The sequence below is a fragment of the Hordeum vulgare genome, chromosome 1H (assembly GCF_904849725.1).
Source record: "Hordeum vulgare subsp. vulgare chromosome 1H, MorexV3_pseudomolecules_assembly, whole genome shotgun sequence".
Taxonomy (NCBI): Eukaryota; Viridiplantae; Streptophyta; class Magnoliopsida; order Poales; family Poaceae; genus Hordeum; species Hordeum vulgare.
Window position 1 is genome coordinate 225594824 of NC_058518.1, and position 72089 is coordinate 225666912.

Here is a 72089-nt window from a genome sequence, read left to right on the forward strand (position 1 = left end):
TCTCGCAGCCATTACCCTCCTTGGGTTGAAGTCTCCAGTAACATGGACGTACGATAGCACTACCTATCGCAACCATGCCAAAAAATCGTCGTGCCAACCTCACCCATTTGATCTCGTTACCTTACTCATTTACTTTACACTTGCATGTTTTACATTCTGCTGCTATAATCTTAGAACTGCGTGTGTAGGGTGTACTTGACTTGCCATAATTTCTAAAACTCGCCCTCAACTAAAACTGGGAAAAGGCTTAATTTTTATCTTGTCAAGTAGTCTAATCACCCACCTCTAGACATACTTTCGGTCCTAGAGAGGCTTTCTGCATAGGGTGGGTTTATATATAGGGAATGGTCTATGGTGAGTTGGATGACGTCCGTCCAATCGCGATCCGATGACCACGAGCGGAGGGATGGGCTTGGTTGGTCTAGCGGGCTGTATATATGGGCTTGGCTGAGAAGAGGGAGAGGTTTGCGGCCCATGACAAGTTTCTTTATCAACAAAAAACATCCGACATTTAAATCGTTTGTAGTGCCGCTATACCTTTAATGGTTTGGGTATCAAACGGACTAAAATTGCGATGAAATTGGGCATGCGGCCTACCAACACTATATTAAGATCGCGTACCAATTTTCAACCAATCTAAGAAAGTTTTATATACACTTTTAATAACAATATTTTAATGATGTCGCGGGCGCGTGCATGTGTGGTTGGTCCTGAAATGGTCAACGAAAAGAACAGACAACCAATAACGGATTCAAGTTGTGGAAAATGACGACAACGGAGTGTCGATGCAATGCATATGATGCGAATGATGCAATGATGAATGCGACAACCAAACGAATCACATGACGAAAATAGAATAAAAAGGCAATCTTCTGGAGCATCGTTTTCAGGCTGTTACAACTCGCCTCCACTAACAAGAGATCTTGCATCGAGACCTTAGAATGAAAGGGGGAAGAGGAAGAAGAATGGAAGAGGTAATATTTCGTTGCTTCTTTGAGAAACGAGTGAAATCAACGAAACTTGAAAGTTGCAAAGAGATAAAGCATTACATGAGGAACAAGCAAGAATTCAATGGAAATTTGGGCAGCACTTCAGTAGGAAATAGGGGCAAAACTTGATAAGTTGAAAGATCCTAAAAAGAAGACACAACACTCCGACAAACTGATAAGCATGGAAAGAGAATGATCTTGACATTACAAGATAATGGAAGAAAGAGAGAAACAACACAAAGCCTTCGAAACAAGGAATAGAAACTAGATAAATTGACTTAGAATAAAATGACAACTTCTATCATAATTGAATTGAAGAGCATCCTTACAGTAAGAATTGAATGGAGTTGTTGGTAACTCAACAACTAAAAGAAAAAGCTTGTTGTGGGCTTATGGAAAACATCTCGAATTATGAGGTGACAATCCGCCACTAACAGAAACAAGGATTGCTTGGGAGCAACAAGAGATGCAAAACTTCTTTCACATAGAGGATGCATTGAGAACTAGGATCAATGATAATCACCATAATAGCAACAAATCTTAGGAAAAACTTAGGTGAAATCCAATCCAAGATTACTCCAAGGAATACAAATGGGTTTAAATATCTCATTCTTGACAAATTCTCTTCAAGACTCCTCATGAATCAAGAATTCTATAATACAGTTTCAAAATACAAGGGAGAAAGAATTGCACTTTGAAACGCAAGAGAAAGAATACTTGAGATTCTCCAACAAGAATCTTGAAGAACACATTGATAATGAATTGAATCCTTGAAGAACCACCATGAAGAAACTCCATATACAAAAGAATGATGAAAATAAATGAAGGTTTAAAAGAATAAGATTATGACCTCTGAATGACTTAGATGAAGCTTCAGAAAGAGATACTTCAAAAAAATTGGAACGCCGAAAAATAAAAGATAAACAACTTAGAACCGAGAATTGATATCCCGAGCCACTCCGGGAAAGATTTAAAATCACTTATAAGAAAAAGAATAATAATTATGTTATGTGTATCCTTCATCAAGTTAAATTGATGACAAGCAATAGATTTGGCATACTACTTATTATTCTTGAAAAAATTGAAGAGAGAGATACCACGAACTAGAAGAAGTCTTGAACAAGAACACCGAAGAATTTGCAACAAATGAGGGTACCAACAATGAATGAAGATACATGAGACAAAGAGATCATGAACCGCCTAGTAGAAACTTGAACAAAGCACCAGATTAATTGAGATACGAACAAAGAGGCAACAATTGAGAAGAATTTGAGAATGAAAGCTAAAGGATGAGAACGAATAAATCTTCTAAAATGATGGCCTTCGGAGGGTTGAAGAATGAAAGCAACTCTCAAATGAACCGGATAGATATGGAAGTATTTTTTCATGATCGAAAACAATTTGAGAGAGAGCATGAAGCTGAGTAGACAATCTTCAAAAGAATGGACAAGATTTAAGAGAAACATCTCTTCGGATCTAAGTTGAGAATGATGAGAAGGAACTCCACCAAAATTAAGGAGACACTCCAGAACAATGAATAAGGAAAGGTCGAGCCAACGATGAAAATAATTTAAAGCGATCTTGGAGAAGGAATATGACTTATGAAAATAATTGTGATGTCATATTTGAAGAGGACTTGAGATCTCTGAAATGATTAGAAGAACTAGGTAAGATACTAGGAAAAGTATGTGGGTTATGGGCCCACTCAAACAAAACCACCATTGAAACAATTGCTTAGAAGAAGAGATTGCACCGGCGTAAATTAAAATAGATGAGGTCAGAACCTCAGAATAATTGGAAAATATTTTGAATGGAAACACAACTCTTCAGAGATATCTTTAGGACTTCGGATAGAACGGAGAGGGATGAAAAACCAAGAGAGGCTTGGCTAAGAATTTCCAACATGGGAAAGCATTTAAAGGATAAAAATAATATGATGAACACCTAAATCCTGAATTGAATTCCCCAGAGAAGAACACTAAGGCGAAGAAATGAGGAACTCGAAACTCCTGAGAATCATCACAAGGAATCACCAGAAACTGTATGAAAGGAAAAGATAGAGAAAGCAACGATGAAAGAAAGACACTTGGATGGCAATTTAATTATTGAAGAAAAAGGGCGGGAGTGTGGGGAAAACAAAGACAACTTGGGATAGATGAGATGAACTCCGGAAGAAATATGAGGATTGATCTTGCAAATATTGGAGAGAATTGAATTAACTTGAAGAGAAGCACTCCAGATGGCAAAGAATCGGCATGACAATTTGATTGAGAAAAGGACTAGCATACTGCTGCGGCAACAAAAGTCATTCCTTGGCGCTAGGAATTCTTCTTGTTACTTCTCTGGTTTGCGTCGGTTTTCCCTTCAAGAGGAAAGGGTGATGCAGCACAGGAGCAGTAAGTATTTCCCTCAGTTTGAGAACCAAGGTATCGATCCAGAAGGAGGGCCTCGTCAAGTCTAGAGTACCTGCGCAACACAAACAAGCTTGCACCCAACGCTTCAAAGGGGTTGTCAATCCCTTCAAGATTTTTCGCAAAGTGAGATATGAAGGAGGAAAGTGCAACAAAGTAAAAAGTATAAGGCTGAAAATATGGTGTGGAGTAGACCCTGGGGGCCATAGTGTTCACTAGAGGTTTCTCTCATAATAGCAAATATCACGGTGGGTGAACAAATTACTGTCGAGCAATTGATAGAACCCTGCAAAGTCGTGACGATAGCTAAGGCAATGATTAATACATATAGGCGTCACGTCCGAGACAAGTAGGTTGATACTTTCTGCACCTACTACTATTACTCCACACATCGACCACTATCCAGCATGCATCTAGTGTATTGAGTTCATGACGAACAGAGTAACACCTTAAGCAAGATGACATGATGTAGAGGTATAATCTCAAACCAATGATGAAAACCCCATCTTTTTACCCTTGATGGCAACAACACGATGCGTGCCTCGCTACCCCTTCTGTCACTGGGTGAGGTCAGCGCACGGTATGAACCCAAAACCAAGCACTTCTCCCATTGCAAGAATCATAGATCTAGTTGGCTAGACAAAACCCACAACTCGAAGACAATTACAAGGATATGAAATCATGCATAAGAGAGATCAGAAGAGACTCAAATAAGATTCGTAGATAATCTGATCATAAATCCACAATTCATAGGATCTCGACAAACACACTGCAAAAGAAGATTACATCGGATAGATCTCCATGAAGATCATGGAGAACTTTGTATTGAAGATCCAAGAGAGAGAAGAAGCCATCTAGTTACTAGCTATGGACCCGTAGGTCTATGGTGAACTACTCACGCATCATCGGAGAGGTCATGGTGTTGATGAAGATGCCCTCCGTGTCCGAATCCCCCCTCCGACAGGACACCAGAACGTGCCCCAGATAGGATCTTGCGGAGACAAAAGCTTGCGGTGGCGGAAAAGTAATTTCGATGACCTCCTCATTTTTTGTGGAATTTTTGGGGATACATAGGCACAAAACCTAGGGCGGAGGGCGTCCAGGGGGCCCACAAGCCTAAGAGCCGCGGCCTCCCCCCTGGCCGCGGGGTGGGGGCTTGTGGGGCCCCTAGGGCCCCCTGCCTTGGCTCTCAAGTCTCCTGATCTTCTCCCGTTACAGAAAAAATCTTTTCGGAGATTTTCTTCCGTTTGGACTCCGTTTCAAAATCTCTTCTGAAAGGGGTCAAAAACATGGAAAAACAGGAACTCACACTTGGCACTGAGTTAATAAGTTAGTCCCAAAAAATATATAAAAGGCATGCAAAACATCCAAAGTTTGATAAGATAATAGCATGAAACCATCAAAAATTATAGATACATTGGAGACGTATCAAGCATCCCCAAGCTTAAATCCTGCTCGTCCTCGAGTAGGCAAGTGATAAAGAATAAATTTTTGATGTGGATTGCTACCTAGCATAGTTGTCCTTTGCAACTTCTTTCACGTGACATGAATATTCATATCCGTAAGATTCAAAACAATAGTTTGCTATTGTCATGAAAATAGTAATACTTCAAGCAAACTAGCAAAGTAATCATGAACTTTCAAAATAACAAGGCCAAAGAAAGTTATCCCTACAAAATCATATAGTCTGGCTATGCTCCATCATCGTCACACAACTAATGTAAATCATGCACAACCCGGTATTGGCCAAGTAATTGTTTTCGCACTCTTACTTTCTCAAACTTTTTATAACTATCACGCAATACATGAGGGCGAGCCATGGATATAGCACTATAGGTGGAATAGAGTGTGGTGGTGGTTGTGAGACAAAAAGGGAGGAGATGGTCACATTGACTCGGCGTATCAATAGGCTATGGAGATGCCCATTAATGGATATCAATGTGAATGATTAGGGATTGCCATACAAGAGATGCACTAGAGCTATAAGTATGTGAAAGCTCAAAAGGAGAACTAGTGGGTGTGCATCCAACTTGCTTGCTCACGAAGACCTAGGACAATTTGAGGAAGCCCATGATTGGAATATACAAGCCAAGTTATATAATGAAGATTCCCACTAGCATATGGTAGTGACAAAACAAGAAGCTCTCAATCATGAAGAACATGGTGCTATCATGAAGCACAAGTGTGGAAAAAGATAGTAGCATTGTCCCTTCTCTCTTTTTCTCTCTTTTCTCTTTTTTTCATTTGGGCTCTTAGGCCTCTTTTTTTCTTTTCTTTTCTTTTTTGTTTTTGGGCTCTTTGGCCTCTTTTTTTTATTTACTCACATGGGACAATGCTCTAATAATGATGATCATCACACTTTTATTTACTCACAGCTCAAAGATCACAATGATGATGACTCCATAGGAAATGCCTCCGGCAGTGTACCGGGATGTGCAACGATCTAGTATGGCGTATGACGTTGAAACATCTCGCTAGCTATCTTACGATCATGCAATGGCAATATGAGAGTGACGGCACAAGTCATGAGACGGAATGGTGCGAGTTGCATGGAAATATATCTCGAAATGGCTATGAAAATGACATAGTAGGTAGATATGGTGGCTGTTTGGAGGAAGGAATTTGGTGGATTTGTGTACCGGCGAGAATTGCGCGGCACTAGAGAGTCTAGCAATGGTGGAAGGCGAAAGTGCTTCTATACCATGGGCTCACATTAGTCATGAAGAACTCAGATACTTGCTACGAAATTTTTTATTAGTAATCAAAACAAAGTGCTAAACGCATACTCCGAGGGGAAGGGTTGGTAGGTGTTAACGATCGCGCGATCCCGACCTCAACACAAAGGATAACAATCAATAGATCAATTATGCTCCGACTTCCTAACATAGCGGTTCACCATACGTGCATGCTACGGGAATCACTAACTTCAACACAAGTACTTCTATATTCACAACACCCTACTAACATAACTCTTAATATTACCAAATCCATGTCTCAAAACTATTTGAGAGGAATCAAAACTTCTCTTTCTACTCAATGCACATGAAGATGGTGGTTTATGCATCCTCTTTGGGTATCTATCAGCTTTAGTACTTCTTTCATACCATAAGACAACTACCAAATCACGCACTGCCGTGCTCTAAAAGAAATAAGTGAAGCACAAGAGCAAAAGTATCTAGCTCAAAAGATATAAGTGAAGCACTAGAGAATTCTAGCAAAATCACGATGAGTGCATGTCTCTCTCTCTCAAAAAGGTGTGAAACAAGTAAGATTGTGACACAAGAAAAGGAAAAGACTCCTACGATTCAAGACACTCCAAGCAAGAACACATATCATGTGGTGAATAAAAATATAGCTCCAAGTAATGTTACCGATGGATTGAAGACGAAAGAGGGGATGCCTTCCCGGGGCATCCCCAAGCTTAGGCTTTTTGGTGTCCTTGAATTTGGCTTGGGATGCCTTGGGCATCCCCAAGCTTGAGCTCTTTCCACTCCTTATCTCATCGTCCATGAGAACATCACCCAAAACTTGAAAACTTCACAACACAAAACTTAAACAGAAACTCGTGATAACATTAGCACAAGAAAACAAACTACCACTTCTTTTGGTATTGTAGCAAACTTGAATTCTATCTATATTGATGTTGGGCTACTGTATTCTCACTTTTCCATGGCTAGTACCCCCCGATACTAACGATAGTTTCATCAAAATAAGCAACCAACTCAACAAAAATAGAATCTGCCAAAAACAGATCAGTCTGTAGCAATCTGTATACTTCGTATACTTGTGGTACCTAAAAACATCTGAAAAATAACGACTTCCTGGGAAAAAGGCATATCAACCAGCAGCAAAAAGAATCAACTCAAAATCTCTTTCTGAATAAAAATGGAAAATCATCTCGTGAGTGAAAAGTTTCTGTCTTTTTCTAGCAGGATCAAACAACCATTACCAAGACTAGTCATAAAGGTTTTTGCTTGGCTCAAACCCAAAATGAAACACAAAAAACACAATCACAACAGAATTATGATGGTGTGGATGCAACAAAACAGAAAGAAAAAGATAAATTCATTGGGTTGCCTCCCAACAAGCGCAATTGTTCAACGCCCTTAGCTAGGCATTGATAATTCAATGATGCTCACACAAAAGACAAGAATTGAAGGACAACAAGAGCATCCTAAAGCATGTGAAAATCACATCTAAGTCTAACATACTTCCTATGCATAGGCATTTTATAGGAAAACAGATTGTCAAGATAACCAATAGTTACCATATGCAAGGAAGAAGAAAGAGACAATAGCAATCTCAACATAACGAGAGGTGATTTAGTGATATGAAAGTTTCTACCACCATATTTTCCTCTCTCATAATAATTGTCACATTCGAATTCAAGAATGTAACTATCACATAGGATATTCTTTTCATGAGCCAAATGCATGCAAAGTTGACGCTCTTCAAAAATAGTGGGATTATCATCAACTAAAGTCATGACTTCTCCAAACTCACTTTCAATATTATTGCAAACATCATAATCATCATGAGGGTTAAAAAAAATTTCAAGATCATAAGAAAAATCATCACCCCAATCACGATCATTGCAACAAGTAGTGGACATAGCAAAACTAGCATCCCCAAGCTTAGGGTTTTGCATATTTTTAGCATGATTGTCATTAATAGAATTTATAATGAAATCGTTGCAATCATGCTTTTCATTGAAGGAGCCCTCGTGAATCACTTCATAAATTTCTTCATCGCGATTTTTAGATTCACGCATCTCAAGAAAAACTCCATAGAGAAAGTCAAGTGTACTCAACTCACTAGCAATTGGTTCCACATAAATGGATCTCTAAAAGAGATTAGCAAGTGGGTGAGGATCCATATCAATAGATTTTTAGCAAGCGAAGATGCAAGCATATTGAAGGCACATAGCACACAAGGAAAGGAAAGGCAAACGAAAAAGGAAAATTGTGAAGTGGGGGAGAGCAAAACGAGAGGCAACTGGCAAACAAAGTATATGCAAGAGATGAGTTTGCGACACCTACTTCGATGACTTCTTAACTTGATCCTCCCCGGCAACGGCGCCAGAAATTGGCACATTGACGGGAGACTTGACTTGATCCTCCTCCCTGGCAACGGCGCCAGAAATCCTTCTGCTACGTCAACAAAAGTCCTTCCTTGGTGCTAGGAATTCTTCTTGTTACTTCTCTGGTTTGCGTCGGTTTTTCCCTTGAAGAGGAAAGGGTGATGCAGCACAGGAGCAGTAAGTATTTCCCTCAGTTTGAGAACCAAGGTATCGAGCCAGAAGGAGGGCCTCGTCAAGTCCAGAGTACATGCGCAAACACAAACAAGCTTGCACCCAACACTTCAAAAGGGTTGTCAATCCCTTTAAGATTGTTTGCAATGTGAGATCTGAAGTTGGAAAGTGCAACGAAGTAAAAAGTATAAGGCTGAAAATATGGTGTGGAGTAGACCCTGGGGGCCATCGTGTTCACTAGAGGCTTCTCTCATAATAGCAAATATCACGATGGGTGAACAAATTACTGTCGAGCAATTGATAGAACCACGCAAAGTCATGACGATATCTAAGGCAATGATTTATACACATAGGCATCACGTCCGAGACAAGTAGACCGGTAGTTTCTGCATCTACTACTATTACTCCACACATCGACCGCTATCCAGCATGCATCTAGTGTATTGAGTTCATGACGAATAGAGTAACGACTTAAGCACGATGACATGATGTAGAGCGATAATCTCAAACCAATGATGAAAACCCCATCTTTTTACCCTTGATGGCAACAAGACAATGCGGGCCTCGCTACCCCTTCTGTCACTGGGTGCGATATGAACCCAAAACCAAGCACTTATCCCATTGCATGAATCATAGATCTTGTTGGCCAGACAAAACCCACAACTCGATGACAATTACAAGGATATGAAATCATGCATAAGAGAGATCAGAAGAGACTCAAATAAGATTTATAGATAATCTGATCATAAATCCACAATTCATCGGAACTCGACAAACACACCGAAAAAGAAGATTACATCGGATAGATATCCATGAAGATCATGTAGAACTTTGTATTGAAGATCCAAGAGAGAGAAGAAGCCAGCTAGTTACTAGCTATGGACCCGTAGGTACATCGTGATCTACTCACGCATCATCGGAGAGGTCATGGTGTTGATGAAGAAGCCCTCCGTGTCCGTATCCCCCCTCGGGAGGGCACCAGAACGTGCCCGAGATGGGATCTTGTGGAGACAGAAGTCGTTGCGGCGGAAAAGTAATTTCGATGATCTCCTGATTTTCTGTGTAATTTTGGGGGATATATAGGCGCAAAACCTAGGGCAGAGGGCGTCCAGGGGGCCCACAAGCCTAAGGGCCGCGGCCTCCCCCTGGCCGCGGGGTGGGGGCTTGTGGGGCCCCTGGGCCCCCTGCCTTGGCTCTCAAGTCTCCTGATTTTCTTACGTTGCAGAAAAATATTTTCGGGGATTTTCTTCCGTTTGGACTCCGTTCAAAAATCTCCTCTGAAAGGGGTCAAAAACAGGAACTGGCACTTCGCACTGAGTTAATAAGTTAGTCCCAAAAAATATATAAAAGGCATGCAAAACATCCAAAGTTTGACAAGATAATGGCATGAAACCATCAAAAATTATAGATATGTTGGAGACGTATCACATACCCAACGAGATATGAGAACAACACTTAGAAAAGATATGAAATAACCACTTGACATCAAAGCAACTCGAATTACCATCCTCCAATAAAAAATGATGAGGCTTGTAAATTAAGCCAGAAACAAATTCATGACACATATTTCGCTCGATATTTTCATAGTAAAGCTCGCACGGGCTTGACCTTACATTGGATTGTCATATTGAAATGACGCTCGAGTATACTCCCTACGCATAGATTACTACAAGGCTTGACAACGCTTACCGAGACTGTCCTCTGTAAGAAAGCGAATGGACAAACGAATACACTAGATGTCGAACCACAACCTCACATCATGCTTCTGTTGTCGGGACCCCGATCCTAAGCCACAGGAATCCAGCCTGTAACACATTGCATCTCTTTGTGGTCTCACGCACGGTTAACTCCACGGCTGTAGCCTTACCTTAGCCGGGACCGTTTGCGTCTTTTAACTCACGTATGCGATAGTGTCGCTAGCATTCCAATGTCAAAGAACCCGGATCGACATGTCTAGTCATAAACCAAAGTGGCAGTTCCGCACAAGGACAGGCATACATGACCCAACAAAGCAGGTGTTGGTCATCCACGAACGTAGACGAGTCGTAGCAAGCTACAAGGACTCCATTACGTCGCGTGACATTTCCCCAAAGGGGACAGACATAGCAGCTAAGAAGGACACATGCCGGTCAACCAATGTGTCCGGAGCAGTAGCGAACTACCACGGCTCGTTGGATCACAAAGGGGCATTTCCTTGTAAGGAGTGCTACTAAAGTTCACGACTAGGTATTCGAACCCCATACATATCAAGTAAGACACACGTACGCATGGCATACCGATATGTATAGATACATCGATGGCATCACAACATAACCATAAACATACAAGCTTTATTTAAGAGGCTCGGAAGAGCCACACACATATTATTACACATTAAGGGTCTCACGACCCATAATATCAGTCACACAATACAAGCCAGCGAAAGAGTTATAAACTGTCTGGGTACAGACAGTGCAACTAGAAGGCACATGGCCTGACTATACTACAGAGCCGACGTAGGGCCAGATCGTAGCTGGGACACCAGCTACTCGTCGTCGTCGATGTCTACAAAGAACCCTCCATTAGGGTCATTAGCAACCTCTGCAACATCATTAAGCAAACATGAGTACGAAGGTACTCAGCAAGACTTTAGGATGGCTAACTACTCATGCAAGGTATCAAGAGGGTACCGTGGGGTTTCAAGCGGAAAGCCAGCATTTGACTCGTGGCTAGACAACTTGCAATTTTAAATAATTTTGACAACTTGATTTCTCGCACACGAGTCCACTAACACCACAACAATACACTATCGTGGAATCATTCCGTCTCCATACGGAAATGCCGTCCACGACACTCACGCTTATCTTGACAATTTTAGGAGTATCCATTGAAATTATCTATGAACAACATATGTCTCCAAGTAGTCCATATCCGCGGACGCGGCTATTCGAATAGATCATAACCCTGCAGGGGTGTACTTCGTCACACACGCTCCCGCCACTTATCGCCATGTGCACGTCATGCACCTCGGCAACCTTCAAGCGGAAGCCCAGCGAGGGAGTCGGCCACGACCGTTAACCACACTAGTACATAGTCCAGGTTTATCGCCTATCTGAGAGTAACCCGTACGGAAGTCCGGCCGAGGTTTCCGCCACGGCCTCAAACGATGTGCGTAGGGTTCCCAAGCCCACCATCCGGGTGCCACTTGGTACACCGTGCCACTGTCTACCGCATCACGGTCCACCTCTCAGGTCAGCACCATGCACGACCTCCAGCATTACTATAAACACCAGAAACTACTTGCAACTCCTGGACCGAGTACTACGCTATTAATAGGCCGAGCGGAGTCATATTTCAGGGCCCAGCATGTGGTAGTATCTAGTCTTGGATTACATACACGAAACTCAGGTCCTAAGGACGGTTCCAATGAAACAACCCGCCATGTACTCCTACACAGCCTTTCACCGGTACCTTTACCAAATCAAGTTTAACACACGACCTTTGCTTACCGAACACATTCCACATTTCTTTTCATCTCCCAGATGACAGACCATACATAACTCTAAGCATAGCATGCATAGCAGGATAAAGCACATCATAGCTCAAGCAACTACCAGGTATGCTAGGTTGCAAGGTTCGGCTATTTACTGTGACAAGGTTAAGTCATGCAAAGGAAGTGGGTCCAACTATCGTGGCAAAAGCAGTTGAAGCATTTGATCCTAATGCATTAAATAGGTGCAGGAGCAAGAACATAGGTGTTATCGGGATGATCAAAAGGGGTGCTTGCCTTGTTGCTCAGAGGAGGAACGATATCCGTCGGGCGGATATTCGGTGGAATCCCGGGGTGCGGAGCCTACCGAAATGAACGGCAACATACAGTAACAATCGTGTGCAATCAAAATGATGCATGAGCATGGCATGAGAATGCAAGTGATAAGTTATTATAATCAAGATGTTTTAAGTTAAGAGTTGATTTGAATCACATTCGAATAGCAATTCAAACGGGTATTCCCGGATACCCGTTTAATTGATTCGACCTGATGCTCAGATCAACCTAATGTTAACATGCATGAAATGTCATGTTATGGTACTGATTTACACCTAGGGCAGTGTGCGATCATTGCCTTTATAATGGGATTTGGATATTTTTGCAAATTCCATTTGTAAAGTGATTAAAAGAATTGGATTATTCCTTATTTCCAATTTAGGGTTCTGTAAATTTTTCAAACATAGTTGAAAATAGCATAATCAGAATCCTTGAATTTTTCTGATACTTTTTCATATATAAATTATTTTCATTGGAGTTACAGATTAATTTCTATGATTTTTTGCAATTTTTAGCAATTTCCTGAATTATTTTTATACTGGAATTTCTATTTATTGCATCAGGCTGACGTCAGCAGGTCAGCCGACCTGTGCAGGTCAAACCTGACAGGGGGGCCCCACTGGTCAGCCTCTCTGGGACTAATCCCGCGCTGACCAGCCCCTAATTGGGGTTTGACCAGGCGTGGGGCCCTCTGTCAGCGACTCAGAGGAGGGCGATTAGGCCCTAATGGCCGGCCACGTCGACGGCCACCGGAGGTTGGTCGCCGGCGACCAAACCCTCGGCGGAGGGCTCGCCGGAGGCGACCTAGACGGCGCTGCTCCGCACGAAAACGCACGCGGTTGGCAGCTAAAGCAAGCTCGCGAAGCGGCCGATCTCGCAGGACCAACTGGGGAGGCTAGGGTCGCCGGAAGAGGCGTCGGCGACGAGCCGGAGCGGCGGCCGAAGCTCGGGCGTCGTCGGGGGCTTCGAATCAGGGGGATCCACGCTTAGTTCTTAGCTGCTACGGCATCTACGCGTCGTCCTGGAGCTTCTGGTGCTCACGGGAGGACGAGCTGGACATCGGAGGGCTACCGGCGACGAGCGGCAGCGGCGGTGCTCGTCGGGCTCCGGCGAAACTAGGGCTAGAGAAGGGGATTGATGGGGAAAGCTTAGGGGAAACCACCGCATGCTCACAGGGAGTGCAGAGAAGAGCTCAGACGGCTCGGGGAAGGCCTGGGGACGACGAATCGACGGGAGATGTCCGGCGGCCGGAGGAAGAAGACGACGGCGTTGCGGGCGTTGCAGGGCTCAAGGGGACTTCGGCTTCTGCAGAGATGACCAGGGCGACGAGGCGGATCTAATGGCGTGCTCGGGGAGGGGTTCCTATGGCCAGGGCAACGGCCAGCTCGAGCTCGAGCTCGGCTCTAATGGCGGCAGCACGGAGAAGGAGGGGATCCGGGCGGAGGAGGAGAACCGAGGCGGGGAATGGATAGGGGAGGCTCTGGGGAGCTTATCCCCGCTGTCGCCAGCGCGAACCGGCGGCCAGGCAGGCACGCAGGTGCTTGGCCGCGCCGGAGGAGGCGGCGGCCACCTCCTGCTGCCTACTGGCGCGGGGAAGGGGACGAGCGACGAGATGGGCTGGGCCTGGCGTGGGCGTCAGGTAAGTCTTTCTCTATTTTCTCCTTTTCTGTTTTTTTCTGTTTTGCTATTTATTGCTTTGCTATTTATTTCAGCTCCAAAACAAAAAGTAAAAACTATTTTAAACCTCCTGAAATATTTGTTAAAATGTCCCCACTCATTTCCAAGACTTTGAACATTTTTGGAAAATTATAGCTTCTGTTTTCAAATTTTTTAGATTTGAAACCAGTGGCTTTTGCATTTATTTAAAATGCTTGAAGTGTCAAGAAAATAGTTTTCTCCAATGCTCATTGCTTTCAAGATTTATCAGAAAGTTTGAACATTTCTTGAGGCCATTTTGGGTTCATTGATTTTGAACTAGTTTGAGATTTCCCTTAATTGAAATGGTGGCTAGGGTTTTGAGTTTTTCCTTTGCCACTTTGTTGTTTTTGTTGAAACTTCTTAGATGCAAATGCAAAGAAGACATGAGCACAATGCTATCTAGCTTAAGGTTTAGGGATGTGACAACTCACCCCCACTCAAAAGAATCTCGTCCCGAGATTTAGAAGTCGTCGGTAATAACGCAGGATGTTCAAGTCGGAGACGATCCTCTCTTTCCCAAGTTGCCTCCTTTTCAGAATGATTTGACCATTGAACTTTAAGAAACTTGAGGTTTCGACGTCGAGTGGTACGCTTAGCTTGATCAAGAATACGCACGGGGTATTCTCGGTAAGAAAGGTTATCTTGGAGATCAAGCGTTTCGTGGTCCACTTCACGGATAGGATCCGAAAAGCAACGCGTGAGTTGCGAGACGTGGAAAACATCATGAACTTTGGAAAGATGCGGAGGAAGTTCCAACTGGTAGGCAACTTCTCCTCGTTTGGCAAGAATGCGAAAAGGTCCAATGTAACGAGGAGCCAACTTGCCCTTGATACCGAAGCGATGGGTAACCTACAAAGGTGTAACCCGAAGATAAGCCTTCTCGTCAACTTCAAAGATCATAGCCTTATGATGACGATCATATTGGCTCTTTTGACGAGACTGGGCTGTTTTCAACTTTTCACGAATAATGCGAACCTGCTCTTCTGCATCCTGGATCATGTCCGGGCCAAAGAGTTGCCTCTCTCCGGTTTCTGACCAATTAAGAGGTGTTCGACATCTTCGTGCATAGAGAACTTCAAAAGGGGCTTTGCCCAAGCTTGATTGATAACTATTGTTATAAGCGAATTCGGCGAATGGAAGGCACTTCTCCCAATTCATACCGAACGAAATAACACAAGCTCGGAGCGTATCTTCTAGGATTTGATTCACTCTTTCTACTTGACCACTTGACTGGGGATGGAAAGCAGTGCTAAAAGATAAGGAGTCCCCATGGCATTCTGAAAACTTTCCCAGAAGCGAGAAGTAAAGATGCTTCCACGGTCCGAGTTAATTTCCAGGGGAACACCATGAAGAGACACTATTCGAGAGATATATAACTCTGCTAGCTGGCTAGCTGTTATACTCTCACGAACAGGAAGAAAATGAGCCACTTTGGAAAGACGGTCAATGACCACAAAGATAGCATTGTTTCCTTTCTTGGTCTTGGGAAATCCGGTAATGAAATCCATGCTAACTTTATCCCATTTCCATTCAGGAATAGCTAAAGGTTGAAGGGTGCCAGCAGGCCTTTGATGTTCTGCCTTAACTCGACGACAAACGTCGCAGTTAGCAACGAACTCAGCAATTTCTCTCTTCATCCTAGTCCACCAGAACCTCTGGCGTAGGTCCTGATACATCTTAGTACTACCAGGATGAATGGTGAGAGGGGAATCATGAGCCTCCGTAAGGATTAACTGCCTTAGATGTGGGTTCTTAGGAACCACTAAACGATTCTGGAAGAATACCACACCTTGATCATTCATGGAAAATTCTTTAACGTTTCCGCTAAAAATATTCTCCTTGATCCGTGATATACCCTTGTCACGCTTTTGGCCAGCTATAATCTGATCCTTAAGAGTAGGCTTCGCCACCAGGGTAGAAAGGAATCCTTGAGGAACAATATGAAGATTCAACTTTCGAAACTCCTCATGGAGAAATGGTTGACCTTGTTGTAGCATCAAATTGTTACAATAAGATTTACGACTTAGTGCATCGGCCATAACATTGGCCTTCCCCGGGGTGTAAGTTATCCCTAAGTCGTAATCCGAGATCAACTCAACCCACCGTCTTTGCCTGAGGTTCAAATCCGGCTGGGTGAAGATATATTTCAGACTTTGGTGATCAGTGAATATTTCGCAACGATTACCCAAAAGGTAATGTCGCCAGGTTTTTAGTGCATGGACCACAGCTGCAAGCTCAAGGTCATGTGTGGGATAATTATCCTCATGTGGACGCAACTGTCGAGATGCGTATGCGATCACATGACGATCTTGCATGAGAATGCAACCTAATCCTTGTCGCGAGGCGTCGCAATAGATAACAAAGTCCTTAGAAAAATCTGGTGGTAACAGCACAGGTGCGGAAGTCAGGCGTCTTTTCAGTTCCTGAAAACTATGCTCACACTGTGGTGTCCACTCGAACTTTTTATCCTTCTTGAGGAGTTAAGTCAGAGGCTTTGCAACCTTGGAGAAATTCTCGACGAAGCGGCGACAATAGCTCGCTAGACCAAGAAAACTCCTAACTTGCTTAACCAATTCAGGTTGAGTCCAATCAAGGACAGCTTGAACTCTCTCGGGATTGACAGCAATACCCTTACCAGAGATTACGTGGCCTAGATAGGTCACTTCTGGTAACCAGAATTCACATTTTGAAAATTTGGCATAAAGGCGATGCTCTCGAAGTTTCATCAATACCAGCCTTAGATGCTCGGCATGCTCTTGTTCATTCTTGGAGTAGATGAGAATATCATCGAGGTATACTACGACGAATTTATCCAAATACTCCATAAAGATTGAATTCATCAGCCGAGAGAAGGTGGCTGGGGCATTGGTTAAACCGAAGGACATAACGGTGTACTCATATTGGCCATAACGAGTAACAAAGGCCGTTTTTGGAATGTCCCCGTTCTTAATCTTGATTTGATGGTATCCCAACCTCAAATCCATTTTGGAGAAGACTGAGGATCCAGCGAGCTGATCGTACAGATCGTTGATCCTGGGGAGCGGATACTTGTTCTTTATGGTGACCAGGTTAACTGGTCGGTAATCTACAACCATCCGATCCGTTCCGTCTTTCTTCTTGACGAAGAGGACGGGGCAAGCCCAAGGAGAAGAGCTAGGACGAATGAAACCTTTGCTCAAGGCCTCATCTAATTGCTTCTTAAGTTCGGCTAGCTCCAGGGGTGCCATCTTATAAGGTCTTCTGGCTATTGGGACAGTTCCCGGAACAAGATCTATCACAAACTCTACATCTCTGTCAGGTGGAATTCCTAGCAGTTCCTCTGGAAAAACATCCGAGAAGTCACGGACTACCGGAATGTCTTCATGTTCCGGAAGAGGGTTGGCATTTAGGGAATAGAGCTGGCATTTGGCAACTCGAGTAGAGACATTTACTATCTCACCCGAGGGATGGGTAAGCTGGACATTTCTAGAGTGAGTATCAATCTTCGCATAGTGAGCTGACATCCAGTCCATGCCCAAGATGATATTAATATCCGAAGATTTCAATGCTATCAATGAGGCTATAAAAACTAGCCTGTCTACTAGAATTTCATTGTCATAGGTTATCCTAGAGGTTTGCCATTTACTACCAGGGGTTTGGACAACCAATGGGATTGGCATATCACAAAATGACATGTTATGCAACTGTGCATAACTTTCTGAAATGAAGGAATGAGAAGACCCAGTGTCAAAGAGAACGGACGCTGGGTGATGATTAACAAGAAGCGTACCCAGCATGACGTCGGGATCCTCTGCAGCTTCTTCTGCTGACACATAGTTCACACGGCCACGTGCAGGAGTTGGCTTCACATAAAACGCTTTGCCCGACTTGGCCTGCCCGACAGACTTTCCGGGTTGCTTGGCACCCACATTCTGAGGACACTCACGGGAATAATGCCCTGGTTCTCCACACTTGTAGCATATCACCTGGTTGGCACGTGGTGCAGCATTGCTAGCTGGACCACCATAAACTTTTGCTGGAGGGTTGGCCTGATTCGTCTGAGGCGCCACATAGGATGGCCTCGGAGTGTATCTTGGCGGCAGAGAACTGTTTGGAACCCACAACCTGCGTTTTGGAAACGCGGAACCAGAAGACGAGCCAAAGTCACGGGAGTGCTTCCTTGTGGCTTCAAAGTCAGTATGACCAGTCTCCGCAGTGATCGTTTTGTTGACCAGGGCTTGAAAGCTTGCACACTCATGGAGGCACAGATCTCGACGGAGCTCAGGGCTCAGACCCTTACGGAATCTTGCTTGCTTCTTGGCGTCAGTAGACACCTCCTCTGTTGCATAGCGAGCGAGGTTACCGAACTCGCGGCTATAGGCATCCACAGACAACTTGCCCTGAGTGAAGGCACAGAACTCCTCTCTCTTTCTGTCCATCAGACCCTGTGGGATGTGGTGCAGACGAAAAGCTGCACTGAAGTCTGCCCATGTGGCCACTGGTTCAGCGGGACGCATAGGTTCAAAATTCTCCCACCACAGATTGGCGGGTCCCTCCAGGAAATACGTTGCGAAGGTCACCTTGTCGGCCTCAGACACATTCGCAGAGCGAATCTTGCGTGAAATGCTGCACAGCCAGTCATCAGCGTCGAGGGGATCGACGGAATGATGAAACTTTGGAGGATTCAGCTTCACAAAGTCATTGAGGGACACTGCAACATTCCTAGGCTGTCGAGCCTTATTCTGCTCAATACGCTCTAGCAGTCGGTTGGTCTCCCTTTTGTTTGTTTCTGCCTCAAGCATCACTTCTACCAGAGAAGGTGGGTGAGGCAGGTCTTCCTGCGACGCTTGACTACCCTCACCTTGCTCATGAGCAGGGGCACGGTTCAACCTGGTGAACACCATCCTGACAAACAAACTCATAGCTTAGACCAATATCATATCATTACTAGCTATGGATTAAGAATGTACTGAACACACGGAATGCGGAAATGAATATCCGAACAACATGGTAACAAGCAACTGCTATATATACACCATGGTTCATACACACCCTTACATAGTTCAGTACAAATTTACTCGAAGAGCAAACTACTGAAATGGTGGAACTACTCATCAGAGGCTTACAAGCTTCCTATACATTATTTATCTAGGCCTCCGGAATTCGTTTCACATTACTACCATACTCCACATGTCACGCAGGACTGTGAACGTACGGCTACTACCATACTATCCTTCCGCGCACAGCTCAGGCATCCGCATAGAACATCTCATAGAGATTACCTCCATAACCTGGAAGCTCAACCTGCGGATCAGGAAACACTCTAGGCTGAGATCCCTAGGATCCATAGGGACACGGATGTGGCCTTGGTCCCCTGACTGGTGGTAAGAGGGGTCCCCGAAGAGGTGTGACTCCTCCTATAGCTGGCCAGTGAATGTGGGCCGGACAGGGTTCAGCATCTCCATCTCTCCATACCCTGTCTGGACTACCGGTGCCAGCTGCGTCAAAGCTGTCCACAGGCGGGCACGGGTAGCATAAAGCTCCATGCGGAGAGCACGAGCATCCCTATCTCTGTTCTCTAGCATCTCAACGGTGGACTGCACAAGTGGGTCCTCCATAGAAGAATCAAAATAGACTCCACTGATGTATCCCTCTTCGTCAGACTGAGAGGCCGGAACATAGCAGAACTCTGAATTCTGCAGCAGTGCATGTCTCGCTCTCATGATAGTCAGCATTGAATAGGCAGCATCCTGTACTGCCATGTCAACAGTGACTCCCAACCCATAGGACCAATGGATTGGCTTCTCCGCTCCAGGGTAGTCTAGAAATACCCTAACAGTGCAGATGTACTGGCTCTGGTTGAAGTCTCGGTACTGTTCCTCTACCGTGTACTCGGGGTACCAGCGGTAACCGCACACCGACATCATCCTGACCAGCATGGCCGTATGACCCGGTACATCAATGCACCTGGTCAGACGTACCACCTGACGAGAAGGACGGCCAGGCATCTGTAAATAGAGAGTAATGCAGAAGCATTAGAGCTCTGAATGCAAAAATTGGGCAGCATAACGGCTGTAAATGCTCAAAAACAAATTTTGAGACAACCCAAAATGAAATAGCGTCACCACTCAACTATCAAGTTCAACTCTCTAATCATCAAACTTACTTCCTGCTTCCTAGGAATAAAAGAAACCCAATATCTCTCGACCCGTAGTCCTATAATCTACCGATCAAAAATCCGAGCCTAGGAGAAGATGAGTAACCTAGTCCTTAATTCCCGCAGAAAAGACGAGGATGACCAGAATAGAATACCTTGAGAAGAGAACAAGAGTGTTACGTTCCCTTCCACAAACAATTCCCTTATATATAACTAAAGCATTTCTAGACTCAAGTTCGACCAGTTTGGCTTAGTAATCCTACAGTCAGTCAGGCTCTGATACCAACTCTGTCGGGACCCCGATCCTAAGCCACAGGAATCCAGCCTGTAACACATTGCATCTCTTTGTGGTCTCACACACGGTTAACTCCACGGCTGCAGCCTTACCTTAGCCGGGACCGTTTGCGTCTTTTAACTCACGTATGCGATAGTGTCGCTAGCATTCCAATGTCAAAGAACCCGGATCGACATTTCTAGTCATAAACCAAAGTGGCAGTTCCGCACAAGGACAGGCATACATGACCCAACAAAGCAGGTGTCGGTCATCCACGAACGTAGACGAGTCGTAGCAAGCTTCAAGGACTCCATTACGTCGCGTGACATTTCCCCAAAGGGGACAGACACAGCAGCTAAGAAGGACACATGCCGGTCAACCAATGTGTCCGGAGCAGTAGCGAACTACCAAGGCTCGTTGGATCACAAAGGGGCATTTCCTTGTAAGGAGTGCTACTAAAGTTCACAACTAGGTATTCGAACCCCATACATATCAAGTAAGACACACGTACGCATGGCATACCGATATGTATAGATACATCGATGGCATCACAACATAACCATAAACATACAAGCTTTATTTAAGAGGCTCGGAAGAGCCACACACATATTATTACACATTAAGGGTCTCACGACCCATAATATCAGTCACACAATACAAGCCAGCGGAAGAGTTATAAACTGTTTGGGTACAGACAGTGCAACTAGAAGGCACATGGCCTGACTATACTACAGAGCCGACGTAGGGCCAGATCGTAGCTGGGACACCAGCTACTCGTCGTCGTCGATGTCTACGAAGAACCCTCCATTAGGGTCATTAGCAACCTCTGAAACATCATTAAGCAAACATGAGTACGAAGGTACTCAGCAAGTCTTTAGGATGGCTAACTACTCATGCAAGGTATCAAGAGGGTATCGTGGGGTTTCAAGCGGAAAGCCAGCATTTGACTCGTGGCTAGACAACTTGCAATTTTAAATAATTTTGACAACTTGATTTCTCGCACACGAGTCCACTAACACCACAACAATACACTATCATGGAATCATTCCGTCTCCATACGGAAATGCCGTCCACGACACTCACGCTTATCTTGACAATTTTAGGAGTAGCCATTGAAATTATCTACGAACAACATATGTCTCCAAGTAGTCCATATCCGCGGACGCGGCTATTCGAATAGATCATAACCCTGCAGGGGTGTACTTCGTCACACACGCTCCCGCCACTTATCGCCATGTGCACGTCATGCACCTCGGCAACCTTCAAGCGGAAGCCCAGCGAGGGAGTCGGCCACGACCGTTAGCCACACCAGTACCTAGTCTAGGTTTATCGCCTATCTGAGAGTAACCCGTACGGAAGTCCGGCCGAGGTTTCCGCCACGGCCTCAAACGAGGTGCGCAGGGTTCCCAAGCCCACCATCCGGGTGCCACTTGGTACACCGTGCCACTACCTACCGCATCACGGTCCACCTCTCAGGTCAGCACCATGCACGGCCTCCAGCATTACTATAAACACAAGAAACTACTTGCAACTCCTGGACCGAGTACTACGCGATTAATAGGCTGAGCGGGGTCATATTTCAGGGCCCAGCATGTGGTAGTATCTAGTCTTGGATTACATACACGGAACTCAGGTCCTAAGGACGGTTCCAATGAAACAACCCGCCATGTACTCCTACACAGCCTTTCACTGGTACCTTTACCAAATCAAGTTTAACACACGACCTTTGCTTACCGAACACATTCCACATTTCTGTTCATCTCCCAGATGACAGACCATACACAACTCTAAGCATAGCATGCATAGCAGGATAAAGCACATCATAGCTCAAGCAACTACCAGGTATGCTAGGTTGCAAGGTTCGGCTATTTACTGTGACAAGGTTATGTCATGCAAAGGAAGTGGGTCCAACTATCGTGGCAAAAGCAGTTGAAGCATTTGATCCTAATGCATTAAATAGGTGCAGGAGCAAGAACATAGGTGTTATCGGGATGATCAAAAGGGGTGCTTGCCTTGTTGCTCAGAGGAGGAACGATATCCGTCGGGCGGATATTCGGTGGAATCCGGGTGTGCGGAGCCTACCGAAATGAACGGCAACATTCAGTAACAATCGTGTGCAATCAAAATGATGCATGAGCATGGCATGAGAATGCAAGTGATAAGTTATTATAATCAAGATGTTTTAAGTTAAGAGTTGATTTGAATCACATTCGAATAGCAATTCAAACGGGTATTCCCGGATACCGGTTTAATTGATTCGACCTGATGCTCAGATCAACCTAATGTTAACATGCATGAAATGTCATGTTATGGTACTGATTTACACCTAGGGCAGTGTGTCATCATTGCCTTTATAATGGGATTTGGATATTTTTGCAAATTCCATTTGTAAAGTGATTAAAAGAATTGGATTATTCCTTATTTCCAATTTAGGGTTCTGTAAATTTTTCAAACATAGTTGAAAATAGCATAATCAGAATCCTTGAATTTTTCTGATACTTTTTCATATATAAATTATTTTCATTGGAGTTACAGATTAATTTCTATGATTTTTTGCAATTTTTAGCAATTTCCTGAATTATTTTTATACTGGAATTTCTATTTATTGCATCAGGCTGACGTCAGCAGGTCAGCCGACCTGTGCAGGTCAAACCTGACAGGGGGGCCCCACTGGTCAGCCTCTCTGGGACTAATCCCGCGCTGACCAGCCCCTATTTGGGGTTTGACCAGGCGTGGGGCCCTCTGTCAGCGACTCAGAGGAGGGCGATTAGGCCCTAATGGCCCGCCACGTCGACGGCCACCGGAGGGTGGTCGCCGGCGACCAAACCCGCGGCGGAGGGCTCGCTGGAGGCGACCTAGACGGTGCTGCTCCGCACGAAAACGCACGCGGTTGGCAGCTAAAGCAAGCTCGCGAAGCGGCCGATCTGGCAGGACCAACTGGGGAGGCTAGGGTCGCCGGAAGAGGCGTCGGCGACGAGCCGGAGCGGCGGCCGAAGCTCGGGCGTCGTCGGGGGCTTCGAATCAGAGGGATCCATGCTTAGTTCTTAGCTTCTATGGCATCTACGCGTCGTCCTGGAGCTTCTGGTGCTCACGGGAGGACGAGCTGGACATCGGAGGGCTACCGGCGACGAGCGGCAGCGGCGGTGCTCGTCGGGCTCCGGCGAAACTAGGGCTAGAGAAGGGGATCGACGGGGAAAGCTTAGGGGAAACCACCGCATGCTCACAGGGAGTGCAGAGAAGAGCTCAGACGGCTCGGGGAAGGCCTGGGGACGACGAATCGACGGGAGATGTCCGGCGGCCGGAGGAAGAAGACGACGGCGTTGCGGACGTTGCAGGGCTCGAGGGGACTTCAGCTTCTGCAGAGACGACCAGGGCGACGAGGCGGATCTAATGGCGTGCTCGGGGAGGGGTTCCTATGGCCAGGGCAACGGCCAGCTCGAGCTCGAGCTCGGCTCTAATGGCGGCAGCAGGGGGAAGGAGGGGATCCGGGCGGAGGAGGAGAACCGAGGCGGGGAATGGATAGGGGAGGCTCTGGGGAGCTTATCCCCGCCGTCGCCAGCGTGAACCGGCGGCCAGGCAGGCACGCAGGTGCGTGGCCGCGCCGGAGGAGGCGGCGGCCACCTCCTACTGCCTACTGGCGCGGGGAAGGGGACGAGCGGCGAGATGGGCTGGGCCTGGCATAGGCGTCAGGTAAGTCTTTCTCTATTTTCTCCTTTTCTGTTTTTTTCTGTTTTGCTATTTATTGCTTTGCTATTTATTTCAGCTCCAAAACAAAAAGTAAAAACTATTTTAAACCTCCTGAAATATTTGTTAAAATGTCCCCACTCATTTCCAAGACTTTCAACATTTTTGGAAAATTATAGCTTCTGTTTTCAAATTTTTTAGATTTGAAACCAGTGGCTTTTGCATTTATTTAAAATGCTTGAAGTGTCAAGAAAATAGTTTTCTCCAATGCTCATTTGCTTTCAAGATTTATCAGAAAGTTTGAACATTTCTTGAGGCCATTTTGGGTTGATTGATTTTGAACTAGTTTGAGATTTCCTTTAATTGAAATGGTGGCTAGGGTTTTGAGTCTTTCCTTTGCCACTTTGTTGTTTTTGTTGAAACTTCTTAGATGCAAATGCAAAGAAGACATGAGCACAATGCTATCTAGCTTAAGGTTTAGGGATGTGACTTCTGTTGCAAGATAATTGTAGGTAACTTCTTGAATTCCCACCTAAGAACTTCCAAAATCTTTCTTGGTTACGCTATCATGTTACGAGTCTCGGAACCTACTCAGTGTAATCAGCTACAAACCTTTCCCGTAAATATCAACACATATCCGAGAAGTTCCACAAATTCATCTACCTCAGATATTCGAAACAACAACGATACCAAACCCGGTAGATCATCCTGCTATCTCCACCAGTACTGGGGAAAAGTCATGCCACTAATTGCCACCAAGAAAACTATATATGAATTTCGATGTCCGTGTCCTGAGATACTAAGAAAGCTAAATGACAATAATGTGTCGAAACCCCCTTGGAGCTCTACTCCTTGATAACAGAAGGCACCAAGTTAGAGCTCCATCACATTGACGTCATATAGATTCCAAAATACCCGCATGATCGTAAAAAGTTTTGAGTGAAAAGAGGAGTAGAATTAAAATTCCCACGTCAAGAATCCTCACCAGAGCATAGAAGACGAGTAAAAAGAGTCCTCATATCCGATATATAACTAGACTCAAAGTAGTTTTTCAGTAGACTTGACTCGGCGAAGTTCGATCAATCAAGGGGCTCCTAGGTCGGTATTGCTGTGATACCTACTTGTAACACCCAAGAATCGATCCTATCCATATTTTAGCACGAGGGCATGACAGGGATAGAAGCGCATCTCGATGTTTCGCAAGAATGAATATCGTTACTACTACATGTAAAGAAAAGAATAGTATATGGAATTGGCTTACACTCCCCACAAGCTAATCATGTTCATCTCAATACAAACATTCATTCAAACACCATGTAGAAGAGCAAGGTCCGACTATGGACGAAATCAAACAATAAAAACCATGTTCATCCTTGCTATCCCATGCTACCGGTGAGGAACCCATCCTAGATAGATAGAAGAAGAAGAAACTACAAATTGAACAATCATCGTGCTCACATCAAAGCATTGCTTTACCTGTACCTACAAATGCTATTGTTGTAATCTATTAGCCATCGGGACTCAACAATCTCATTTCCAAAGTATCAAGATTAGCAAAGCTTACTGGGTGAGGCATGATTAAGTGGTGAGGCTGCAACAAGCACTGAGCATTTATTTGAGTGGCTAACCTACGAGTACAAGAATAAGAGGGGGTGATGTATGCAAAAATAAAAGTGAACTAATAGTGATCAACAAATAATCTTGAACACCTACTTATGAGTCATACATAACCCGACCGTGTCCTCTCTTGGATCGGAAACTCATGAGAAGAGTCAATCACGGTTACGCACACAGTTGGCATATTTTAGTTGAGTTCACTTCAAGTTTGCTATGACTGGTGTTACACAAAGTTTACAAGTTGCCACATAACCGCGGGCACGACACTCACAAAGATTTAACCCCTAGGGGTGCTCCAACTAGTCCATCCCAGACTACCACAAGCTTCGTGGAATAACCTCAACCACAGAAAAACCCATGGTCTCCTCAAAATTTCGGATGGAAAACCTCAACCTAGAGATATCCCGACGTATCCTCAGAATCCCGCAGACAAGACGTTCAAGAAAGGTAAAATAAATCCACCAAGGCCGCCCAACATGTCGAAAGACCCGATACGAGCTGCGTATCTTGTTCTGAGGGCATGACTGAATGATCTAGATGTCAGGCTGGCTGAGACCCCGGGTGACCAGGGGGCACCGGACATCGCTCGGTTTGGACCAGCACTCATGAGTAGCACAAGCTCAGGGGTTGATTAATTATTCACGAGGTCGACGGGTCCCTATGCAACTTTATTAGTTATTAGGCGAATCTAGTATGAAAGTTGGGACATGCTAGAAGAATTTTATCCCAAAACAAAAGTTAACGGGGGCCTCATAACAAACCCAAGCATGTCAGGAGCGCTCAATTATGGAACATAACACCGGTACTCAAGTAAAAAGGGCGGCAAAGGTGGAACAAAACACCGAGCTAGAAGGCCAAGCCTTCCACCTCTTACCAAGTATATGTGTGCATTAAATTAAATAGAAATAAAATGGTGATATACAAAAGAATTTTGATGTTGTCACATGGAGGCATCTGCACTTACAAATAGCAACGCTACAAGGAGGCTCAACAAGCGGTAACATAGCCAAACAAGAGTTTGCTGGGATGTGGAGGGGTTAGAGGCTTTTCATAGCAATGTTTGGATGCTTGAAATAACATGTGGTAGGTAGAGAGACATAGCTATAAAAATGAGACAACTAGCATAGAAATGATAGTAGTGGTATCTAGGGAAATGATCATCTTCCTTGAGATCCCGCATGGAAGAAGAACAAATCCGTGAAGTACACAAACTAACGTAGTCGAACGAATCCTCAAACTCCGAAGCGGTTTGGAAGTCTACCCAGAAGAAAAAAAATCCGTAAATACAATAAACACATAATAAACACCACAACATATGCATAGCATGATGTGCAAGCAATTAGGATGCATGTCCATTTAATGCAAGACACGACAAAGCACAACAATCAATTTCTACACATTAAGTGAACCTCAATATGCAACGAGTTGCATATTGACGAAGCTGCATATTTGAATTTCTTAGTTCACTCCTGTTTAGCTACACTGAAATGTTAAATGTTGTTAAACATGACAAGAGGGGAAGCATAAATAAACTACCTATCTAGGCATATTATATGAGGTCGAAAACAACATATAGCATTTCCGAAATGACCCCCATATGTAAATTTCGAAATTGGTACAAATCTGAACTAAAAATATTTCAGATTTCTTAAATAGCAAAATAAATAGGCCATGTGATTCTACACGTCATTCTAGTCGATTTACATATATAGATCATCTAAATCCGAGTTACGGTCTAAATGATATGACCATCACAAGATAATATGCCATGAATGCAAAATGTATGCAAATGACAACCACAAGCATGTTAATCATGGATGAAACAAGATACTATAAAACTACATAAAATTCTAGGCAAGTTTAAATTAGGCCCGAACAACAAATAACAATGCACAAAAGTACCCATATGCAAATTAAGGTTTCTGTACTGTTCTGCCTATAACACAATTTTAGATTTGCTAAACAAAATAAATAAATGCAACCATGTTATTCTACACATTTTTCTAGTCAAGTTACATATGTGGAACATTTTAAACGGAGTTATGGTTATTTAATTTTTAAACAAACCGTTTTAACATGGCATTTGTGCAAATGAAATGAAAACAACAAGTTAAACATTTTAAACACATGTGAGAGTTGGATATTGTGAAACTACAAAACATTCTTAACATTTTTCATGTATAATTTTTTTAAATCTAGTGCACGATCATTTTTCTATGAATTAAATCATTTGTGGAAGCTGGCCTCATTTTGAGATTGGGTGTATCGTTGTGATTCTCTAGCCGCTTCAAGATCTGTTTGTAGTTGACCTATAGACTAAGATGCTACAAAATAAATTTTTGTTTAAGAAAGATGACAAGAACTACGGACATGATTCAAAAATAAATTTCTTACTGTGTGCTTCTCTTGTGAAACTCTTTTCTTACTCCAGTTCGGCCTTCGCAGCCTCGAGTTGTGTTCGGTACTTCCCAATTTCCTGGGACAACTCCTTGTTCTTATCCCTCGTGGCCTAAAAACATGTTGGCAAGTCTGTGTAGACCCTAAGATCGGACATACTTCCCAATCAAGGATCGGGGGCTAGTGGTTAGAGATTTGTACACTATCACAAAAATCTAAATACATACCTTAAGTCTTGTTGATATACAGGTGGAAAATCCCTCAAGTCCTACTCGGGCGGCTCTAAGGTGCGCATCTACTCAGCTCAAGGCATTAAACTCATGTTCGAAAAATTCAGGATGATGCAGTGATTCTTTCCGTCGACGGTGGTTCATTACACTCTCACCTTCGGAGTTGGTAACCGAAACCTCGGCGTGATCCTCAGCAGGATCATTTGCAGGAGGGATCACCGCATTACCCCCTGCCATTGACAAGGGTGGTTGTATTTGGTTCATGTAAAATATGTCCAAAGTAATAAGTACTTGCCGCTGATCGAAGAAGTAATGCTTGCAGTAAATTTGTTACCTCTTGGTAGGAGGAGCAGTTGAAGTGGTCCTTGTGGATGCTCCACATTTAGCGGACCTTCCATTGTTCAGTACGGGCCCGGTAGACTCTGTATTAACAGGTGTTCGACGTGAGGAGTGATGACCTGTTGGAGTAGGAATTATCGCCGTGGCATGCGGGAGTACTTTTTGGGAAGAGGTTTTTTCCCCGTGGTCGAGGAAGGAGGTATCCTAGGATAATCGGCTATGAGGGTAACCCGTCCTCAAAGATAATTCACGTATCCGGATAGTAATGGAATCCTAGATCGTCGTCCTTGGCACAACTTCCTTGCTCGGGAGGAGCACAGTTGATTTTCTCCATTCCTGTCTGAGATTTATTTTAGGGATTTAGTCACATAGGGGACGCTGTAAATAAAAATTTGAATTAGGGGGAATTAAGCTATACTAACCCAATCGATTATGTTATGACTAGAATAGCCTTCCTTGGTGTTCCGACTGATAAAGTCTTCCTTTTCTCCTTTATAGAAGTCGGCTAATACGGCAGCCAATATCATTGGACTAGCCGGACCCTCCCTCTTGTATCGAGTGGCATCACTTGAACCATTGTATTGCCATAGGGGATAGGACCTTTGTTGAAGAGGTTGAACACATTGATTAATGGCCGTGACCATTACGTCGATCATGGTTAGCTGGAAATGTATCAACAATTTTACCTTGGCAACCAGTACTTTCACCATTGAGTTGTCTTCTTGATAAGGACTCCTTGGGTGCCAGTTGAACCGCTTCTTAAGAGGAGCGGGTGATAATTGAGGCTGACCCTTTGGACAGGTTCAAATAAAGGCATGTCTTAGATATAGCACCGTTCTGAGGTCCACTCCTCGGAAGTTGCCCTCGGGGTCCCTATCGGACACCCAGTTCCAGCTATACACCATACTTCGGCTCTGCCTACTTTGCAAATAGTCCCTCCCTCAGTTCGGCGGACAAGGCAATGTTTCTTCCTCCATAGATCAAAATGGGCCTCGCAACTCACAAACATATCATAGAGATCGATGAACCCTGAGATGTGGAGGATGGATCCGGGAGTAAGGTGATGAAGTTGGATCCCATAGTACACCAATAAACCCCATCAAAACTAGCGAATAGGGAATCCCAGGCCTCGTAAGTGGAATGGGACAAAGCATACTCTCACCCCCATGTCCGGCATGGGGAATTCCTCCACAAAAGCCTCACCATTGCGGACGTTAGCCCGGGGCAGGAGGGTGCCAGATTGGAGTCAGCGAAGTACCCATGCACCTCGAGCTCGCCCAGACGAAGGCATGAGACTGGACAACTGGCCCAATCTCCTAGAAGAGAGCCATGAGGGCACGAGGATGAGTGTGGTACACTCATCATGTCTTTGTTTCTCGGGCATTCTTCTCAATGTTTGGAGGGGATGGGGAGCGTTGCTAGGGGGCACGCGCAGGTTATATGATAAGTAACTTATCTTTTTTCTCTTTGGAAGGAACCACCTAGTTTTTCATTGACACACTGGAATCAAAGAGGTGGTTAACCCTACAAGGGAAAATATTCATTTTTGTGGGCCTGACAATGTTTCATCAATCATAGATGAAGAGCAATGCAGAATAGGGTCAGCCAAACAAAAGGTAGAACTTGCTCCGCAAGCCGAAGATTGCAAGAGTGTGATGATAGCGAGCCTAGACTGTGGCATTGGAGGCTAGTTCGGGGGCTACTGAGGCAGTCCAGGATTAAGGGGGTCTTCAGGCCACTTATCTGTTCTTATGGACCGGACTCCTGGGCCGTTCGACCGTCGTCGAAGATATTGAGATCAAGGTGAACTCTTCCGAAGACTTGGCTTGCAAACCAAGACAATGTGCTAATCTACATATTCCTTTCCTTGATGCAATCGTTGTTGAGTAAACCGTAGCACCCCTGGCATCTATATAAACCGGGGGACTGTAGTTTGTAGGGGAATTACGCTGATTGTGATTAGGGTTTTAGTCCACAACATCCAATCTCGAGATAGCGTAACTCTCTACTTTGTACTACTTCATCAATAAAACAAGAGGAGGACGTAGGATTTTACCTCCATCAAGAGGGCCCGAAACTGGGTAGAACATCGTCTCCTTCGTCCCTTGTTACCCATTGATTCAAGATCCACAGTTCGGACCCCCTACTCGAGATCAACCGGTTTTGACACCGACGTCCACCATGTAGACGTTGTACATGGAGGTGGTAGTCCATCATCCCGTTACGGGAGGCCCATGTGATGTGATAGCCATGTCAATATCTTCGGCTTCCTCTCAGGAGAAGTCTAGAAGATCGGTTTGATCTTTCAAAGTGGCTATGAAGTGGGTGGTGGGTGGGGAATAAAGTTCCCCGCACCTGGACTCAAAGCCGGAAGGATCATGGATGGGGACCGAGCCGTTCGACCTATCCTTCGCTTGGGTTTGGATCAGCATCTTGTTTGACAAAGGGAGATTGCCGGACTAGTCCTCAGAGCTCTGGCGGAGTTTACCTTCAATGCGTTAGCACAAGAAGCGTGTTCAAGCGAGGTTACCCCCAGGCCTTTGATCACAACGGTCGGATACGGCCTCAAGGCCCGATCGGGACCGATGCTCCACAAGATTCCCCTCTTATTGCATTGTCGCTGTGTTATTATTTTGTTTATTGCATTCATCATCGCATCATGCTCATCATCTGCATTGCATTGGCACTCTGTTGTCGCCAGTTTTCAAAACTTGCATCCGTTATTAGTTGTTGGTTCTCGCCGTTTTCGTTGTTGGCCGTTTCCAAACCAACCACACACGCCCGCGCCAGCGACATCATTTAAATCTTGTTTTTAAAAGTGTGTATAATACCTTCTCGGATTGGGTTGTAACTTGGTGTGCGGTCTTAATATAATGTAGGTAGGCCGCCTGCCAAATTTCGTCGCAATCGGAGTCCGTTTGATACGTGAACGGTCAACCGTAACGACACTATCTTCGGATTATCATCGCACGTTTTTGGTGTTGAAAAAACTTGTGTCACGAGCTGCCACTTCTCTCTCTTCTCTCAGCCCATCGAGGTTATGCAGCCCACCTAGCCCACCAACACCACCCCCACGTCTGGAATCGTCTGATTGCGATCGAATGACTCGAATCGGGCTGAATACCCTCTAACCATAGCCAACAGCCCCACCTCCTAATTTTGGGCAGCCAACCTCCTTGCCTCAGGATCCATGCCCCCGAAACCCTAGCCGTGTAGACCTCTCCTCTCTCCTCCCACCTTCAGCCGACCCGGGCCCACCGAGCCCATCTGAGGCCCGCCCGGGCCCAACCGTACCACCCTGCCTCCACTTCCGTGAGCCCCGCGTTGGTTCCTTTATGAGCGTGAGGCGCAGATCCATCATTCGCTGCCCCGCCGGCCCCAAGTGCCTCCACCGGCCGAAGCTCTTCCGCGCTAGCCACCGGACCCCCCCATCAGCCATTGCCCCCAAGCAGCAACAGCCCCGAGCCGCCGATCGTGCGAGACAAGCTGTCGCCCGATCTACGTGCTAGCCCGCACTCCGGCCATGCCCCGGCCAACTCTGTCCGGATCCCACGCCCCTGGAGTCCATTCGCCCTGGATCCACAACCTCGCCGATGTTGGAGCCTTGCCTGCCTTCATCGAGCGCCTCGATCCCGATCGGTTCGGGAGGGCGAGCTCGCCCCGCTCCTTGCCCTGTTGACGGCCAGGTGGGTGCGGCCCAGCCACATTGCCGCTGGCCGAGCTGCGCCCGACCCAGCTCCCATGGCCCACCTTCTCGCGTCGGCCCAGCCGGCCTGCCCCACAGCCAGCCTCTCTCGCTTGGGCCCGAGCCCACGAAGGTGAAACCCCCTGCCGCCCCTCTATTTCGCGCCCTAGGCGAGTTATAATTTATTATGCCATGCCTTTTGGGCCCAATAGTAGCAGATTCGGCCTGTAGGTTTTATTTAATTCCTACGAATTTAGGGATTTCACAAAAATCACGTATATTAAATTGTCATTATCTTTTAAACCGTGTAACGGATCGCAACAAGTTATATATGTGAAATGTATAAAATTTCATGTAGATTAACATTTTCCCACTTGCATGTATATTTAAAACTATTTGACCTGCTGTTTGCATAGGTTTGCATATTGTTACATTAGGTGATTTTATTCGTAGCTATGTAAGCGTGCATCCGAATTTCTCAAACCTAGTATGTAAAATATTCATGTTGTTTTCACTGCATTTCCATGCATGGTAAAATAGTTGCCTTGCTGTTTTCATGTAGGTGGCATAAATAGTTTGCTAAGGCGGGTTTATGTCATATTCTCGCATATATGTTCTGGCATTAGTTTTATTTCAAAACCAACATATTATATATCTTTTCGGGGTAGAAAGTCCATAGAATTTAACTATGCATTTAGTTTATCTTTAAAGAAAGTTAGGATGCATGATATTTTGCCATATTGCCCTCTTGTTTATTTTGTGTGAATTATTCCGTGCATGATATGAATTAGTTTTGAACATAAGTTATGGCCTTGGATATGTATGCTAGTCCCTGGTATTTTTGGTTGCTATAGAAATATATGTTTAGGTGTCGTTTACTTGTTGCCAGCATGCTAGAAAATAGTGTTGTTTTGAGATGCTGAAATATTCTAAGTCTGGGATCTGCAATACTTTCTTGCTGTCTTGCCATGAGATTTGCCAGTGTTTTACAAACCCTTTGGGGTTGGTGCAATGGAGTTATTTGTTGTTCTTAAGACTCTATATCATGCTATAAATTTCATGCCATTTTACGCCCTTTAGAATAAAGTTTTTATGCCGCCAATATGCCTTCTGGTTGAAAACTGCACTGTCAAAACTGTTATTTTCATCAAGTCTGAAACTGTGTGCTACTTGCCATTTTGTGAGTTATTTTCCTAGTGATCCATGCTTCCATGCTAGTTGTATTTAGTAGGGTGTTGTTGTGCATCTTGACCACTACTACCTCATGTCTTGTGTTTGAGAAATTTAGAATTAGGTAGCATGTTGTTTTAGGGTCTAGAAAATGCCATGTTGCTGTTTTTGGCAGATTTTAGCCACTTCTTGTTTGGTTTGTAATTGTTGAACCGTTGCTCCGTTTTGAACGTGTCATATATGAAACTTTCTTAGAATCTCGTGTAGTTCCATTATATCTTGTGGAATCATGGTTAGGAGTGCTTGTGGCTGCCATTTGCATACATATTGCATTCATGGCATCATATCTTACGGTGATCATATCTTTTGAATAGTAATGGTGAATTTCGCATGGCAATTTACCATTTGCATACATATTGCATTCATGGCATATTGAGCTTCACTTAATGTGTAGTGTTTGGTTGTTGTGAATTGCCATGCGTGCCTTGCATAATTAAACCGAACATGCATCATATGTGTTGTGCATCATATCGTGCCTTTGTTGTGGTGTTACCATGTGTTGATTGTTGTTTGGATTGTTTCTTCTCGATAGAGTTCCGAACCGCTTTGGAGTGTGAGGATCCGTTCGACTACGTCGGTTCGGCTGCTTCACAGAATCGTTCATCTTCCATGCGGGATTACAGGCAAGATGACCATTTCCCTAGATACCATTACTATCAACACCATGCTAGTTGTCTTGTTTCTTTCGTTATGTCTCTCTACCTACCACATGTTTAATAAGCCTCCCAACATTTCAATGAAACCCTTCAACCTTCCCACAACCTAGCAAACCACTGTTTGGCTATGATACCGCTTGCTTAACCATTTGATAGTGTTGTTAGTTGCAGGTGCAGTTACTTCCATGTGATAACATGGGTTCCTTGTTATATCACCATATTAATGATATTTAATTTAATGCACCTATATACTTTGTAAAAGGTGGAAGGCTCGGCCTTCTAGCCTGGTGTTTTGTTCCACCTCTCCCACCTTAGTTTCGGCTACCGGTGTTATGTTCCATAATTAAGCGCTCCTAACATGCTTGAGGTTGTTATGGGGACCCCCTTGACTTTCATTTTTGGACAAAACTTGTTTGGCAAGGCCCAACATTGGTACTATATTTGCCCAACATAATAATTCTAATAATACTAAAAACATAGGGCGTCATGAACCCGAGGAGTAACTCTACATAATACAGCTGGGGCCAGTGCTGATGGTGTTGGTCCCATATAGAGAAGCTTATTAACTGTACCCGTGGCAACTCGGTGTTTGGTGTGGTAACCATCGCTCATCCGGTGTGCCCTGAAAATGAGATACGTGGCTCCTATCGGGATCGTCGGCATGTCGGGTGGTCTTGTTGGAATTGTTTATCTTTCTCGAGCGTCTCGTGCGTGGGATTCCGAGGATACTTCTTGAGGTTGAACCCGAGGAGATCATGGGTTTTCCCTAATCCAGATTATTCGGGCGCATTGTGTGGTATTTTGTGATGGACTAGTTGGAGCACCCCTGCAGGGTTAAATCTGTCGGAAATCCATGCCTGTGGTTATGTGGCAAACTTGGAAAAAAAATTAACATCTGGTTCTAGATAACTTGAAGTAAACTTAAGTAAAATATGCCAACTGTGTGGGTAACCGTGACTGTCTCTTCTCGTGAGTAACCGTGACTTTCTCTTCTCGTGAGTTCTGTATCCGGAAGAGGACACGGTGGGGTTTTGTTTGACGTAAGTTGGTGTTCAGGATCATTCATTTGATCATCATTAGTTAACTTATGTTATGTGTAGATCATCTCTCTCTTTTATTCTTGTACTCGTAAGTTAGCCACCTCAAATAAATCCTTCGTCAATTGCTGAAGTGTCACCACTTAACCATACCTCATGCATCAAGCTTTGCTAGTCTTGATACCTTTAGAAATGAGATTACTGAGTCCCTGTGGCTCACATATTACTACAACAACAGTTGCAGATTCAGGTAAATAGTTACTTTGATGTGAGTGTGATGATTGTTCTATTTAAGGTTCCTTCTTCTTCTACTTCATCGATCTAGGATGGGTTCCATGGCGGCAGCCTGGGATAGCAAGGATGGACATCGTTCTATTACCGTTTGTTTTTGTCCGTAGTTGGACCCTGCTCTTCTTCATGATGACTGTATATTGTTGTATTGATGTGACCTTGATGTAGCTTGTGGCGAGTGTATGCCAATTCCATATACTCATCTTTTCAGTACATGTACTTGTAACCATATCCATTCTTGCGAAACGACGGGATGCATTTCTATCCCTATCGTGTCCCTCGCGCCAAAATAAGGATAGGACCGCATCTTGGGTGTTACAAGTTGGTATTAGAGCAATACCGACCTAGGAGCCCCCTTGATTGATCGAACTTGGCCGATTTGAGTCTAGTGAAAAATTGCTTTGAGTTTAGTTATATATCGGAGAGTAGGATTCTTTTTTGTCCTCTTCTATGCTCTGGTGAGGAATATTGACAAAATAATTTTAATTCTACTCCTCTTCTTACTCCATTTTTTTAGGATCACGTGGGTATTTTGGAATCTATATGATGTCGATGTGACGGAGTTCTGTCTTCATGCCTCCAGTCTGACTTGATTTCTTTCGGGGAGTAGAGCTCCAGGGGATTCTTGAGCACATCGCTATCAGTCAGATTTCTTAGTATCTCAGGACCGAGGATGTTCGAAATTGCTTTAATATTAGTAGTAGGAAGAGGAGTCCGCCCCCCAGTACTAGTGGAGAGAGTTCGGATGTACTGCCATACTTAGTATCGTTGTGTTTTCGAGGGTCTGAGATAGATGAGTTTCTGAGATCTCTGGTTATGTGTTGACGGATGTGATACACTGGACGGGTTAGTGTTATTGCTACGAGTTGAGTGATGGATTTTACTCCTTGTATCCGTGGACCCGATTGCATGACAAGAAATTTTGAGAGTTCTTAGGTGGGAATTCAAGTAGTTACTTATAGGACAATCTTCCAACATATGCATGATGTGAAGTTGGGGTTCGACATCTAGTGGAATATCACGAAAATATCGGACGAAATCTCTGTCATGAATTTGTTCTGGCTTGTTTCATAAGCCTCATCCTTTGTTTTTCTAGAATATGGTAATTCGAGTTGCTTCGATGTCAAGTGATGAATTCATATCTTTTCTAAGTGGTGTTCTCATATTTCTATGAGAGTGCTATTTGTTTTGATTATTCCAATTGTGTTATCAATTCTTTTCAACCGGTGTCGTCATGTCAATTCTTTTTCAACTGGTGTGCTTCTCTTCGAATCAATTCCATCCCTTTCAATGTCTGCAAGATCAATCCCTCATTTCTTTCCGGAGTTCGTCTCATGTGTCCCAAGTTGTCTTTGTTTTTCCCCGCCCTCCCGCCCTTTTTCATCAATGATTTAATTATCATCCAAGGGCCTTTATTTTCATTGCTGCTTCCGCTATCTTCTCTTCTGTCTGGTATCCGGTGTTTCATTGTGAAGATTCTCAGGAGTTTCTAGTTCATCATTCTTTGTTCTTGTTTTCTTCTCTAGTGGATTCAATTCAATTCAAGCTTTCAGTGTTCATCTTATACTTTTCATCCTTTTAATGATTTCCTGTGTTCAAAATTCTTATTCAATCTTTTCTTAGTTATTCATCAATCTCTTGTCTATCCAGAGTGTTGAAGATATCTCATCAGTTTCAATGATTCTAATCAAATCCTTTCAATTATTTCGAGGTTCTCATCTCATCAAGTTCTTCATTTATACCGGTGCAATCTCTCTTTCTATTCAATATTTTTAACGTTGGTTTCTTTTGAGTGGGCCCATAACCCACAGGTTTCCCAGGATCTTTCTTGGCTCTTGTAATCTTTTCGGATGTCTCTAAATCTTTTTAGGTGTGACGTAAGTTTGGATTCCACCAGTCATAGTCCTTCTTCAAGATCAATCTGATTTATTTTCATCATTAGCTCAACCTTTCATTCTTCATTATTCCGGAGTGGCTTAGTATTCTTGGTGGTGTTCTCCACATCATTTTAAGCTTGGAAGACCGAAGGAATGTTTCTCCCAAATCTTGTCCATTCTTTTGAACATTGTCATCTCAGCTTGTGGTATCTTCTCAATTGTTGTCAATCATGAGAAATTCTCCATATCTATCTGATGCATTTCAGATTTGTTTTCATTCTCGATCCTCCGAAGGCCGTCATTTCAGAATATTTCTTCGCTCTCAGCTTTCAGCTTTCATTCTCAAATTCTTCTCATTTGTTGTCTCTTCATTCGTCTCTCAATTATTTTGGTGCCTTGTTCAAGTTTTCTGTCGGGTGGATCATGGTGTCTTCATGCTTATGTATCTTCATTCATTATTGGTATCCGCCTTCATTCCAAATTCTTATCGGTGGTTCTTTCAAGACTTCTTCAGTTTGTCCTCCATCCCTCTCTCCCCAATCTTTTTTAATAAGTGGTATGCTAAATCCGTTGATTGTCATCAAGGTTTCAATTCTTTCTCGAAGTGTTCTTCAACATTATTGTTGGAGAGGCTCAAATATCCTTTGTTTTGAATTCCAAGTATTCTCCCTCCTTTATCATTTGATGTGGTGTTATAGCATTCTTGTTAGTGGAGGAGTCTCTAAAATAATTTGTTTCAAGAATGAGATATTAGCCGACCAATTCCTTCAATCATGAGATATTTAAACCCATGATTTCTACATTGAGCTATCTTGGTTTGGACTTCACCTAAAGCTTTGTCTAAGAGTTGTTGACATTTTTGTGTTGCATTAAACCAAGTTTTCATTGTTTCCACTTGGTGTAAGAAGTTTTCATATATTTTTGCTTCCAATGAAACAATTGTTTTCCAATTGTGGCTACTTGTCACCTCATTATTGAGATGGTTTTCATAAGTCAACTACAAGCTTTTTCTTTTCGCTGTTGGTTTTCCAACAACTCCATTAAATTCATCTTGCAAGGATGCCTGCGAAATTCAATTCTGGTGGAAGTTGTCATTATCTGCTCCGTTCTTTCTTCCCAAAGATCTACTTTCTATTCTCTTATTCCACAATTGTTGTGATGTTGCTCTCTTCAATCTATCATCTTGTTCTTAAAGTTCATGTTCTTTCCTTGATTAAGAATTTAGTTGGTTTGTTGTGAATCTTGTCAAGATCTTTGCATCTTAACAAATTTTTCCTCAGTTTCCTACCGAACTGTTGCTGAAATTTCTATTGAATTCTTTCTTGTTCTTCATGTCTGTCTTCAACCCATTTGGAACCTTCAAGGATCATTGGTTTCACTCGTTGGTAAAAGAAGCAACTAAGTTTTACCTCTTGTTTTCTCTTGCTCTTCCCCTTTTCATTCTTAGATCTCGGTGCTAGATCTCTTGTTAGTGCAGGAGAGTTGTAACAACCCGAGTCTGACGCTCCAGAAGATTCCCTTCTTATTCTGTTGTCATCGTGTTATTATTTTGTTTATTGCATTCATCCTCGCATCATGCTCATCATCTACATTGCATCGGCACTCCGTTGCCGCCAGTTTTCAAAACTTGCATCCGTTATTAGTCGCCGGTTCTCATCGTTTTTGTCGTTGGCTGTTTTCAGACCAACCACACATGCACGCACCCGCGACATCGTTTAAATCTTGTTTTTAAAAGTGTGTATAAAACCTTTTTGGATTGTGTTGAAACTTGGCATGCGGTCTCAACATAATGTAGGTAGGCCGCGTGCCAAATTTCGGCACAATCGGAGTCCGTTTGATACCCCGAATGGTCGAACGTAACGGCACCTTCTTCGGCTTATCGTTGAACGTTTTCCATGTTTTAAAAACTTGTATCACTAGCTGCCACTTCTCTCTCTTCTCTCAGCCCATCATGGTTACACAGCCCACCAAGCCCACCAACACCACCCCCACGTCCGGAACCGTCCAATTGCGATCGAACGACTCGAAATGGGCTGAAAACCCTCTAACACTAGCCCCCAATCCTGTTTAAACAACCCAACCTCATATTTTGGGAAGCCAACCTCCTTACCTCGGGATCCACGCCCCCGAAACCTTTTCCGCGTAGCCACCTCCTCTCTCCTCCCACCTCCAGCCAACTCGGGCCTGCCGAGCACATCTGAGGCCCGCCAGGTCCCGACCGCGCCGCCCCTGCCTCCGCTTACCTGAGCCCCGTGTCGGCTCCTCCCTGAGCGTGAGGCGCAACTCCACCGTCCGCTACCCCGCCGGCCCCTAGTGCCTCCAGCGACCGAAGCTCCTCCGCGCGAGCCACTGGACACCGCCGCCAGCCGTCGCCCCCGAGCAGGAGCAGCCCCGAGCCGCCGATCCCGCGAGCCAAGCTGCCACCCGATTTACGTGCTAGCCCGCACTCCGGCCATGCCCCGGCCAACTCCGGCCAGATCCCGCGCCCCCGGAATCGCTCGGCCCTAGATCCGCAACCTCGTCGTCGCCGGAGCCTTGCCTGCCGCCGTCGAGCGCCTCGATCCCGATCGGATCGGGAGGGCGAGCTTTCCCCGCTCCGTGCCCCGTTGACAGCCAGGTGGGTGCAGCCCACCCACGTCGCCGCTGGCCCAGCTGCGCCCCGCCCACCTCCCGTGGCCTGGAGCCTCGCGTCGGCCCCGCCGACCTGCCCCACGGCCAACCTCTCCCTCTTGGGTCCGAGCCCACCAAGGTGAAACCCCCTAACGCCCCTCTATTTCGCGCCCTAGGCGAGTTATAATATATTGCTCCATGCCTGTTGGGTCCAATAGTAGCAGATTCGGCCCATAGGGTATTTTTAAGTGCTGCGAATTTAGAGATTTCAGGAAAATTGCGAGTATCTTTTAAACTGTGCAACGGATCGCAACAAGTTATATATGTAAAACGTAAAAAATATTCGTGTAGATTAATATTTTCCCACTTGCATGCATATTTAAAACTGTTTGACCAGCTGTTTGTATAGGTTTGCATATTGTTACGTTAGGTGAATTATTCCTTAGCTATTTAAGTGTGCATCTAAATTGCTGATTCATAGTATGTAAAATGTTCTTGTTGTTTCCACTGCATTTCCATGCATGGTAAAAATTGTTGTCTTGTTGTTTTCATGTAGATGGCATAAATAGTTTACTAAGGCGGGTTTATGTCATATTCTCGCCTATATGTTGTGGCATTAGTTTTATTTCAACACCCACATATTATATATGCTTTCGGGGTGGAAAAATCCATAGAATTTAACTGGGCATTTAGTTTTATCTTTTTAGCAAGTTAGTGTGCATGCTATTTTGCCATGTTGCCCTCTTGTTTATTTCGTGTGAATTATTCCATGCATGATATGAATTAGTTTTGAACGTGAGCTATGCCCTTGGATATGTATGATAGCCCCAGGCTATAAAAATCCATGTTTAGGTGTTGTTTACTTGTTGCCAACATGCTAGAAAATAGTGTTGTTTTGAGATACTGAAATATTCAGTTTGGGATCTGTAATATTTTGTTGTTGTCTTGCCATGAGATTTGCTAGTGTTCTACACCCCTTTGGGGTAGGTGCAATGACATTCTATGCCCTGTAGCGTATTGATGAGGACATCCCTACACTTGACCCACCTCCAACCTATGATGATGATCACCAAGTGGCTGCAAAGAAGACGTCCAATGATGAAATCAGAATTGGACCTATCACAAGAGCTCGTGCAAAGATAATAGAACAACAGGTGAATTCTCTCTTAGTTGAATATGCTATTTATTTTAATGAGAGCTTTCTACTGCCTAACTCTTTGTGTGTTTGCATACTCAGGTGCATGGGAGAAGAAGGCATAGCACGAGGGAGCGAGGAGTTGCAGCAAGAGGAGCATGACGTGGAGTACAAGCAAGAGGGCGCGAGGGAGGAGAGGCAGTCAGGCGCAAACGTCAAGGAGGAGGATCCCCACGTCGAGTAACACCAGGCGCACCAACACCATGTTGCAGCGCCATACCTCAAGTACATGGCCTGTGTGCCAAGGGGCTGAACCCAAGTTGGGTCAGTTTGTATCAAGTTGAGTCGAACCACGTTTTGAGTCGAACCAGTTTAGGTTGCACCAAGACAGGAGGACCAGGCTGGTCGCACCAGACCTAGCGCCCCCCCTTGGGTGCATCACCCAGTCCCTCTTATATGGAGGGCTGCTCTCAGATTAGTTAGATAGACCACGTTTAAGATAAACCCTAGTTCATGAGACTGCTGTAAGCATTCATCTTGAATTCTTGTCTCCAATTCGTATCGATCTGGAGATTATATAGTACTAGTCAAGTGTGATATGCTGTTCCATTGGGAATTAGTATATTGCAATTTTAACCGTTTCGTGGTCGACGGCTACGTTGCGCAAATGTGTGAAGTCGTGAATATCCGAAGGGTAGAGAGCTGCTGCATTGGCATCAGGGATCTAGCGAGGAGAGATCATCGACGACACCAAGTTATCTATCCACCATCATCATCTACGTTACCGCTCACTGAGAAGATCGGGCCACCCCATATCATCTTGGTATCAGATTTCCAGCGTTTACTCGGTGAGCATCCACAAATCCACCCCGTAGATTAGTTTGTGTTTTTATTCCTATCCAGAAAAAGCCAAAAATAGTAGGGTTCGTAGTTTTTGCCATAGCCTAGATTGCATCGTAGATTCGTTCTAGTTGCTGGTCAGTTGTGTTCGTCCTCTTTGATCCTTTCGGTTTTGCTAGTAGGCGTCTCGAGTTTGTCTTTCTAGTTGTTTTCTTTTGATCTTTGTGTTAGTTTGAGTCTTTGTCAACTTTCTTGGCTGAAACCCTAGCTGCTTCGGCCATTGTTGCTGCTATCCGCGTGCGTCTGAGTTTGCTTGTCTGAGTCCACAAAGCGTTCAGTTTGGTGTCTTTCCCAACTTTAGCCACAGCCATTCTATACAAAGGTGTTAGGAGCCTATCCATTGAGACTAGCTTGTCCTTGTGCTCATCGGGCTGCTCTGATTAGGGTTTTTCTTGTGCAAATTGTTTCCGCCTCGTTGAAAAAAATTCCGCGGTGCGACGTTTTTTTTTGGTTTTACTGTAGCAAAAAAAAAGCGTGAAAAAAGAGTGAATCAAAAAAAAACAAAAAAACTCAGAGAAAAGAAAGAAAACAGAAAGACATTGGCCAGAAGTTGCTGCTATCTATTGCTGGAATTGTATTATCTTGTATTTGCACTAGTAGTGAGCAATCTTGTGCCTGTATACCCTGAGCTTTTTGCTAGCGTCTCTCCCTGTGCATTGCAACACGAGCATTACTCCGACACATACATCAAATTTACGCTCATTTTCAGAGTTGCAATTGCCCCATTTATCTCCACTGCGTGAGTTTCTTTGGGTGTGTCTCACACGATCAGCACTAGGACTTGTCTTCGGTGTAGATAGGGTACCATACCTACAGCTCCACCAAATATAATCTTGCTCTTTCATGTGGTAGCTCTTATACCCTGGTATTCACTTCATCACATCCGTGCACCAGTCTTCTATCCGACCTGGTAAGTGTGCATTGCTATTCACTTTGGAACGGTAAGATTTCCTTTTCTTGTCAGTTTTCAGTGAGTTGTGAGTGTTCCACCCAAACGGTTTTTGATTTAGTGCACTAACCTGCTAATCATGTCTGAGCATGGTGTTGATGTGATGCAGAAAAAGGATGGTGACGAGTGTGTTACATCGAAGGAATATGAAGCTCTTCGTGATCATTTGACAGGGCTTATCAATAGATCCACTGACAATATTGATGCTGATATTCAAGCTATACACATGAAAGTGGATGCAACTGAAACTACAGTCAATGCTATGCAAACACAAGTCAATGATCTCCAAACAAGCATACAACAATTGACAACTTCAGCCAATGGGCTGCGTGTAGCTATTGAGCAACGCCAACATGAGGGCCATGGAGATGATGATAGTGTCCATGGAGACAATGAAAACATGATGGGCAATAACGGCCGTGGGCGTGGCTTGCAAGGGCCTGGTCGCCCACCACCACTTGGTGCTCGACGTGTACCACTTCAGGAGGATGATGGTTTGGGCAAGCCTAAGTTCACAATTCCCAGATTTGAAGGCTCCACTGATGTAGAAGAGTACCTCACATGGGAGCTCAAGATGGAGAAATTATGGCGTTTGCATGATTACACTGAAGATAGGAAGATCAAGCTTGCTTCCTCAGAATTTGATGGTTATGCTTTGCGTTGGTGGGATAGCATTGTGCGCGAACGACGAGAAGACAATGAGTTACCTATTCTTACTTGGCGCAATATGAAGGAGATCATGCGAGCTCGTTTTGTTCCCACTAATTACTTGCGGACAGTTTATGATAAATTGACACAATTGAAGCAAGGTTCCCTGACGGTTGATGCATATTACATGGAGATGGAGATGTTGCTGCAGCGTGCACGAGTTAGAGAATCTGCTGAGATGACTATGCAATGTTTTCTCCATGGGCTGAAATATAACATCAAGGGTATTGTTAGGCATCACCAATACAATACAATGAACGAGCTGCTACACCATGTAAGAGAAGCTGAGTCCCATTTGGCCGAAGAAGCTCAAATTAAAGCCCATTATGCTACAGCGGGACGGTTCTCCAACAGAACACAGCCGCCTCCTTACACGCCTAGTGAGGGCGCTGCCAGCCGCCCCTCTTCTTCTGCAACAAAATCAGCCTCCACTGTTTCACAATCAAAGAAACCAGCTGCTCCTGCGGCTAGCTTAGGTTCCAACATGTCTACAGCCCATAACCGAGATATGCTATGTCATACATGTGGAGGCAAGGGACACTTCAAGAGAGAGTGCCCAAACAGAAAAGTGATGATTGTGAACGATGACAATGAATATGAGACTGGAGATGACGCTGACCCATATGCTTCCGATGGTGATGGGTACGCAAGTGAGGGCGGCATAGATGCCTTTGCTTCTCCAGCGCCTATTATTGTTGTCAAGCAGCGTGCCCTTAGTCTGCAGCCACATGCTGATTCACAGCGCTGCAATCTGTTCCAAACAAAAGCACTAGTTGGCCCCAACGAAGCTTGTAAGGTGATCATTGATGGAGGTAGCTGCCGTAATCTTGCAAGCAAAGAATTATGTGCCAAGCTGAATTTGAAGTATTTGCCTCATCCAAACCCATACTACGTACAATGGCTGAGTGACAATGGAGAGATGAAAGTGAATCATATGGTGCGTGTGAATTTTGAGATAGGACCATACAAGGATTCCATTGAGTTTGATGTGGTTCCTATGACTGTTTGCCATCTATTGTTGGGTCGGCCATGGCTGTATGATCGCCATGTGCAACACAATGGCCGCGCCAACACTTATCACTTGGAGTTCAAGGGCAAGAAAATAAATCTACAGCCTATGTCACCGCAGCAAATTGTGAATGAGTCTCGTCAGAAAACAGATGTGAATATCGAACAGCCACCTGCACAAGAGAACTCCATGAGTGACAATATAACGAAAAGTGCGAGAGAGACTAGTTTTCTTATATTAGCGACCAAAGAAGACATGAGAGAATTTAGAGAGGATCCTACAGCCATGCCTCTTGTGCTTATGTACAAAGGCGAGGTTTTAGTTTCTAATGATGTGCAACCTGTTTCTCTTGGTGTGTCTGCTGTTTTGCAGGAATATGGCGATGTGTTTCCGTAGGAGGTACCAGCGGGGCTGCCACCATTGCATGGAATTGAGCACCAAATTGATCTCATACCAGGCGCTACCCTCCCCAACCGAGCGCCATACAGGACCAACCCCGAAGAAACGAAGGAAATACAGAAGCAAGTGCAAGCACTACTAGACAAAGGGTATATTCGTGTTTCTCTTAGTCCTTGTGCGGTTCCTATTATTTTGGTGCCTAAGAAAGATGGTACATGGCGCATGTGCGTCGATTGTAGAGCTATTAACAACATCACTATTCGATATCGTCATCTTATTCCACGCTTAGAGGATATGCTAGATGAGTTGAGTGGTGCTGCTGTTTTCTCTAAAATTGATTTGCATAGTCGTTATCATCAAATTAGGATGAAAGAAGGGGATGAATGGAAAACTGCTTTCAAAACTAAATTTGGTTTATATGAGTGGCTAGTTATGCCTTTTGGTCTTACTAATGCACCTAGTACATTCATGAGATTAATGAATCATGTTTTGAGAGAGTTTATTGGTCGTTTTGTGGTTGTATATTTTGATGACATACTTATTTACAGCCGCAATGAATCTGAACATTGTGATCATATTAGACAAGTTTTGCAAGTGTTGCGTGATGCTAAATTGTATGCTAATCTTGAATAGTGCACATTGTGATCATATTTTATAAGGTCATATTTCTGGGATACGTTGTATCTAAGCATGGAGTAGAAGTAGATTCATCTAAAATTGAAGCAATTCAAAATTGGCCTACTCCCATGAATGTTAGTCAAGTACCAAGTTTTCACGGTCTTGCTGGTTTCTACCGGCGTTTTGTGAAAGACTTTAGTACTGTTGCTGCACCATTGAATGAATTAACTAAGAAAGGAGTGCCTTTTGTTTGGGGCGCTGCACAAGATCATGCATTTGATGAGCTGAAACGTTTGCTTACTTCTGCACCATTACTTGCACTACCAGATTTTTCTAAGCAATCTGAAGTTGAATGTGATGCTAGTGGTATAGGAATTGGTGGTGTGTTGATGCAAGAAGGTAGACCTATTGCTTATTTCAGCGAGAAACTTTCTGGTGCTAGATTGAATTATCCTATTTATGACAACGAACTATATGCGGTTGTTAGAGTTCTTGAAGTTTGGCAACATTATTTGCGGCCAAAAGAATTTATCATACATTCTGATCATGAAGCTTTAAAATATCTGAAAGCTCAATCTAATTTGCATAGGCGCCTCACTAAGTGGGTTGAGTTCATTGAGTCGTTTCCCTACATAATTAAGCATAAGAAAGGGAAAGATAATGTTGTTGCTGATGCTCTATCTAGGAAGAACATGTTATTGACACATCTCTATGTTAAAATTCCTGGTTTAGAGAGCTTGTGTGATTTGTATGCAACTGATCATGATTTTGCTGAATAATATCGTTTGTGTATGCTTCGACATGCATGGGACAAGTACCACATACATGATAGATTTTTGTTTTGTGCTAACAAACTATGTGTTCCAGAATCGTCGGTGCGTTTGCTATTGTTGCAGGAGTCACATGCAGGAGGATTGATGGGTCACATTGGGCGTGAGAAGACATTGCTCATGCTAGCTGATCACTTTTATTGGCCCAAGATGAGGCGCGACGTGGACAGGTTTGTTAGGCGCTGCATTACATGTAACAAGTACAAGTCAAAACTAAAGCCTCACGGTTTGTATACGCCACTACCTACACCTACCACACCATGGGAAGATATCAGTATGGATTTTGTGTTAGGTTTGCCACGCACTAAAAGAGGTCATGATTCTATATTTGTGGTAGTGGATAGATTTTCAAAGATGGCACATTTTATTGCATGCCACAAAAGCGACGATGCGTCGCATATTGCTAACATGTTTTTCAGGGACATCATACGCTTGCATGGAGTGCCAAAGACAATTGTTTCTGACAGGGACGTGAAGTTTATGAGCTACTTCTGGAAGACCCTATGGGGAAAGCTAGGAACGAAGCTGCTGTTCAGTACTACATGTCATCCCCAAACGGATGGTCAAACAGAGGTGGTGAATCGCACATTGTCCCAATTGCTGCGAGCTATGATCAAGAAAAATCTACATGAGTGGGAGGAGTGTTTGCCACATGTTGAGTTTGCATATAACAGAGCGGTGCACACTACTACCCAGCTTTGTCCTTTTGAGGTGGTGTATGGCTTCAAACCAATCACACCGCTAGATTTGCTGCCTCTTCCATTGCATGAGAGAGTAAATATGGAGGCATCAAAAAGAGCAGATTATGTGAAGAAAATTCATGAGAGGACACAAGAGGTTATTGAGAAGAAAGGCAAGTACATTGCTGCTGCAAGAAACCAATCAAGAAAGCAAGTTTTGTTTTAGCCTGGAGATATGGTTTGGGTGCATCTGCGCAAGGATAGGTTCCCACAACTGCGGCGTTCCAAGTTGTTGACGCGTGGTGCTGGTCCTTACAAGGTGCTAGCCAAGATAAATGACAATGCCTACTCGATTGATATTCCTATTGCTAAGTTTGGTGGCGTTAGCAATAGCTTCAACGTTGCTGATTTGTCACCATATGATGGAGAAGACCTTGGAGCGTCGAGGTCGACGCCTTTTGATGGGGGGGGGGAGATGATGAGGACATCCCTACACTTGACCCACCTCCAACCTATGATGATGATCACCAAGTGGCTGCAAAGAAGACGTCCAATGATGAAATCAGAATTGGACCTATCACAAGAGCTCGTGCAAAGATAATAGAACAACAGGTGAATTCTCTCTTAGTTGAATATGCTATTTATTTTAATGAGAGCTTTCTACTGCCTAAGTCTTTGTGTGTTTGCGTACTCAGGTGCATGGGAGAAGAAGGCATAGCACGAGGGAGCGAGGAGTTGCAGCAAGAGGAGCATCACGTGGAGTACAAGCAAGAGGGCGCGAGGGAGGAGAGGCAGTCAGGCGCAAACGTCAAGGAGGAGGATCCCCACGTCGAGTAACACCAGGCTCACCAACACCATGTTGCAGCGCCATACCTCAAGTACATGGCTTGCGTGCCAAGGGGCTGAACCCAAGTTGGGTCAGTTTGTATCAAGTTGAGTCGAACCACGTTTTGAGTTGAACCTGTTTAGGTTGCACCAAGTCAGGAGGACCAGGCTGGGCGCACCGGACCTAGCGCCCCCCCTGGCTGCATCACCCAGCCCCTCTTATATAGAGGGCTGCTCTGAGATTAGTTAGATAGACCACGTTTAAGATAAACCCTAGTTCATGAGACTGCTATAAGCATTCATCTTGAATTCTTGTCTCCAATTCATATCGATCTGGAGATTATATACTACAAGTCAAGTGTGATCTGCTGTTCCATTGGGAATTAGTATATTGCAATTCTAACCGTTTCGTGGTCGACGGCTACGTTGCGCAAGTGTGTGAAGTCGTGAATATCCGAAGGGTAGAGAGCTGCTGCATTAGCATCAGGGATCTAGCGAGGAAAGATCATCGGCGACACCAAGTTATCTATCCACCATCATCATCTACGTTACCGCTCACTGAGAAGATCGGGCCACCCCATATCACATATAGTTTTACTGCTTCCAATATGCCTTTTGGTTGAAAACTGCACTGTCAAAACTGTTATTTCCATTAAATTTGAAACTGTGTGCTACTTGCCATTTTGTGAGTTATTTTCCTAGTGAACCATGCTTCCATGCTAGTTGTATTTAGTAGGGTGTTTTGTGTATCTTGACCAAGTTTACACTCTTTATGTTTACTTCCACTTTTTTCCTGTACGTAGAAAATGAGATTTTTTTTCTTTTTACTACAAATTTAGAAGTTGTTTTATTTCACTCATATAGCTATCTAGTTTAACTTACCAACCCAAATACTAAATAAGAAAAGGAATATAAATAGTTAATGGATTTTATAGGAAAAAGATCCTATTTTAACGAATCACACTGCCTCATGTCTTTTTTTAGCTTTTTAGAATTGCGTAGCGTTTTAGGGTGTAGAAAATGCCATATTGCTGTTTTGGCAGATTGTAGCCATTGCTTGTTTTGATTATAACTGTTGAACCATTGCTCCGTTTTGAACGTGTCATATATGAAACTTGCTTAGAATCTCGTGTAGTTTTGATATATATTGCTTTCTTCGAGGGTTGGAATGCTTGTGGCTGCCATTTGCATACATATTGCATTCATGGCATCATATCTTACGACGATCATATCTTTTGAATTGTAGTTCCATTTGCAATGATCTCTATATGTAAATCGAATAGAATGACATGTAGAATTACGTGAATCACTTTATTCTGCTGTTTAACAATTATTAAAACGTGTTAATTCAGATCTGGACTTATTTCTAATTTAACATATGGGGTCATTTCGGAGATGTTATAAGTTGTTTCTGACCTCTTTTAAAATGCCTAGTTAGGTAGTTTATCTACACTTCACCTCCGGCCATGTTTAACAAAAATTAATATTGTCGATTACCTAAATGGGAGTTAACTAAGTAACAAACATGGAGTTTCATCAATATGCAACTCGTTGCATATTGAGCTTCAGTCAATGTGTAGTGTTTGCTTGTTGTGCATCATATCGTGCCTTTGTTGTGGTGTTGTCATGTGTTAATTGTTGTCTGCATTGTTTCTTCTCGATAGAGTTCCGAACCGCTTCGGAGTGTGAGTATCCGTTCGACTACGCCGGTTCGACTGCTTCATGGAATCGTTCATCTTCCAAGCAGGATCACAAGCAAGATGACCATTTCCCGAGATACCATTACTATCAATGCCATGCTAGTTGTCTTGCTTCTTTCGTTATGTCTCGCTCCTTACCACATGTTTAATTAGCCTCACAACATTGCCATGAAACCCTTCAGCCTTTCCACAACCTAGCAAACCACTGTTTGACTATGTTACCGCTTGCTTAACCACTTGATAGAATTGCTAGTTGCAGGTGCAGTTGCTTCCATGTGATAACATGGGTTCCTTGTTATATCACCGTATTAATGCAATTTAATGTAAAGCATATATAAACTTGGTAAAAGGTGGAAGGCTCGGCCTTCTAGCCTGGTGTTTTGTTCAACCTTTGCCGCCTTAGTTTCGGCTACCGGTGTTATGTTCCATAATTGAGCGTTCCTAACATGCTTGGGATTGCCATGGGGACCGCCTTGACTTTCGTTTTGGGATAAAACTAGTCTGGCAAGGCCCAACATTGGTACTATATTTGCCGAACATAATAATTTTGATAATACTGAAAACATAGGGCGTCATGAACCCGAGGAGTAATTCTACATAATATAGGGGGCAGTGCTGATGGTGTCGGTCCCAAACAAAGCAGCTTATTGACGCTACCGGGGGCAACTCTGCGTCTGGCATGCTAACCATCACTCTTTCGGTGTGCCCTTAGAACAAGATACACGGCCTTAATGGACTTGTTTTACCTTTCTCGAGCGTCTCGTGCGTAGGATTCCAAGGATACTTCTCGAGGTTGAGGTTTTCCAATAGGAACTCGAGGAGATCACGAGTTTTCCCTGATCGAGGTTATTCTGGCACAACGTGTGGTAGTTTGTGATGGACTAGTTGGAGCACACTTGCAGGGTTAAATATTTCGGAAAGCCGTGCCCGTGGTTATGGGGCAAACTAGGAAATTTTGTTTAACATCCACTTCTAGATAACTTGAAGTAAACTTAAGTAAAATATGCCAACTGTGTGCATAACCATGACCGTCTCTTCTCGTGAGTTCTGTATCCAGAAGAGGACATGGTGGGGTTAGGCATGACGTAAGTAGGTGTTCAGGATCATTCATTTGATCATCTTTAGTTCACGCCCGTTATGCTTAGATTATCCCCCTATTTTATTCTTGTACTCGTAAGTTAGCCAGCTCAAATAAATGCTTAGTCGCTTACTGCAGCCTCGCCACTTAACCATAGCTCACCAATCAAGCTTTGCTAGTCTTGATACCTTTGGAAATGAGATTGTTGAGTCCCTGTGGTCATAGGTTACTACAACAACAGTTGGAGGTTCAGGTAAAGAGTTACTTTGACGTGAGCGCGATGATTGTTCTATTTGGAGTTTCTTCTTCTTGTACTTCATCGATCTAGGATGGGTTCGAGGCCGATAGCCTGGGATAGCAAGGATGGATGTCGTTCTTTTACCTTTTTTTGTCCGCGATCGGACGCTGCTCTTCTTGATGATGACTTTATATTGTTGTATTGATGTGACCTTGATTTAGCTCGTGGTGAGTGTAAGCCAATGCCATATACTGATCTTTTCAGTACATGTACTTGTAATGATATCCATTATTGCAAAACGATGAGATGCGCTTCTATCCCTCTCGAGGCCCTCATGCCAAAATAAGGATATGGTCGAATCGAGGTCGGGGAGAGGACCCGAAGTCAAGGCTTTGTAGTTTCCGAGCTCCTCGGCCAAAGCTGAGACCTTAGAGAGGATCTGATCGCCTTGGGCATCAGCAGCGTACTCTAAGTCACCGAAGTTAAATCCTTGGCCCCGGGCGAACCAGTTGATCTCGTGAAGAACCACCTTGACGCGCGCGATAGTACTTTGTGCACTTTGAGCAACTAGATAATTATCAATACCTCATCTCCTTTTAGTAGTATTGTCTTTCCTATGGGCTCAATTGTGTTTTCTCACGTAAAATAAAATGTAGAGTATTGAAGCAAGAAGCTTTGCGAATAAGATTCATTTCCCTCTTGGGGATCCTTCTCACAATTCCGAGCCTCTACTTTCTTCGGACTTGATCTGAAATCAACAAGGTAGAACTGTTTTTTTATAGGGAACTGTAGGGACAATCCCCACAACAGTCTTAAATTTTATTTTAAGGAAAGGTAGTTACACGTGTTACAAGGGGTAACACAAGAAAAAAAAAGAAAAGTAAAATTTACATGTATGTACAGATCAAAACTCAAGTAGGTAGGTATGAGATCCATCTCAAAAGGTCATCTTTAATGATCAACTTGATTCTGTGCTGCAAGAGAGAGATATCATGCACAAATGTTGCTCTCCATCTGTTAAACTTGGGCCTTTTATGCCTAAATACTTATGCACTCCGAATAATCCAAATATTCCAACAAGCAAGGAATACGACTTCAGAGAAGTAAGGTTTTATAAAATCTCTTGTTGCATTGATGCTAGTTTCTCCCATAGTATGCCCTTGAGACCAATCAATCTGCAAGTAATTCTAGACTCTCACACTGAAATGGCACTGGAAAAAACATGGTATGTGGTTTCTCTTTCACTCAATGGGCAAAGAACACACTGTAAACCATCCTCCATGTGCCAATGCCTCCTTTCAACCATATCTTCGGTATTCAACCTATCCATAATCAACATCCATGCGAAGACCTTTATTTTCATGGTGCAACATGGTCTCCAAATCCATGAGAGCAAAGTATTAAAAGTAAGATTGGAGTGCAAGCTCATATAAAATAACTTGGGCTTAAATTGTTTGGAGGAATCCTGCCACCACCAAGACTCCTTGAGGTCTGCATCCCTTTCATGGGATCCCGTCACGTTTTGCAAGTCCAAAAGATCCTGATAAGCTTGCTCACATAAAGGCAGATGGAAAAGATCCACCAACTGTTGTATATTGAAGATTTCCTTGGCAGTCACCCATTGGTCTTTAACATAATAAAAGAGCCTAGGGAACCTAGATTCCAAAGTGGCAACATCATGACTAATTTTCCAATGATCAGACAAGAAAAGGACATTGTCCCCAACATTTATTATAACCCAAGTTGAGGACCTGAACTAAGTTATAATTTTACAAATATCCTTCCACCAGAAAGAACCACAATCCCTACTTGCTTGTGGGACTCTCTCATGATAGTAAGTGCTCCAAATCAGTGACACCTAAGGAATATATTTCTTGTTCATGAAGTGATTTGCATGCTTCAGCAGTAATGCCACATTCTGGATTCCAAGATTCATGATTCCAAGTCCTCCCTTAGCTTTTGGTTTGCAAACCAAATCCCAGGCAGCCAGGGATGGAGCAGGTTCATCCTTATGTTTCCTCCAAAGGTACCGCCTCTTGATTCTTTTCAATTGTTTAAGTATCGTAGGGGTATAGCTAAGCTACTTAGAAAGAACATTGGCATTGAGGAAAATACTGAGTTTAAGAACTACAATCTTTCATCTGAATTAAGAAAGGTAGAACTGGCAGTCATTCTCCTTTCCATGTAGTCAACCAAAGGCAAGAAGTCCACCATTTTTAACCTAGTAGTCCCAAGTGGAAGCCCTAAGTAAGTAAAAGGCATTTTGCGCACCTAACAAGCAAAAGATTCAGCAAAATCCTTGATGGCTTCATCATCCACATTGATAGGAATGATAGAGGACTTATGATAGTTAACATCAAGCCCAATAGACTGTGAAAAAACTTGAGCATGTCTTTCAGAGCAAGTAATTGCACCTTATCACCTGGGAGAATGATGAGAATATCATCAGCATATTGAGCAATAGGATAATCCTGGTCATGGCATGGAATTGGCAGCTGTAATACTCCTCTGACATGCATATCATTAAGCACTGATTGCATGAGATCATCAACAATCACAAACAATAGGGTGGAAACACGATCTCCTTGCCTAACCCCTTTCTTGCACAACAACTTCCTGCGAGGGACCCCATTAAGCAACACTGAAGAGGTGCCCGTAGAAAAAAGCTGGACCATCCAAGAAATCCACTTTTCACTAAAACCATTGAACCTAAAGACTTGCATGATTGCCTCATGCTCCAAGGAATCAAAAGCTTTTTCAAAATCAAACTTCAGAATTACAATGGGCCTCTTGCATTGATGTCATTGATGCAAATATTCAAAAGCCCATCCAATGAAGTCTTCAATAGTTCTGGTCTTGATGAAACCATATTGGTTCTTATGGATGCATTCCATAATTGCTTTTTGCAGCCTATTTGCAAATTTTGAGAGAAACTTCAATCCCATGCTAGTGAGGGAGATTGGTCTATAATCCCCAGCCCCCTCAAGGGTCAAATTTTTGGGCACTAAGGTAATGTATGAACCATTAATGTTCTTCAGAAAAGCGGTACCATCATAAAAAGAGTGAGATAGTTTATAAAAGTAATCAGATATGATGTACCGGCACTTTTTAAAGAAAAGACCACTGAATCCATCTGAACCAGGAGCCTTGCCAATGGGCATATGTTTGACAATCGGATCCATTTCCTCTTTCTCAAAGGGTTTGATTAACTCATCAAGACCTTCAATGGGTGATAGCAAAGATGCCAGATCGAACCCATTACAATGCCCCTTGACACTTCCATTCTTTTTTAAAACAACTCCACATGACCCCATCTATTTGGGATGCTCAGTGATGACAGATCCATTTGAAAATTTCAGACTAACTACGGAGTTTCTTCTATGTCTTTCAGTAGCCATTGCTTGAAAGAACTTGGTATTCTCACTCCCAAGTTTGATATATGAGATAGTGCATCTCTTCTTGTAGTATAAGAATTGCAGATGGAGCAACTTTTCCACATGGAGTTTTACAATCTTTCTAAAATTGAACTCAGTCCTAAACAAAGGCCTAAGCTCCTCCAAATTATCCAAAAGAAGGATTTCCTGGTTGAATTTGGCAACCAAACATTTAAGTTTGGAGACACTGATATTCCACTTTTTAAGGTCCATTCTCATTCTCTTGAGCTTGTCAGCAATTCTTGAAGTGATATTTCCCGTTGCAGACCGTCTCTTCCATGATTTTCCAAACACTGCATAAAACCATCCAACCCCAACCAAGAATTCTCAAACCTGAAGATATTTGACTTTGCAATTGAGGTTTTGATTGTAATCATGCATGGAACATGATCTCAAGCAGTCTTAGCTAATGCCGAAACTTCAGTCATTGGGTATGTAGAAATCCAATCAGAGGAAGTGAAGAACCAATCTAGCTGCTCTAGTAGAGGGTTGTCCTGCATATTTGACCAAGTAAATGACCTTCCCTTCAAGGGAAGTTCTAGAAGTCCTAGATGACCAATTATTTCATTGAAATGAACATATCATTTAGATCACCTCCAAGCAGATTTCTATTACCTATGGACCTGATAAAATTGAAATCACCAACCAAAAGCCAGTGTTCTCCTAGTGGGATTTGTAGGTTATAAAGCCATCTCACAAACTGGACCCTAGCTTCTCCTTGCCATGGTCCATAGATAGAAACAAGAGTCCATTGCTCATTATTTTGCCTACAAGTGAATTTAACCACCACAGCAAACTGATTAACCTCCAACAAGGTTCCAGCAAAAACTGAAGAATTTCAGACCACAATAATCCCAGAGGCTCCCACAGAAGGAGAGAAAGAAAAGCAATCAAACTTCCTTGGGAAGAAATTTTAGACTTGCCTATTGTCAAAAGTAGAGCACTTAGTTTGCTACAAGCATGCAACAACACATTGACTTTCATCAATTTTCTGCTTCACTGTTTTTACGTGGTGCCATAATTAAGACCCCTAACATTCTAGCATAGGACATTCCAATTTATAGTTGAACTATTCATGAAAACCTGACATCAAAAGATCATAAATCCCGCTGACATTCAATGTCATAGGTGCATTCAGAAGCAGCACAAGTTTTCTAGATATTACATAGGCAAGCACCCCATGCATATACTAGAGTTATTACATAAAAAGGCCAACTTAGAGGCTTGCCAAAACCAGAAAGAGATAAGGAGATTAATCATCAGAACTGTTGCTCTCAGCAACCAGTGGGTCCGTTTTAAGCGCCTCCATAGTGAGCAGTTATTGATCAATTCCCAGCTTTGCACCAATCTCATGGATTCTCCCAATTGGTGTTGCTGGTGGAGCTGTGTCATGCACAAATAAATGTCCCTTTCCTTCATGGGCTACAAATGGCCTTGACTTGGGCTTCTTCTTCTTGGTCTCAACCACCAATTCCTAAAAGATGGGCTTGAAACCATCACGCCGGACAGAGCCCCTTGTGCAACATCTGACAGTAGTTTCAACAACTGGAGTTGGCACCAAATATTTTTGAGGCCTGCCAACCTTTCTAGGTGCAGTGATAGGTGGCAGATCTTGAATGTTCTCCATGGCAGGGATAAGAGCCCGAGCAATCGGTGCCTTAACTACTGGAATTGCCTAACGCTGCTGCTCTGCTTGCTGCTCCTGCTCTATTCAAGTTAACAAGGGAACTTTGTCCTCCAATGCAAGCTCCTAGGATCTCTTGGTTAAAACCACAGAAGAGATAGGCCAAACATGAACTGCTGGTGGTATGGGAAAAGCAGCTTGAGAATTCAGCACATTCTCTAAAGTCCTTCTCGATAGCATCTCAGGTGGGAGGAGGCCCAAAGGGGACCCTAACCTCCTGCATTTGTGGAGGTGCATAAGGTGATAAACCACCTTTACCAAATTTCTACTATCATTTAGGTCCAGAGGCTGTGGATCCATCACCTGACCCTGTTCCTCTAGAATAACTTGATCCCCTGCTGCCTCATCAACATGTTCTTCTGCCTCCAGGTTAATCTGATCGTCTGCCACCAAATCCACCAGAGGCACATGCGGTTGCTCCTGTTCAACTTGTCGTTCAGGCTCCGAAGACGCACTCCAATTGCCCCATCCACCCTGATCAACAACATCCTCCTGCACTAATGGCTTTGGATCAGATGGCACATCATTGCATGCGAAAGTAGGGTATGGGGGTAGAATAAAAGGTGGCATGTCCAGGAAAGGAAATCCTCACATTGGATGAGGGTTGCCATTGATGGGCATCTAGTCCTCATCTTGCGACATTTGCTCAACAAAGTTTGCTCCTAGTATATAAACTGGAACTGTCCAGGAGACTCGCGCTCCACCCCAATTTGCATAGTTTGTGAATACAACATCCCACAGAACTAAGATGTCCTCTGGGAAAGACGCAAACACCAAAGCTCGAACCAGGAATGGGTCTTCACTATTCCGATGATGAAATTTTCCAAAAGTATGGACATCAGCTCTGATATTTTTAGTGTTTCTAAGATCCAAAGGGATTCCAAGGAACATGAGCATCCCCTGCCTAAAACTCCGAGCCCCGCAAAAACCCTCGCCCTCATTATGCTTCATGAATCGAACAAATCGATCATTACCTAGCGCTTGCGAAGGCATCTGACGGAGGAGAAATCTTGACGCCCCATCCCTGAGCTCAAATAACCCAACATCATTGATCCATGGAAGGAGAGAGAGAAGAGCAAAGCCCTGTCCCACTAGCCAATCAATGACTTCTTCATGAGCTTGACCCGTCTCATGCAGTGGAGGAATCGGCATCACTTTTGCCAACATGAACTCCTCATGCCGCCGCACAAACAGAGTATACGGCGACACAAAGGTCCTCGGCACCCTCGTCTCGCCACCATCGATAACATGGTGGCCAGCCGGCACACAACGCATCGGATCCAAAGGAAAGTTGGCCATTCGCGTAGCAAGAGGTGGTGGAGAGCTTGATGGAGGGGGTGGAGTCTCCGGCGGCGCGACAGATGGAGTCTTGGCACCAGGGCTGATGGGACTCGACGGACAGGTTAAGGCGGAAGTAGAAACCGAGTCCAAGCTTGGTAAAAGATATGTCAAAGAGATATCCACGGCACCAACAGTGTCCTCCTTGGAAGACGTAGCATTGCCGGGTTTCGGTTGCCAAACCAACCCTAATTCCATCAAAAGGTTATTACAATCCTTCCTAGTATGGCCACTCAAGAACATCCAATACACCGCAAAGGAGAGGTGCAATCTTTCGAGAAATGAGCCATCTTGAGACATAACCGACACGTAAAGATCTTTTCCACCATATCATCAATCATATTTGTAAAATCAGTATCTATGTTTTCCTCTATTGGAACCACTTCATAAACTATAGCCAATTTTTGTGGGCCTACCAGAGGCCGCCGATGGGCCAAACTTTTCAAAGTTGAAATCATGGAATTCCCGCCTGAATATGGCGCCGCCTGATACTCCGCAGCACCCAGATCATGCACTGTATCGAAAGATATCGATGACAAGGTCTCCGTCCATTGAAGGTTCACCGGCGGCCGTGCATGAATAACCACTCGTTCATGCATGGGATTGAATAACCAGCCACTTCAGTAGTTCTGATGCAATCTTGTGTAGCTGGATATTGATAACTAGAGCAAACTGGGTAATTTTCCCAAGTAGACAATGATAGCTTCTTTCTGATGGCATGATCCTTCTTTATAGAAGACTTCTGAGGTTTGGATCTCGTGGCAAAAACCCCCCGAGTAGCCCGCCTTTTGTAGGGTCTAACAAGCACCCATTCCACATCACATTCAATTTTTAGAAGCTTGAACTCTCGATGCCAATTTGGACCACCATTGCTCCAAGGATGGAAGAAACATTTGAATTGAACACACGAACAATAACGTAGATTGAGAGTTATCGTACCAACTGTTTTGCATGAGACATGAAAACCAAAGACATTGTCATGCATGGAGAAAACCAGGAACTCAATCGCCGATCCCCCCATCACTGCTTCCAATGCTACCGCCACGGAATCCTTTCCGTGTCATCCGAGGGCTGCATGCAAAATGTCGTACATTGCAAAAAACTCCTCCTCAAAAACCAACCCCTTAGAGAAATACACACCAATGGTAGATCCACCGTGGTAACCCATATGAGATGGGTATGCACGTGTAGATCTAGAGACACCGAACAGATCTCGTGGGGAGAATCATGATTCTATTGGCTAGAGATCAAGATCACCGAAGAGAGAGTTGCACGCCATGGGGAGCGCCCGGTCCAAAAGGTAATTTATGTTTTCATGAATTATCAAAACCTCTTAGGGAGAATTGTCCTTTTAATCTCCCCCATTTTTGTAACTAATGACAACATACAATCAAAACTTCAGTTTAAAGTATGCAGTAATATATGATAGCTTTGAGAAACATATGACCAAAGAAAGCTCCCCCTACATGTGTGCAATTCTTTTAAGGGATAGTTTCTTTTGGATTGCATGAGCACACACACAATAGAGATGACATGACAAGTCATATGTACCTTGGCTATATGCACCAAATATGTGTAAGTGAAGTGTCTCCATGTTCAAAACTCACTCTTGCAAACAATTTGTGCAAGAAACAAGAGTTCATCTTGAACATGGGTATGATGCATATACTTACCTTCAAATTATGGAGCATCTTAACTAGAGAAACACACTTGTGAAAATAGGGTTATATAACACAAGATTGTTTCTACCATATCAATGCAAAAGATTTGAAATGTACCAAGATTTGTATGACATGTAGGACATAGTACTCTCTTGAGATTGACATGTGTCCAAGAATATGTTTAAAACTTTCTCCCCTAAATGTAGATTATCCTATTCCTCTCCTCGTGAATCTTTAGCATGCACATATTGGGAGTAGGTAGGGTTAAATTAGAGTCAAATCTAAATCACTTAGTCTCATTCTACGTTTAGTAGTCTTGATATGACCTCTCTCCCTTAATGGTTATCTTAACCATGATATTAATGTTTATCCCCCTGAAACTTTGAATCTAAGCCTTGAATGTTTCTCCCTGTTTGGCATCAATTTCCAAGAAGGGTCAGAGGGTATGAGAAAAAGAAGGGTCGTGGAGCAGTTTTCTTCTGAAAGAGTCAACATGTGGCAATGAACATACATTGCAACAAAATGGCAAATATCAGTGGCACCGAAGCATTTTATGCCGCTTGCGTCGAAGAAACTCTGAGTAGTTTATTGATAACCCACAAGTATAGGGGATCGTGACAATCTTCATGGGCAGTATTTCACCCTAATTTATTTATTCGACACAAGGGGAGCCAAAGTATATTTTTTGGCCTTCACAGTTGAGTTGTCAATTCAACCTCACCTAGGAAGTCTCTCTGCACCAAAGGTTTAGTAGCATGGCAAATGATTGTAGTAGTAGTCAGTGATATCAACAATTTTGGTAACAACAGTAATAGTAGCAATTGAGTTACAGGTGTGACAGTAGCAGCAACACTAGTAACTTAGCAAGATTGAGTGTATGTACATCATAGGCACATGGATCAGCGATGGAGAGATATGGATGCCATCAGTCATGTAACAATTACACACTAGAGCGACACTGAACTAGCTCCAATTTATCAATATAATTGTCGGGACCCCGATCCTAAGCCATAGGAATCCAGCCTGTAACACATCGCATACCTTTGCGGTCTCACGCACGGTTAACCCCACGGCTGTAGCCTTACCTTAGCCGGGACCGTTTGCGCCTTTTGACTCACGTATGCAATTGTGTCGCTAGCATTCCAATGACAAAGAACCCGGATCGACATGTCTAGTCATAAACCAAAGTGGCAGTACCGGACAAGGACAGGCATACATGACCCAGCAAAGCAGGTGTCGGTCACCAGCGAATGTAGACGAGTCGTAGCAAGCTACAAGGACTCCATTTCATCACGTGACATTTCCCCAAGGGGACAGACACAACAGCTAAGAAGGGCACACGCCGGTCAACCAATGTGTCCGGAGCAGTAGCGAGCTACCATGGCTCGTTGGATCACAAAGGGGCATTTCCCTGTAAGGAGTGCTACTAAAGTTTACGGCTAGGTAATCGAACCCCATACATATCAAGTACGACACACGACGCATGGCATACCGATATGTATAGATACATCGATGGCATCAGAACATAACCTTAAACATACAAGCTTTATTTAAGAGGCTCGGAAGAGCCACACACATAATATTACACAGAAAAGGTCTCACGACCAATCATAGCAGTCATTCAGTTACAAGCCAGCGGAAGTGTTTAAAACTGTCTAACTACACACACGTGAAACTAGAAGGCACATGGCCTGACTATACTACAGATCCAACCTAGGGCCAGATCGTAGCTGGGACACCAGGTACTCGTCGTCATCGATGTCTGTGCAGAACCCTCCATTAGGGTCATTAGCAACCTCTGCAACATTTATTAAGCAAACATGAGTACGGAGGTACTCAGCAAGACTTTAGGATAACTAACTACTCATGCAATGTATCAACAAGGTATTGTGGGGTTTCATGCGGAAAGCCAGCATTTGACTCGTGGCTAGACAACTTGCATTTTTAAATAATTTTGACAACTTGATTTCTCGCACACGAGTCCACTAACACCACAAAAATAGTCCATCGTGGAATCATTCCGTCTCCATACGAAAATGCCGTCCACGACACTCACGCTTATCTTGACAATTTTATGAGTAGCCATTGAAGTTATCTATGAACAACATATGTCTCCAAGTAGTCCATATCCACGGACGCGGCTATTAGAATAGATCATAACCCTGCAGGGGTGTACTTTGTCACACACGCTCTCACCACTTATCGCCATGTGCACGTCATGCACCTCGGCAACCATCAAGCGGAAGCCCAGCGAGGGAGTCGGCCACGACCGTTAACCACATTAGTACCTAGTCCAGGTCTATCGCCTATCTGAGCGTAACCCGCACGGAAGTCCGGCCGAGGTTTCCGCTACGGCCCCAAACGATGTGCGCAGGGTTCCCAAGCCCACCATCCGGGTGCCACTTGGTACACCGTGCCACTGCCTACCGCATCACAGCCCACCTCTCAGGTCAACACCATGCACGGCCTCCAGCATGACTATAAACACCAGAAACTACTTGCAACTCCTGGACCGAGTACTAAGTGATTAATAAGTCCAGCGGGGTCATATTTCAGGGCCCAGCATGTGGTAGTATCTCGTCTTGGATTACATACACGGAACTCAGTTCCTAAGGACGGTTCCAATGAAACAACCCGCCATGTACTCCTACACAGCCTTTCACCGGTACCTTTACCAAATCAGGTTCAACTCACAACCTTTACTTACTGAACACATTATCACAATTTTGTTCATCTCCCAGATGACAGACCATACACAACTCTAAGCATAGCATGCATAGCAGGATAAGGCACATCATGGCTCAAGCAACTACGAGGTATGCTAGGTTGCAAGGTTCAGCTATTTACTGTGACAAGGATAGGTCATGCAAAGGAAGTGGGTTCAACTAACGTGACAAAAGCATTTGAAGCATTTGATCCTAATGCAATACGTAAGTGCAGGAGCGAGAACATGGGATTTATCGGGATGATCAAAATGGTTGCTTGCCTTGTTGCTCGGAGGAGTGACAATATCCGTCAGACGGATATTCGGTGGATCCGGGGGAGCGGAGCCTACCGAAAGAAATGAAAACAATCAATAAAAATCATGTGCAACAAGATGATGCATGAGCATGTCATGAGGATGCAAGGTGGTATACTATTCTAGCTAATATGTATTAGGTTTGAAGTTGAATTGAATCAAATTAAAATATCACTTCAAACGAGGTATTCTCGGATACCATTTTAATTGATTCGACCTGATGCTCAGATCAACTTGCTTTTATCTTGCATGGAATGACATGTTAGGTTGCTGGTTTGTGATTTGGACATTGTTTGATCATATCATTTGTAGTGAAATTTAATTATTTTCCAAATTCCATCTCCAAAGAATTTATAAGAACTAACTTATTCATTAATCTACATGTTTGGGTATAGTAACATTTTCAAACATGTTTGAAAATGACATATTCAGATTCCTTGAATTTTTGTGATACTTTTTCATATATAAATTATTTTCATTGGAGTTACATATTAATATCTATGATTTTTAGAAGTTTTGGCATTTTTCTGGAATTCTTTTAAATCAGAAATTCACTTATTGCGTCATCACTACATCATCATGGCGTCAGCAGGTCAACTGACCTGATCAGGTCAAACCTGACAGGGGGACCCACTGGTTAGTGGCTGAGGAGCTAATCCCACGCTGACAAGCCCCTAAGTGGGTTTGACTTGGCCTTGGGCCCACTGTCAGCGAGCGATTAGGGCTAAGCTACTGGGGTTAAGCCGGCCACCTCGTCCCCCGCCGGAGCCTGACCGGCGGCGACCAGATCTGCGGCAGAACTTCGCCAGAGACACGATATCTCGTGTTGTGGTGCTCGGAAATGGTTGCCGAGAGCACTGGCATGATCCCCAGGCTCGACCTCATCCAACACTGGCCTTAGGGAGGGCTATGGGTGGCCGGAGCAAGCCGACGACGAGCCGAGGCGGCTGCCGGAGTTCGGGTTCGATGGTCCAGTGGGTAGAGGGCACGAATCCGAGGGGAAGAAGAGGGGAAATGATCGCAGGCTCACGGTGGAGGTGAAGCTAGGCTCAGACTGCTCGGGGATGGGGTTGTAGCCGGCGTTTCACCGTAGATTTGCCGGCGACCGAAGGTTGAAGACGATGGCGTTGGGGACGTTGTAGGGCTCGGGGAGGCTTCGGCCTTTGCAGAGAGAACCAGATTGTCGAGGCGGACCTACTGGAATACTCGGGAGGAAGGTCGTGTGGCTAGAGGCACGGCGGCTCGAGCTCAAGCTCTTGGTAATGGCGGCAGAAGGAGGGAGGAGAGATCCCGAGAGGAGGGGGGAACTGAAGCATGGGAACAGATAGAGACGGGATCGGGGAGGATATCCCCGCTGTCGCGATGTCCTGGGGAGCACCGGAGCGTGCCACGGCAAAGCACGAGGTGGAGGAGCCGCCGTGGGCGTTTCCTCCTCTGCTAGAAGGCAGGAGGAAGAAGACGCCCCTGCCCCTGGTGGGCTGGGCCTCCTTAGGGCGACAGGTAAGGTTTTCCTCCTTTCTTTCTATTTTCTTTCTGTTTTGTTTTTTCTGATTTGCTAACTATTTTGATTTGCTTTTTATTTCAGCTCCAAAATAGTTTATAAAAATATTTTGAACACACCAGAATATTAGTTGGAATATATCCAACCATTCCTGAAGTTTTCAACATTTTTGAAAACTTAAAGTTTTTGAATTCAAATTTTAAACTTGAAACAAGTAGCTTTTTGCATTTATTTGAAATGCCAAGAGTTTTATGAAAATGGTTTTCTTCATTGCTTATTTGTTTCCATGATTTACCAGAAAAACTGAACTTTTCTTGAGGCCATTTTGGGTTCATTGATTTTAACTAGTTTGAAATTTCCTTTAGTTTGAGAAGTGGCTAGGGTTCTTGAGTTTTCCTTCACCACTTACTTTGTTCTTGTTGAAAATTTCCTAGATGCAATGCAAAGAAGATATGAGCACAATGCTAACTTGATTAAGGTGTCAGGGATGTGACAATAATGTAGGCATGTATTCTGTATATAGTCATACGTTCTTCCGATAAGAACTTGCATGACATCTTTTGTCCTACCCTTCCATGGAAGGAGTGTCCTATTGGAAACTTAGGGATATTAAGGCCTCCATTTAATAGAGAACTGGAACAAAGCATTAACACATAGTGAATACATGAACTCCCCATACTACGACTATCACCGGAAAGAATCCCAATTATTATCACCTTGGGGTATGCGGATCAAGATAAATAATAGGTGCATACAACTTGCAAGATAGGATCTAAACAATTTTCATATTCAGAGAGAACATAACAAGTTTAGGTCTGAAACCATAGCAGTCGGGCCCTAGTGACAAGCATTAAGCATAGAAAAGTCATAGCAACATCAATCTAAGAACATTGTGGATACAAGGGATCAAGCCTTATCAACTTAAATCAATTACATGATCAATTTTATCCAAACATCATCACCATCTAGTGAACCTACTAAGGAATTACTCACTCGTGGTGGTGAGCATAATGGAAGTTTTAATGGAGAAGGGTTGGTGATGATGACGATGATGAATCCCCCTCTCGAGAGCCCCAAAAGGACTCCAAATCAGCCCTTCCGAGGAAGAACAAGAGGTGGCAGCGGCTTCATCACGTAAAATGCAATGAAATCTACTCTCTGATTTTTTCTCAGAAGATATGAATTTATAGGACTGGAATTAGGGTCGGAGAACCCACGTGGGCCCCATAAGCCATCAGGGCGTGCCCTGTTGGCGTGTGTACCACACGCAACCCTCCTCTGGTGGATCATCACTCCATAATACATTATATATTCCAAAAATAGTTCACAAAAAGTTTCATCCAATTCCGGGAACTTTTATTTCAGCATGAAAATAACACCAAGGTAGTTTTGCTGAAAGCAACGTTAGTCTGTGTTAGTTCCATTCAAATCATGCAAATTAGAGTCCAAAACTAGAGCAAAATTGTTTGGAGAAGTAGATACATTGAAGACGTATGAACTCCCACGAGCTTAAGTCATTGTTTGTCCTCAAGCAATTCAGTTGATAAACTGAAAGTGATAAAGAAAACATTTACAAACTCTTTTGTTCTTATTGTCATATATATGCTTAGCTAGTGTTCATTTTTTCATCATAAGTCATAAGTAATCATATCAATGATAACAATTATGCATCATATTCAATCATGGCAATACATAACCAACTAGCAAGAAATAATAAGATATCTCATACGCCAAAAATTTGTCAACACAAACATGATATAATATGGTGACATGGTATCTCGCTAGCCCTTTCTAAGACCGCAAAACATAACTGTAGAACACCTCCGAGGTTCAAGCAATGACTAGACATTATAATTCATGGTAGAAAAGATCCAATTCATGCTCACATCCAACATTAACTAGATTCAATGCATAAGAATGGAAATAGTGCTCTCCGTCCTGGTGCCTTTTGTAAAAGGGTGATGATTCAACATAAAAGTAAATAGATAGGGCCTTTGTAGAGGGAAGCATTGATTTGCAGAGGTGAGAGAACTCAAGTTTTAAAGCAGGATTAATAATATAGTTTTTGGGTGTACTTTACTATCAATTTTACGACAAAGGTTTACAATATCTTCCATGCTAAACTCATTATTGGTGGTTCCCAAACTGAATTGTAAAGTTTACTCCTGTCCACCATCCATACATAAACCATGGCGACCAGAATTCACGGTGCCATCTAACATATCAACTGTCCCAAGGAATTTTGGTTAACTTAATTTTGATTATGCATGATTGGGCATCCCTTTTACCAACCTCTCTTATGCAATGACGAAGAATAAACGACCGTCTTGAGAATAACTTACTTAGCATGCAATATACTGACCGCCCCGTTGCTATGTGAGCGATACGAGCACACAAAAATAAGCGTTTGTTTGAATATTAGAGGTGGAACATGCAAATTTACTTGGAACGACAGGGTAATACCGTATATAGGTAGGTATCGTGGACTCGTGTGGAATAACTTGGTTTAAGGATTTTAGATGCACAAGCAACATTCTCGCTTAGTACGGGTGAAGCCTAGCAAAAGATTAGGAAGCGACGAACTAGAGAGATAAACGGTCATAAGCATGCATGTCAATAATTATTATTGGACATTAGCATCAGTAGGATATGAACACTCTGGATTTAAACATCATGAAGGCTGCATTGGTTTTGAATCAACTACATGTTTCACATGGGCCAAGTCAAGCCACTCGAATTACTCACAAGAAAATACTATAATACCATACCACATGATAACTATTTCAATTCATGTTGACACATAAGATAAGTCATTATCCACTCCTAGATATTTAAGAATGGCATGAGAAACTATAATATCTAATTGTCATTATAAACATGTTCACTCATGATATACTGAATCAAGATCGAATGAGCCAAACATATTTACAACGACGGAAACAAGAAGAGTTCGTACCATTTTCCTTTGTCACGATCACTTCATCTAATATCGTCATTATTGCCTTTCACTTGCAAGACCAAATGATGTGATAATAAAAATAGTGCAAGAATTTCGTGGACTAGGCTAAAATCTATAGGGCAGTTTTATACAAAGGAGAAGACAAGGTAATATTGGCTCTTTGTTATATCAACTATAAAGCATATAGGAGCCACTCAACATTTTCATTGTGGTCTTCTCCTTTCAACGACTCAAAGAAAAGAAAATAAATTAGAGAAACACACTGAAATATTTTTGGAGTTTTTGTTTTTCTCAAGAAAGGAAATAAACCAAGGAAAACAAGAACGAGAAAAAATATTTACACGAGAAAACTCCCAACATGCAAAGGAAATCTTTTAGGGTTTTCTTTTTAGATTTACAACTAAATAAACAGAAAAGGAAAATAAAAAAGAAGCAAGAAATATTTTTGAATTTTCTAAAGTTTTTTAAACACACAAGAAAGTGGAAAAATAAAACTAGCATGGATTTACAATGAAAGAGGATGAACACCGATAATTTATATGAAGCGTGTGAACATGAATGTAATGTTGGTGAGAAATATGTACCCTCCAAGCTTAGGTGTTTGCCTAGCTCGGTGATCACCATTGCTAGTCTAGATAGTAGTCGAAGTGGTAGCTAGGGGAGGCGTTCTGTACTGCCTCCTCTGCCAAGCAAGCTGCCTGAGCTACAACGTTGTACTCTTGCACCTTCCTCTCAAGAACGTAGTATCTTAGTTTATTTTGAAAATCAAAGAGAGCATGCACAGGCAGAGTGATAGAAACATGATTATATTTACTAAATATTAAGTTAAACTCATATCCTCTAGCACTATCGATAATGAAGTCATGACGGCGCATGGCTTCAAAGACTAAATACCTCCCAAGCAGCATAGGGTCAACAGGTTGGGGTGAAATGTTCAAGCTTGCGGCCACACGGGCAACATAAATTCCTCCATATAAGTTGCCACTACCTGCGTTAGAATGCAACCTCCGGGTGACAATGTTACCGAGGGTATAATGTCTCTCGTGAGTCACCGCGGTGTGAATAAGGCTCAAATCGGGGGCGCACAGTGCACTAAAATCCTGCTTACCCACTACACATTTCCCATTAAACAATTCAAAGTAGCTAATAGAGGGAAAAATATACTTTTTATTCTACCTTGTGTCATGCCACTATATTCTCCAGTGCAAAGACTTTCTAGGAACAAATTATAATCACATTTTCAAGGTCTTACTAGCGAGCCCGAGTAGGGGAGTTTGCATGCCTCACAAAATTCCTCTAAAGATATACTGTAAGACTTACCATGGAGATTCAAAAAAAACTCTAGAAGTATGAGGATGATATCGAAATTGATGCATGAATGAACGAGTAAGATTATAGTGCTGGACACACTTATCTCCAAGGAAGTCGGCGAGGTCGATATTGTAAATGTACTGATTGTGTTCCCCCTTAATGCATGCACCGCTCATGAACTCATCGCATTGCTAATGACATGATTTAGCATTTGACATGACTATCAGGCTTGCTCTGGGTTCCACATAAGCTTGTCGTACCGAGCCACCACTCGATGACTCACCCGGAGAACGCCTCCTTATGGAACTTCTCCTAAAGAAGTTCATTTTCCTACACATAAATTTTTCAAATTTTTGGGCAAGAAAATTATGTGAGATTTTTTTTCAAGATTAATAGTAACTACTCATATGGATACCTAGAGGAGATATCAAGCATTCTCACTGCATGGAACTCAAAGAATTAGACATGCAAGCTCATTTCCAGTAGCACCAAGTGCAACAAAATATGCAAAATATAAACCACTAAAGCAAAAGCTAATTGGAGGAATGGAGGAGTCACATACCAAGGAACAATTCCTCAAGACAGTTTCGGAAATGGAGTTCCAAGCAAAGAGATTTAAATTTGAAGTTTCTAGAGGAAGAACACGAGAGAGAGAGAGAGCTAGAGAATTTTTCTGGAGGCAAGTGATGAAGTGAGGTGAAGGGATAAGGCAAGGGGGCCTCGCGGGCCGCACAAGCCATGTGGGCGCGCCGAGGGGGTGGGCGAGCCCTGTTGGCTTGTGTTCCACAGGTGCACCTCCCTCCTATAATTTTGATGTCAAAATTTCATAACTAATCCAGAAAAATGCATGTTAAAATTTTGTGGCAAAGTGAGACTTTTTGTTTTTGGGTCATTTTTCTATTGCACGAAAAACACAGAAAATAGGATAATCTTGGCATTTTATTTTTCTCAACTAAGAATAACAAATAATAAACTTTTGATACACATAGTTGTGAATACTCAATTTATCAATCACATGTTTGTCAAAAAGGATCCATTAATAAGGTTGATCAAGTCTTATTAATAACCGTTTCTGGTTGACATGAAACCAAAGAATTTTCATATAACACTAGGTTACCTCAATGGGGATTTACAGGTCCCCATAAATAGGAGTACAATATCTTTCCTCAGTAGTAGGTATAACGATTTCAAAATATCCAATGATAATCCTGACACTAGGCTCAATGACATTAATACTATTAACCAAGGTTTGCTTCTTCGGAAAACATGGTATGTTGCTTTCCATTGACATGAAAAGTAACCTTGATTTTGTTGCAATCATTAATAGACCCTAGAATATGTAGAAAGGGTCTACCATATATAATCAACATATTGTCGTCCTCAGGCATATCAAGAATAACAAAGTCCGTTAAGATAGTAACATTTGCAACCACAACAGGAACATCCTCGCAAAATTCCATTACGTAAAGCAATGGATTTTCTAGTCATTTGCAAAGATATCTTAGTGGGTGTAAGCTTCTTCAAATCGGGTATCATAGGAAGAGAAAGAAATAGCACTAACATCGGCTCCTAAATCACACGGGTCAGTTTTAATATAATTTCTTTTAATAGAGCAAGGTATAGTGATCCCAACTTCTTAGGTACTCCACCATCAAAAGAATAATTAGCAAGCATAGTAGCAATTTCATTTTCAGGTATTTTTATTTTGTTGGTAATAATATGCTTCATATACTTAGCATACAGATGCGTTTTCAATATATATCAGTAAAGCGAGTGCGCAAAAATACAGGTCTAATCATTTCAATGAAGTGTTCAAATTCTTCCTTGTCCTTACTTTTAGAAGGGTTACGAGGGAAGGGCATGGTTTCTAAACATAGGGCTCTCTTTCTTTTCCATGCTTTCTAGCAAGAAAGTATCTTTTATCATAGCACTTATTCTTAGTGTGTGTTATCAAGATTTTCAGCAGGTTCTATTTCCATATCATTATTGGGTTCCTTATTACTATATGGTGGAGCTTTTACATGAACGTAATTATTATCATTATCATTATCACTAAGTTCATGTTCACTACCAGATTGTGTCTCAAGTCGGAAATAGAAACATCATTATGTTTCTCAACAGGTTTACTAGAAGTATGCGAAGTCCTATAATCCTTCCTTTCCTTTTTCTTTTTAGACGATCTAGGTGCATTTTCATTATTTCTCTCGGAATCTTGTTCAATTCTTTTAGGGCCACCCTCAGGATAAAGAGGTTCGTGAGACATCCTACCTCCTCTAGTCATTACTCTAACATCATGATCATTCATATTATTATGTATTTTAGCAAGAAAATTGTTTTATGACTTAGCAACTTGGTCTAGTTTGGTGTGAACCATAGAAGCATGTTTACCTAGACCTTTCACATCGTTAGCAATTCTAAACGTCAAGTCACTTAAGCGGTCTATCATCATGGCATTACGTCTTAATTGATCCTTAACATGATTATTGAAGTGCTTTTGCTTAAGAATGTAATTATGAAATTCATCCATGCATTGACTCGGAGTCTTAGTATCACGTATACCACTTTCATTAAAGGAACGAAGAGAATTTACCTCTACTACCTGTGTTGGGGTGTCAAGTCCATGTCTTTTTTTGATAGGTGGTAATTTATTGACATCTTCGATTTTAATACCTTTCTCTTTCATAAATATTTTTGCTTCTTGCATATCTTCAGGGCCGAGGAATAGAATAACTCTCTTATTTTGAATAGGTTCCGGAGGTGGTTCAGGGAGTGTACAATCATGATCATTTTGCAATATATTATTGAATAGTTCTTCAACTTGTCCAATAATTCTTTCCCTGAAAACACAACCAACACAACTATCTAGGAAGTCCCTAGGGGCATCGGTTAGCCCATATAAAAGATACCAAGGATTTCATGTTTCTTAAGAGGATGATCAGGCAAAGCTCTAAGTTACTCTAGAAGCCTCCCCAAGCTTGATGGAGATTCTCTTCTTCAATTTGCACAAAATTAAATATTTCCTGCAAAGAAGCTTGTTTCTTATGAGGAGGAAAATATTTTTTAGAAAAGCAATAAAGCATATCCTTGGGACTACGCATACAACGAGAAGCCAAAGAAAGGAACAATTTCTTCGTACCACCTTTTAGCAAGAAAGAAAAAACGCTCAAGGATAATTGTAGTGTATCATTTGATCATTAGTAAACAAAGAAACAATATCATTCATCTTCATGAGATGTTTGACAACAGTCTCATTTTCATAACCACTGAAAGGATCATACTTGACTATAGGAATCAATTCAGTGTCTATAGATAATTCATAGTCCTTATCAGTGACAAATATAGGAGAAGTGGAAAATTTGGTATCATGTTTCATTTTTTCCATCATAGATTTTTCTTTTAGTTTGCATAGTAGTTTCTTGAAATCATTTCTATTTTCACAAGCAAGAATGTCCCTACATACTTCCCCATCCATAACATAATCTTTAGGTATATAAGGCAATTCAAATATATTAGAAGAGAGAGGTGTAACACCCGATTCAAAATCTTCATTGGTTTCATCATTTTCAAGTTCTCTAGCTTAAGCAATATGAGTATCAAGTAATTCATTCAAAGGGACAATTTCAGCTTCATCAAAAATAGCAGTAGTATCATCGTTAATTTCAGAAGTAGCATCATCAAGTTCAAGATATATATCAGGATGAGCAATAGGGGGTGGTGCAACAAGATAATTCAAAATAGTAGTTGAATCAAAAGCATAACTAGATGGGAGTTCCTTACCTCCACAAGTACGAGAGGGGATGATCTTAGTTCGAGTATGTTTTAGATTCTTCATAGTGGCAATTGGATATCCTCAAGTTAACACAATAAATATAGCTCTACTCCCCGACAGCGGTGCT

The 72089-nt window shown here is 43.2% G+C and overlaps 1 pseudogene; it reads left to right on the top strand.

Annotated features, from left to right (window-relative positions):
* The first annotated feature begins 43280 nt into the window (after positions 1–43280).
* Positions 43281–48282, top strand: LOC123398163 (annotated as a pseudogene).
* Positions 48283–72089: the final 23807 nt, after the last annotated feature.